The sequence below is a fragment of the Dendropsophus ebraccatus genome, chromosome 10 (assembly GCF_027789765.1).
Source record: "Dendropsophus ebraccatus isolate aDenEbr1 chromosome 10, aDenEbr1.pat, whole genome shotgun sequence".
NCBI classification, from domain to species: domain Eukaryota; kingdom Metazoa; phylum Chordata; class Amphibia; order Anura; family Hylidae; genus Dendropsophus; species Dendropsophus ebraccatus.
The window spans coordinates 52,029,042-52,090,523 of record NC_091463.1 but is presented as its reverse complement, the minus strand read 5'-3'; the positions used below and the strand labels follow the sequence as shown (position 1 = coordinate 52,090,523).

The 61,482-nt window shown below is 41.3% G+C and overlaps 1 protein-coding gene across 2 annotated transcripts; it reads right to left on the bottom strand.

The window, feature by feature from the left end:
* Window positions 1–2,983: 2,983 nt before the first annotated feature.
* SH2D1A (SH2 domain containing 1A) lies at window positions 2,984–23,235 on the bottom strand. Of its 2 annotated transcripts, none has more exons than XM_069986629.1 (4): window positions 23,067–23,235; window positions 5,524–5,587; window positions 3,827–3,938; window positions 2,984–3,181 (listed from the first exon to the last, which is right to left on the bottom strand). In XM_069986629.1, the coding sequence occupies exons 1-4, from the start codon at window positions 23,201–23,203 to the stop codon at window positions 3,177–3,179; spliced, it is 318 nt and encodes a 105-aa protein (XP_069842730.1). In that variant the 5' UTR covers window positions 23,204–23,235; the 3' UTR covers window positions 2,984–3,176. The 2 variants fall into 2 exon arrangements, with proteins under 2 accessions (XP_069842730.1, XP_069842731.1); XM_069986630.1 differs by having other exon boundaries at window positions 5,524–5,560.
* Between the last annotated feature and the right edge of the window lie 38,247 nt (window positions 23,236–61,482).

Sequence of the window (61,482 nt, the reverse complement as noted above, 5' to 3'; positions counted from 1 at the left end):
TCTTGTCCAGTTGTCAGGTTATGTTGGGGGGGGGGGGGGGGGGGGGTATAATAGAAATAGATTGTGGTCATATTGGGGGTTGTAGTGTTGTAGGTATAGAGTATTATAGAATTTGTGTTATGCTCTTGTCCAGTGGTCCGTCCATGTTGGGGGTTGTGGTGTTCTATGCAGAGGGTATAATAGAAATAGATTATGGTCATCTTAGGGGTTGTGGTCTTCTATGTATGCAGCATAATGCTAAAGCGGCATACACTATGGGGGAGATTTATCAAAGGGTGTAAAATTTAAACTGGTGCAAACTACCCACAGCAACCAATCACAGCTCAGCTTTAGGCAGTGCTGAAAGGAAAGAGGAGCTGTGATTGGTTGCTGTGGGCAGTTTGCACCAGTCTAAATTTTACACCCTTTGATAAATCTCCCCCTATAACTATTTAGAGGTATCTGTCAGGGAGCGAAAAGAGTAAAAACCTGGTGTGAACAGGACCTAAATATGGCACATTTTTAGACTGCCCTGTTTAAGTTTTCTAACTTTTCCCCAATTATTTAATTTAAAGAGGTACTCCGCTAAAAAAATAAAAAATTCCTCAAATTAACTGGTGTCAGAAATTTATATAGATTTGTAAATTACTTTTATTTAAAAAAAAAGTAAAGTATTCCAGTACTTATCAGCCACTGTATGTCCTGCAGGAAGTGGTGTATTCTATCCAATCTGACACAGTGCTCTCTGCTGCCACCTCTGCCCATGACAGGAACTGTCCTGAGCAGTAGCAAATCTCCATAGAAAACCTCTCCTAATCTGGACAATTCCTGTTATGGACAGAGGTGGCAGCAGAGAGCACTGTGTAAGACTGCAAAGAATAAACCAATTTCTGCAGGAGATACAGCAGCTGATAATACTGGAAGACTGGAGATTTTTAAAAAGTGAAATACAAATTTATAACTTTCTGACACCAGTTGATTTAAAAAAAAAAAAAAAAAAACAATTGTTGAACATTTTCCTGCGTTTTGCTTTTCTTTCTGGCACTTTTTCTGCCGATTTCTCACTTTTGTGTAAATTACTATTGGAATTGTATCCCCTGTGTCTTTTATTCAGTCATGTGGTTCTTCATCATGTGAATCCAAAAGGAAAAAAACAATAATTTGCTTATAGACATGAAAATTCTTTTCCCCCTACAGAAGTCTATAGCAAAACATCAAATGCATAGCCTGCCACAAACATGAAAAAAATGCAGAGAAAATTTTCCTATGGGTATTGTGTTTACTTTTCCCCATTGACTCTCAGCTACCAATGCAGTGTTTTTGATACCCCTCCCCTCCCCCCCCCCCCAAAAAATGCCATATGCTAGATTACAATAGTACATGAGAACATACCCTTCTCTCAAAGTTATTCATAGGATAACAAGCCCTATAGAGAATTAACCCCTTCCCTCCGTAGGATGTTTATAGCTTATACTTTAAAGACATGAGCTCTAATAAGAGCTTTCAAGCAGAGCTGAGATCAAAGGAGATGGGTCTATGTCTCCAAATAAGGTTGGAATTTACTGTTTATTCTATTGTGTTCGCACACTCAATCTGTTTTCATTTACAATAACAATGTGTGGCTTATGTAATTGTGAATGCTGCTGCCACCTAATGGTGACCCTATGGTAAGACCAGGAGCAATAGTTATAGATAGAGATGAGCGAACCTGGAGCATGCTCGAGTCGAGCATTGAATTAGCGGTGGCTGCTGAACTTGGATAAAGCCCTAAGGCTATGTGGAAAACATGGATATAGTCATTGGCTGTATCCATGTTTTCCAGACAACCAAGTTCAGCAGCCCCAGCTAATCAAATACCGAACGTTCGGGTTCGGATCGACTCGAACTTGAACCTGGTTCGCTCATCTCTAGTTATAGACATATACAACTGGACAAAAATCTATAGAAAGTGGGAGGTCCTATAAGCAGTCCCCAATACCATTTTAATCTGTTAGGAGTACTTAGGAGTAGAAGGATTTAGTTGGAGACTGGAGGAGAAAGTGAGACAAAGTCAACAGCAGCACAGCTGAAGTCCATCCATAGGACTAGCCCAGGGGGGGTACAGATTGCCCAGTAACAGTCCTCAAACAAGGGGTCCTTCATTTCTTGTCAAGAATGCTAGAGTGCCAGTATGTGAGAGGTGGATTTATAGATTATCCTTCTTGATACTGTCTTGGTGTACCATACAGATATAGAGGAACACGATCTTTTGTGTGTGTGCAGTGTATGGAGGACATCACAGCAGTTAGCCTTTACCCACTAGCTCAGGGAAAGCTGAAAAATAGAGATAGAGGCCTGAGTAAAAAAAAAAAAAAAAAAAGCCATATATACATATTATAAGGGTGACAAATAGTGATATTCATCATGCACACATGCTACAGCCTATCCTCAAACCTTTTCTGCAAGGTTAGTGACCATTCCAGAATTTTCTTTGCATAGCACCACCCCAGAGCAGATGTTGTATGAAAAATTCTGTATTTAAGAGATTCAGACTACAATGAATCCAACACACCACTTCTAGTGCTGTAAGGTTGAAAACACACACTGCAGCTTATTGGAAAACTGTCACTGCAGCTTTTGTGTCAAAACCAGAAGTGGATCCAACAGGAAAGAGAAGTACAAGTCCTCCCATTAAATTTCCCATTCCATTTGAATCCACTTCTAGTTTTTACACAAATACTGCAATGCCAGTTTTTTAAAAAAAAAAATGTCCACTCCCATGTTACTTGCAGAATTTCCTGCAGCCCTTCAGTCTATGGAAGCGGATTCTTATACACACATTAACCCTTGATTGTACCAAAACAGAGAAATTGTGCTTTATGTGATGCAGCTTTAACCCTCTAAATCCATGTTGTAATTATAGCTGGGGCCTGTAGTGCAGTGAGCAGCTGATATCCTGACATTTACTGAAGATGAAGAGCACAGAGGACATCATTTGCATATATTATCTTTAATCAGCAGCTCTATAAAGTTTCAGCATATAATCGGATGTCACACTACCTAATAAAGTATTTATTAAGAAGACAACATGATTTTAAATAACTGCAATACAGATACAGTATATGGTCACAGTTTCCACATCAACATGTTTAAAATGTACATAATACTATTTTCTCAGACACATAATTTCCCGTACACAACGCTGTCCATGTCCCTTGTTAACCTGTGAAGTGGAAAAAACAATCAATCAGACATATGATTTTGCTTAATACAGACATAATGATAGAAGAAGCAGTGTACATATTTCCATAGCCAAGCTTCCTCATACAGCTATTGTTTAAATAACTACTACTGGAATCGACTGGAGAAATCAAAGCATCCCAGAGCTATAACCACATAAAGTGAAACTGGTCTGATAAAATTGGCCCTGGTCCTTAAAGGGAATCTGTCAGGTCTGTACCAGGTACAGACGGGAGGCAAGCAGATAGGTGAAGGCTGAAGACTCAGCCCTTTTACGTCAGTGAGTCAAGGCAAAGAGAGGTGGGGGAGGAGGTGTGCATGCTGTGGCTCAGCTTTGCCTTTGTGGTACTTCAGCTTCCAAGGCAAAATGCTATTTTTAATCTCTGCAAATACCAATACCGCCAGCAATGTGGCTAAAAGTTACAAGCAGATCATGCCCATAGCTGTAAACATTAAAAATGAGGAGGGTGGGGGCCAAGCTAAACTTTATGCAACAGGGCCCATAAGTAGTAGTAGTAGTAGTACATGAGAGATAACAAGAGGTGTATTATAAAATAAAGTATAAAATATGATTATGATATCATTATAGACAGTATTTTAAACTGTATTTTGCATTTTTTTTACATACTCCTTTCAACTGGGTACTGCAGGTGGGTTGCGATGCCTTGACCTGGTTTTGTGTAAGCTGAGATCAAATTCTGAATTTTTCTAAACATCCTTTTTGGGACCCCTGGTGCTGCCTAGGCATAAAAAAATTAAAGTGTTAAAAACCTCCTTTTTTATATAAAGAAATAGGAGATAGAACTTATACAGTAGATAAATACATAACACCCTTATAACAGAAAATACAGCAACTAATATACAGTATAAGGCTATGTTCACATTACGTAAGTAAGTAAGTACTTACGCAGTGCTGCAGGCCGAGGGAATCCCCGCCAGAGTGTATACACATGGTCAGAACTCAGCGGCGCTAAAGATCATCCTCACTAATAATACCCCCTGTGCGCCCACATAGTTATAATGCCCCTTGTGCCTCAACACAGTTATGATAGCCCTTGTTCCTCCATACAGTAATAATGTCCCCTATATAATTATATTGCCCCTTGCTATGCCCCCATAAAGTTAAAATGCCCCTTGTTGTAAAAAAAATTCCCATTGAAGGTAAAAATAAATAAAACTAATATTTAGCTAATCCCAGTTCCTACGATAAATGGAGCAGCTCCTCTCTTTTCAGGCCTGCAGCCTATGATCCGTAGGGGCTGGATCCCTGGGCAGGGATCATGATGACACCATCGCGTCAGCCAGTGAGGTGATCGCGTTTCGATGGCTCTTAGAGTGAGAACAGTTATTTATTTTTATTTACTTATTTTTTTTATAAGTTTAAAAGGTTTTTATTTCTGCTTTAAGTAAAATATTTAACACTTATAATACAACTATAAATTTTCTCCCCTTGTACATCTTCTAAAATTACCCCATAAGGCAGCAGTAGCAACACATATAAATTATATCAGCCCTTTTCCTTTCTCTCTCTTTTTTTTTTTTTTTTCCTACTCTGAATATTTACCTTCCCTTCAATGGCTTGACCCCTCCAGTCTCCAGGTAAACTCGCAGATAATCCTAATTTACTTTATCCTCCACACCCCATTACTTCTTCTGTTGTTCTATCTATCGCTATCCTAAGACTGGTGTTCCAGGTCCCCCCACCTCGACAATGCGCAGCAGACAAAAACACTTCCCTTCTCATCATCTTTACCTTTAGTTATGTTCTTCCTTATTACCTTTACTGTCTCACCAAAATTTGTCGCCAAACCTGCTTCACATCATTCTATGTACACAACATTATCCAATGGGATTATAGTGGGAACAGTTATTAAATATGTAAAATATTCTACAGTATAAAAATATTTACCAACAAATCCATGTACATCCACCTCCCCCAACCCTACATGTTTGACAGCTAATAGAGGAGGGTTACTAAGTAGGGGGACTATTATATGACAGTTATTAGTGTGACTAGCATTATTGAATATCAGTGCCATCATTCTCATTTAAGTCCGTGACTGGGGTGGGACACCGCTGCAGTCACTGATCGGCTGAGCGGGCTAAATCCCACCCTTTACGGGTAGGGGTGACGTGGAACCCAGGTCGTGATAAACCTGGAAGAAAATGACAGCTGGTGGGGTCTGGGAGCCCTGTGATGCAGTGCAGCACAGGCTCCAGGAATGGTAAGCATAGTGTTTTTTCATTTTTCCCCCACCCCTACCCGTAACGATTTCGTAGTTCCCCATCCGGACTTCTCCTTTAAAAGTAAAAGAATATTCTTACCTCTGCTGACCAGGACCCAGTTGTCGTTTTGGACACTCTGTAAGTGTAAATGACATCTTTATGGCTGCAAATATTCACAAACACATGTTAGAATTTCATAGTAATACATATGCACTCAAGCAGGGGAAGTTTTTGTATATATTTCCCTCCACTTAGACCACATCAAGAAGTTGTGGTTTGTCATTTGTCTCTGTTGTCCTTTGACAAGGGTGTAATTCTGCCTGTGTAATGGAAGAAGACTTCTTCTTGGGAGGGTTTGGGGGGGGGGTTGGTCTTTCTAAGCACATATACAGTATCATGTATACACTGTAAATTTAATAGCCAGAAAATAGCCTTAGCTCTCTTAAAGTGATATTGTCACCCCCCTTATTCTGTGGGTAGTTCTGTGCCCCACCCACAAGCTTAGATATATGTATATAAAACTCATATGTGTCTTCTTTCTGCTCGTAAATTGCTCAATTTAATCTTTATACATATATACATATCTGTACTGTCAGTTTCTAGGGATGCACAAACAACACAAGGATCGTTTGTGCAGCTTGGCAACTCAATTTCTCGTGTCAAGTAAAGGAACTGCAAAAAGCTCTGATCTCACTGATTGGCACACATTTGCTGGACCTCAGCATATTAGTTGGTGGTCAATGATTTAAGCTAAAATTCAGTTTGGTTATAGCTTGCAAAATACAGTATATTTAAAAGTGAAAAATAATTAGAATTTCATGGACACACACGATATTTTATTTCTTTTCACAACTGTGTTAAAAGGGTGGATCTGATGAATAACAGATAAAGGGAAATAGGTAATTTAGAGATCTGTACCAGAAAATGAAAAGAGATGAACACACAAAAAATGTCTATTTATATAGTATTGAAGTTTTACTTTAAAGTGACCTTTTTACATGATTATGATCTTTTATCATCTGCGAATTGTGCCACCTCGGCGGAGACTCTCTACTGAAGCGCCACTTAGCTCCGCCCATAACAGTGCCTTGATCATGCCCCTCTGTGACATTATAGCTGTCTAGGCCCTGTCCCCTCTGTGGCCGTTGGAACGGACCAGCCTAAAAGTCCCCCTGCACAATCCGCAGATGATAAAAGATCACTTTTTACTGGAACAAGCACCTTAACGTATGATATAAAATAGGGTACAAAAACTGCAACATTTACCCTTTACACCTGTGTAGAGAAATTAAAAATGAAAAAGGGGGTGACAGTGTCACTTTAAATCTGTGTAGAGAATAATATATATCTCCTCGGTACTTCTGTGCAGCCTTTGGTATTTTATACCACGCTAACATATCCTACAATCACAATACAACCCAGCTTGTTCACTTATATTGAATTTAGATATGTATGCATGTGACTGTACCACCAGGCCCAGGCTGAAGCACTGGAGGAGGGCTGACCCACCCTTAGTGGGAGGAAACCCTAGCCCCTCTATGATAGGGTTCCATTGATTCTAAGGGAGTCGCGTCATGGAGGGGCTGGGGTTGCTTCCCACTGGGGGTGGGTCAGCCCGCCTCCAGTGCTTCACCCTGGGCCTGGTGGTACAGTCACTTTAAATATTTGATCCACAAATCATATAATGTTTCCTGTTAAATGTACTTCAAGATTTCTGGTAGGCTCATAGTCAAAGTGTACAGTATAAGGCCATGTTCACACAACAAATGTTTTGCATAAATCACAAATTGCAACAACAGCCGTAATTTATGCAAAACATATGTTGTGTTTAAATGAATGAAACCCTGTGTATACGTTGTGTTTACGCTCTAACCGAGATTCTAACTGGCTGCACAAAAAACTGACATGTCAGTTTTGTGCGGCCGCTATTCATTGAATAGCGGTTGCACAGACATGTCAATTCACACAATGGAGAATTGGGATGCAGGAGCACACAGGTGCACCCACATCTGAATTCCGCTTAAATGAAGATCATCCAGCTGGTACTGCAGTACCAGCTAGGATATTCTTCACTAACACTGGCCGTTATGTGGCCCAGGCAGGTCACAGAACGGCCGGTATTTCACGCAGTGTGAACTCAGCCTATATCTGGGTTCACACTTTTAGGTAAATATTTGGTACTCATTTTGTTCAGTATTTTAGTAAAACCAGGATTGTAAATAACACAGTAAAAAACTATAATGACAAGATTTGTATTTTTTTTTCTCTGTTTTGGACCTACTTTCTTAAAGGGGTCATCCAGCATTAGAAAATATTTCCTATATAGCTGTAGTCATATACAGAATAATAAACATCCAACATCCGCCAGCAGGACACAAGGGGTGCACAGACAGGTAAGCATAGGATCTTTATTTTCTATATGACCACAGCTATATAGTAAATATTTGCTAACACCAGGCAGCCCCTTTAAGATCCTTTTAAATAGGCCGATTATAAGAAGCTCACTGTAGATGATCAGTGCGTGTTAAAGGATCACTGAAATCTCGTGTTCCTCACCTGGTTGCATCTTTGTGCAGGCATTTAAATTACTGCTAGTCAGCTGCACATCTCCCTGTGTAAACAGGAATGTGTGGCCAACTGTGATGATGTTAATATGCAGGGAAAAACATGGCCACTTTCTTCCAGAGACAGCATCCCTTTTATCTCCAGTTCAGGTTGTAGTTAAAGCGAATGTCCCATCAGGTACATTCACTTTAAGTATTACCCATGTATAGAACGGCGCCTGATGGTACATTTGCTTTAAGCTCCATTCCCTTTAATGGAACTGAGTTGCAAAATTCCACCCAAACTGTAGACAAGAGTGGTACTGTCTCTGGAAGAAAGTAGCCATTTTTTTCTAACACTGAATAAACCCTTTAGGCTTTGTATAGGCTCCAAAAATAAGCGCCAATCTTGTTTATCAGAGTTTATTATTGCAGCAATGCCAGGCTGTGTAAAAGGGCCCTTACTGACAGTAAGGAAAATAAATTAAAAAGATGCCCACTGATTGTTAGTAGCAATTTTAGTCATTGACAGAAAGAACTGCCCAAGATCTGAACAGCATATAATACATTCATAATAGGATGTGGGTAAAGAGGTAATTTGGTAAATTGTGGGAAAATTGTTGCAAATTATACTAACTCTTATAAATATTGTAACAACAGTATGTATGAAATAAAAGGTAAGAAATAGAAAACTTCAAAAAAAAAAGTTAAACAAAACATACATACACACAAACAAATGAAAAATAGAAACTAACATTTCGCAAAATAATAATGTTAAATAGGCAGGCAGCTCCAATGATATAAAGCTACAACAATTGTAAAAGCCTCACACAAAAAGAAGTAAATAACTAAAATATACAAATGAACGCATCAAAATAACATTAATTCTTTTATAAAGATATAAAAACAGCACTTGGTAAAATAAATAGTGCATGAATATGTATAAAATACCACATAAATGTATCCCATTTGTTCATGAATGCTACTTGTTTATTTGCTGGATCTAAGATATACATTGTTTAGCATCATTGTTTTCCATATAATACTTTATATATGGTATAAGTAATCATTTATTTGTTGAAATTTATCTGAAAAAAAAAATTACTGGTTGCAGCACAGTTAATTATTAAACATTGTAATGGAGTTATTAAGGTCTCCATATGAATATTTAGCCATACCATATTTCAAAGAGTGGGCAATAATTTATCAATTCCAATATAACTAATATATAAGCCAACTTGTGATTTTGAAGGGGGATAATGTCATTATAGTTAAAGGGGTTGGCCACTATAGTAAAATAGTACAGTGTACAGTATTACTAAGTGTACTCACTGTATATACTGACAGCAACTCCCTGTGTACCTCATAGAACTTAAATCAAAATCCCCTCCTCCAGGCTGTGCTGCGCTGCTCTGTTTTATTTCTGTCCATAAAATGGCCGACATGGAGGAGCATGTGACCAAACCCCGCCCTCAGTGTCCACCTGTATATGTATATGGAGCACACAGTGGGCGGGGCAGGGTCACATGCTCCCCCATGTCGGCCATTTTATGGACAGAAACAAAACAGAGCAAGGCAGCCCAGCCTGGAGGATGGGAGTCTGATTTAAGCTCTATGAGGTACACAGGGACCTGCTGTTACTATATACATTGAGTACAGTTACTAATACTGTACACTGACCTATTTTACTATAAAGTGGCTAACCCCTTTTACATAACTTCAAATATATATTGCCTGTTACATAGAAACTATTCTGCTAGACACATTGAGTATGTCCTATAATACTTACAAAATACAAATAGTAATAGATATTTTCAGATAAAATGTCTTGCCATGTAAGATATAATGGCTACACGGAGCTGCATGGGATGCTGCAATGGGCAGTTTGTGTGAGATTGCTTGTCGATATTAGACAAAAAGCATATAATCAATAGAAGAGGTTACACATTTCAATAAGTCTTGTATTGCTTTTCCGAAACCTGCAGGGATTATAATAAATTTGTGTCTCTCCATTCTATGTGAAATATTAGACTCAATTTTGTAGTGTATTTGACATATATTTCACAAGGCCAGAATAACTTAGGTACTTTCTGGTGCTCCAATCTTGGCTAGTGTGGTTTAAATGGGTTCTCTTGTGGTATTTATTTACTAATTTAAACATTTCAGAGTATCACTGTCATTATAACTTTCAAAATATAAATCAGCAGTAGATGTCATATAAAGCAAGTTTGCAGTATATATTCATTTTTTATTTCTTTATTTTTTGTTATCATGGAGAACACTGCACTTCCTGTTTTCTGAAACACTCAGAAAACAGGAAGTCCTGTGTTTCCCAGGCCATCTGAGCACTCAAAGAAAGAAGGCAGTCATAAGATTAACGGACGCATTGAGCCGTGACTCTCTGTACTGGCCGGTATTCCTGTGTTTAGTCTGTGTTTTTTATCAACCAGCTTAAGTCAGAAAATCTGCCTTCAGAAGACAGGACCTGTATTTCTGGTACATTCGGCTTTGTTTTACAGCATGATAAAAAAAAAATGCATGTAAATTGCAAACTTGCTTTATATCACATCTACCGCTGATTTAGATTTTGAAAGTTATAGTGACAGGGACACTTTAAGGTGTTATATAAGGTTCTTTCTTTATTTTACATATTTTTCTCAGTTTTTCTTATCACAATGATAGTGATTTGATATACAGTATTTTCCTGCGTATAAGACTACTTTTTAACCCAGCAAAATCTTCTCAACAGTCAGGGGTCGTCTTATATGCTGGGTGTCATCTTATAGGGCAGATGCTGAAAAACTGCGGAATGGGATTGGAAAATCTGCAGTTGCTGCATATGGTGGGAGGAGCTCAAAAACATCCGCATACCCGCCTATGTGGCAACCATATGAAGGGCAGAGCAAGCTGCAGGCGTCCGGAGTATGAAAAAAAGAGATACAGTGAAGTGTGCCCAGAAAATCCTACCTCTTTCACCTGTCTGGCCCGCCCTTGTATCCTACCGGTATTAATGTACCTACTTCTCTGCCTCTCAGATCTCGCTGTTGTCTGATGTTTTTAATTATTTTTTATTTGGTGTGTGTTGGAAGAGGGGTAGTCTTATACAGCAAGTATGTCCCAAACTCTGTATTTTAACTGGAAAAGTTGGGGGTCTTCTTATACACCCGGCGTCTTATACGGCGGAAAATACGGTATGTCCCCTTTATTAGAGACACTAAAGATAAGATATGTCTGTAGTTTGCACCTTTCCATATTCTGGACACCTTTAGGCTGGGTTCACACTACATATATTTCAGTCAGTATTGTGGTCCTCATATTGCAACCAAAACCAGGAGTGGATTAAAACACAGAAAGGCTCTGTTCACACAATGTTGAAATTTAGTGGATGGCTGCCATTTAATGACAAATATTTGCTGTTATTTTAAAACAACGGCTGTTATATTGAAATAAAGGCAGTTATTTACTGTTATATGGCGGCCATCCACTCAATTTCAACATTGTGTGAACAGATCCGTTCTGTGTTTTTAATCCACTCCTGGTTTTGGTTGCAATATGAGGACCACAATACTGACTGAAATATACGCAGTATAAACCCAGCCTCAGCATGTGAATGTAACAGATATGTAGAGGGAGGGTGATCCACACTGCAGCAAATGTGATGCATCAGGGGTATCCTGGCACTGTAGAAAAAAAATTATACTCTATAGTGCCATGGTAAACTAGGAGCTGAGTTCTCTTTATAAATGGAGAGTCCATCTAATCAGCTCACTTATCAGATCACACAATGAATGTTAAGCCCAATTTTGGACACGTGTATATAAAAAGGACATGGCTGAACTGGAACAGGTACAGATAAGGCGAGAAAAGTAATAAGGGGAATGGGTGTGCAATAACCTGTTACCCATATCCCCGCTTTATTGAGTATTAAGTTGGTGTATGGCAGGGGAATAGATTGTTCAGTATTAGGGATGGTCCGAACCTGCTTCGGTTCGTGTTCGTAAGAACCCGAACGCTCAGCATCAGATTCCCGCTGTCTGCCTGCTCCGTGCAGCGGGTGGATACAGCAGGAGGACCGCCTGGAAAACTGGGATACAGCCTATGGTAAGTTTTGTAAGCTACAAAAATATTCAACATCCTGTTCCAGCTGCTACCACTGCATCTATGATCATCTCATACACACTCCTCATTATACCAACACAATAGTAGAGGACAAAATACCCATATATGTAATGCCAATACGTGCAAAAATACAAAGCAGGTATAAGGGGTATATAATCTGAATAGTACTGTCTATAAGCAACCACAAAATGCATCTATACTTCCCATGAAACAGGGAACATACTTAGGATATAAGCAGTTACTTGATATACAAATATAAGTGCAATGGGTATATACTGCCAAAGCTATACACTTGGACAAAATAGTAATTGTGAGCAACAATGCTGAAGCAGGTAACAATGTTTAGTAACGCACTGCAAAGAAGTACACAGGATTCCCAAATACAACTGTCTGCTTACCTGGCTGGGTTCTGTTGTACTTCTTGGGAATCCTGTGTACCTTATGGCTATGTTCACACTACGTATATGTTCAACTTCAACTGCCGTGATTAATACAAAAATATACGTGACGTTGCCGCCTATGGAATCCCGGCTGGAGTGAATACACATAGTATACACTCCAGCTAGGATCCCTAGCGGCGCCTCAAGAAACTGACATGTCAGTTTTCTGCGTCCACTTTGGCCGTAGAAAACCCTGTCAGTGCACACTGTGGAATGAGCGGCCCCGGCCGCATGCTCCATAGTGCGCAGTGGAGAGTTCTGATGCAGGCGCGCACGGATGCGCCTGCATTAGAACTAAGCGGCGCTAAAGATCATCCGGCCGGTACTGCAGTACCGGCCGGGATGATCTTTTCTTAGACCGCCTGGATCACGGAACGGCCAGTCTCTTACAAGGTCTGAACATGGCCTATTAGTGTAAACAGTCTGGGTTTCATGATAGGCAACATCTGGACTGTTGCCGACCACGAGACCTCTCACTTGTCTAGGACTACGTAGTCCACACTCAGCTCAGACACTTGTAGTAGACTTGTAGTCTTAGGGGTCATTCACACATTCTGTGTATGATCCATAATTACAGGCAATGTGCTACCGAATGGACTTCGGAACTCCCAGCATCTTCATTCATGATGAAGCCATGAGCCCTGAGACTGTTTTAAATGTTTGCGCTACTGTACTGACATGTACGTTTCTGCCACACTGGTAGCTGATAGAAATCCAGGAAGTGAAAAAAAATGGCCCCTGTGCCAATCCACATTGTCTCCTGCTCCTGCTCCTATCCCCCCCAGGAGACAAATATTCCATGGCTCTGTCTCACATTGTGTGTGTTTGCTGATGATGCAGACAGGGGGCAGGGTGTGATGTCCTAGGAGGCTTGGCTGGATAACCCACTGATTCACCATGACTGATTCACCGTCTCTGTCCGGCCAGAAGCAACTGCAGCACTAATTTTACTGATTGTAATGGGTGGGGGCTGTGATGATTACATGAGGGAAAGCATTGCATTCTGGGAAATGCTAAACCAGGAAGGAGAGAAACACAAAACAGAGCAAAAGAAACAAACAGATTTTTAGTAGTTTCAAAACTGGGATAAACAGGTAAGTAATGCGTTATGCTTCTGCAGAAGTTTCTTTTTTTTTTACCTCTACCTGGAGTTCCCCTTTATCGTTGCTGCAGCCTATGCCTGATGCTGCAGCAACGTTAATTTACGCCACAGGATGACACAGGTGCAGGAGCTGCGCCTGTGTCATCCATGGTGGGTCCCGGCTATCTGCCGCAACTCTCAGCACCGGAGCCGTGCTCTGTGCTGAGAGTTAACCCTATAGAAGCTGTGGTCGCAGAGCCCCGATGGTAGCCATGGAAACCAGAAGCTTTAGGCTTCCGGTTTCCTGCTACGGAAGTTGACGGGGGAGGGAGGGAAGGCTGGGCTCGCGCCCTTGAGCTCTCTTCCCTCCCCTCTCCTGCTGCTGTCACAAGATTGTAACAGCGGCAGGGGACAGAGGAGAGGGGGCATCAGGGACATCGGGACATCAGCTTATGGGATCATTATGATCCCATGAGCTGGTGTCCTAAAACGACCTGGGCATTGATGCATCAGTGACCCATGGTCGTGAAAGGGTTAAAATCAGCACAATATTTATAACCTGAAAACAATTGTTAAAGTCAATCAGAACGGTCTTATTGGTATCTGGTCCGACCTTCACAAAGGGTACAGTGTCTGGATGCATCCTTGAGGCCTGTTGGAGGAAATCCAGACCAACCGACAGCAGGCCTTCACCCAGCAACAATTTATGCATTTTCTTTTGTGCTTTTTCTGGTCTGAGGGCAACCAGGGGCACATGCATCAGCACGTCTGGATCTCCAACATGGCTCTTCCTGTTGTACTGTAGTTACAGCCATCTGCTGTCATGGTAAGGAACAGGACACTCCCCCTTAACAGTTGGTTGCCCTTGGCAACAACATTTTCACTCTTTTCTGCTCGACTTTCAAACAAGAAAGTGCCTTGCACCTCGGTATAGTACTGTCTTAGGGACAATCTGATTACAATGCATAAATATATGAATGGACAGCACAGAGATCTTTGTAGTGATCTTTTTACTCCTAGGTCTGTAACCATGAGGGGGCATCCTTTACATCTAGAGGAAGGAAGATTTTATCATCAGCATCAACGCGGGTTCTTTACTGTACGAGCGGTAAGACTGTGGAACTCTCTGCCACATAAGGTTGTCATGGCTGATTCATTAAATAAGTTGAAGGGAAGCCTAGATGCTTTTCTTGAACAACATAATATTACAAGTTATGGGCATTAGATTTCCGGTGATACGTTGATCCAGGGATTATTCTGATCGCCATTGGAGTCGGGAAGGAATTTCTCTGTGTGATGGGGCAATTGTCATCTGCCTCATAGCAGTTTTCGCCTTCCCCTGAATCAACACAGTAGGGTTTCCCTAGGTTGAACCTGATGGACTCTTGCCTTTTTCAACCTTATTAACTATGTTACTATGTAGCTTTTTGTGCCATTTGTCATCCCACATTGTCCATCATATGTAACACAATGCTGGTGATATCACAGTACACCAGAGAAACAGAGACTCCATCTGTAGTTTGGGTAAAAACAAAAACAATTCTTACTATTATCGTTTTAGTAGAAATCAAACCTATAAGATAGCAGGAATCTTTGCTACTCAGTAAAGAAACTAAAAGGTCTGGGGACCATCTACCAGGAATTCTGTTTTGATGACTATTTCTGTCACTCAGACCATTTGGTTCCTCCAGAATTGGATTCAAGCTTAGTAAGCTGTTATTTTACTAGTGTTTTATACTTTATTTTGTAAACCTTTACCATATGTTTTATACTCCTATACTCTTGTACTTCAATAAAGTTTTGTTTTTCTTCTGAGTGGTTTGGATTCAAAGTATTGATTTGTTCCCTAGGATCAAAATCACCCAGTGTTACACTACCAGTAAGTATAATTTACTGTTGCTGGAGAATATGTTTCCAGTAAATAAAAAGGCTATTTTACTATGTAAATGGACTGTAGACTATATATTTGGAAACATTTGTGACATATTTGGTTCCAATTGTTTGACAAACACATTGACAATTACAAAGAGAAATGATAGATAGATAGATAGATAGATAGATAGATAGATAGATAGATAAAGCGCCACATATTCCCTGAATGGATAAATGTTTTCTATACACTTTAGCTGGATTATTCCTTTATTACAATTTCAATGCTGAACCACTCGAAATTTGTCACAGCTTTCTTGTCCTCACCATAGCAAATATCAATAACCTGCCAGTTTGCTGGCACTGTGTATGCTGAGAAAGTAGAGATTTGTAGCTTATTGCTAAGGAGCATATTTACACTGTCGTATGTGTTTCTGACCTGTGGGTGGCACCTAGACTCGCCATTGTAAGCAGTGGCAGGTCCGAGTGTAGCCCTGAATTATTGGTGAATTACAACTGGACTTGTTACTGCATAAAGCAGTGAATCCCAGTGCCACTTGCCATTCATGGCAGCCACGGCTGATAGCACAACATGTAAGAGCACCAACAAGAATCATGGGCCCATGACTACGCGAAGCATAAATATATTGTTTAAAGGTCCATTCGCAGGTACAGGATCAGTAACTGATTTCATGCTACTGGTGTTATGCTTTGTTACATCATTTAGTTACATTGATACCCGCAGCAGAGATGAGCAAATTTCATCACCTAGAAAAGATGGATAAATGGGCTAGGGCTTCCTGGAAAAAAATGGATACAGCCTACAGCAACTACATTGGACCTACAACATAAAGCTTATTTACACAGAATCTTTAAATAGTGAGATAGATTATCTATTCCATTATATATTACATAGTTAATATGGTTGAAAAAAGACACATGTCCATCAAGTTCAACCAAGGAGGGGATGGATACAGGGAAGGGGGAGGGGTGATAGGTTCTATACATATGCATTTATATTATTTTGGTCTAAGAACTTGTCTAGGCCGGTTTTGAAGCCCTCTACTGTTTTTGCTGTGACCAGATATATAAAATCATTCATATTAGAAACCATAATTTAATATCTCTCTGTAGTGTACCTGAAGAGAGCAGAAATCATGGGGCAAGATAGTCTGGATTTTCACCACAAAGAGGAATAATAACAAAGCAGATATTATGCAATAACTGACATAGACAGTTGCTGGCAGGTGGATTGTCACTAGCAACCCTCTGCCAAAATAATAAGCAGGGATAATGTGCCAGATTCACACAGGGCAGCTTTTGATGCATTTTTTTAGCTACAGTCATGACCAGCTCTTAGAAACCATGTGACTTGTTCAGGATTATTCTATAATGGGTTCTTTTAAAACACCACAAAGTAAAACAACAGATTTCCCGTTGATCTCAGCCTTGATATGTTACCTTGGCTTTTCATAGTAATAATTGCTAATGTCTTCCCCCTAATGATGATTAAAAAAAAAAAAACCTCCAACATGGCGGTCTAACTTTTCCACAGAAATCTCCTTTGATAAGGCAGTGTCATGATTGTTGGGGTAACAGTCTTAGGGCCCTATTCCACCGGACGATTATCGTTCGCATAATCGTTAACGATTAACGATCTCAAACGACCACTATTGCGAAAGACCTAAAAACGTTCACTTATTTCCATGGAACGATAATCGTTACTTATGATCGTATTTGCGATCGTTTTTTCTTCGCTATTTCTTCGCTATTGCGTTCTTATCTACTGCGAATGACTGAACAACGTCTTATTCAATGCGAACGATTTGCGAACATTTTGCGAACGAGCAACGATAAAAATAGGTCCAGGTCTTATAAAGCGATCAACGATTTCTCGTTCGGTTGTTAATTGTTAACTGCTATTCAAACGAACGATTATAGTTTAGATTCGAATGATTGAACCATAATCTGAACGATAATCGTCCGGTGGAATAGGGCCCTTAGGCTATGTTCACACTAAGTATTAAAAAAAAAAAAGAGAGAAACGGTGGATGCTTTTTTTTAAAAAAATTATGTCCCTTATTACCGCATTTTTATTTACCTCAATGGAATGCATTGAAGTCAATGGAATGACGGCCGCCCAATGCACACAGTGTATTAAATAACGGACATTGTTTGAGGGGACATCAAAATAATGGTCATGACAACACACAGTTTTTCTTTTTTTCATTCCTTTCACTGTGTTTACTAATAATTTTAATAGACTTTTCAGTTACAGACACACCCAAAGACCAATTAGTCTACTTAGAATAATGCACCAACAGCCGTGATTGTAATGACCAGTGTCTAAAATGCTAAATAACTGACGTAATTTTGAACTAAATATGGCGGACGTCATTAAAAAAAAGAGAGAGAGAGAAAAACACTTCATGTGAACAAGCCTTAGGGCCCTATTACACGGAAAGATTATCTTGCGAAAAATCCTTATATCATTTAAATTTAAACAATAATTGTTCTGTGTAATGCTGCGTTTACACGTAACGATTATCGTGCGAATTTGGTCGAATTCGAACGATAATCGTACGTGTAAACGCAGCGAACGATCGAACGACGCACGATAAATCGTACATTTTGATCTTTCATCAGGTCATCAAATCGTCGTTCATCGTACGCAAAAAATTCGCAAATCGTTCCGTGTGAACAGTCGTTCGCCGATTTAACCAATGTGTGAGATAGGCTTAAATGATCGCAAAACGATCGCAGTGCGAATATTCGTACGATATATCGTACCATCTAAACGCTGATCGTTATAAAAAAAAATCGTAAATCCGACATCGCTAATCGTACGATCGGGCCAATAATCTTTACGTGTAAACGCAGCATAATTGCAGGCACTGATCGAAAAATCGTTCGTGTATTGCTGATCGTTGATTTAGATCTGAACCTAAAATTATCGTTAATCGTTCGCTAATCGTTCGCTGTAATTCCAAATTCGTTGGCTCAAGTTCCGCATTTGTTCAGTAATCATTCAGTGTTATTTCACATTGTTTGTTGTTTTACCGGGATCAGAAGGAGTAAATATTCATCGCAATAACGACCATAGTAACGATCGTAACTAACAACCATCAATCTGTGTAATATGGTGAACAATTTTAGGTTAATGATAAATAATCTCATTTGCGATTGTTCATGGTTAGTCGTTAATCCTTAAAAATCACTCAGTGTAGTAGGACCCTTAATTCTTTAGGTGGGCATACACCCTCAATAACTGTCCTCCGACAATTATCACTACACATAAACGTTCAGCACAGCCGAACATTCCTGTGTTCTCTGTGGGAAGGGGAGGGGTAAGCGGCAGCCAGACTGCTTATCTCTCTGAAAACAAAGGAGTCGGGCAATAACTTATTATCATGCCCAACCCCTATCTCCACCGACATCATCTCAGGAGAGCCCCATACACTTTATACTGACAGAAGTATACACTGTATGGGGACATTTGTTTTCAACCATCTAGAATCTCTACATTTATAGTTGTGTTTTTGTAGCTACTATATGGTATGGCTTAAAAAACCATAAAAACCACAAATATCTACTCTGTGTACCTGACCTAGAAAGTATTTATTCCACTTTCTCTGTTAGACTGATCACATCTGTTAAAAACACAAAAAAGAGCAGCCAATGCACTGCACAAACCATTTGTCTAATTCTGTATTATATTATTTAACTATTTTCTAAAAATAAAATACTGTATTTTCCGGCGAATAAGGCAACTGGGTTTAAGACGACCCCTGACTTTTAAGAAGATTGTCAGGGGTTTGCCTTATGCGGCGGAAAATGTTAACCCCTGCCTGACCGCAGCGGTCAGGCAGGAGTTAACTGCAGCTAAATTAAAAAAACAAAAACATTTAACTCCCCTGATGCCTGTTCCCGAATTTTTAAAAATCACTCTTATACTACAGCAGATTTCTATAAATATTTCTTATTTTTATAAGTGTATTTAATAGAGAGCAATTGTCCTTGTTATGGCAGTGAAGGAGTTAGGATTTGATGACACACAATATATTATACTTATAACCGAGCAGGTTGTTTTGTTAAGCTGATTCTGCTAACGGAATTGATCTTATCTCCACAGCCCTCTATGTTGTCAGTCACCACTTCAAAGTGCTGCACATCCACTTTAACAAACGTATTGTTCTTCTCTCACACTAGACTATCTAAAATGCAAAGTTAGTTGACATTTTTTTGTTTTTGTATAACTGTTAAAATCCAGAAGGTTCTACATTCTATACCTACTATCTAGCACTTATTTCTAGGCTTGCAGGGGATTTATCATTACAAAAGCCATACTGTACCCTAAACCTAAAAGTTCTAAGAGTACTGTGGGCATCTGTTCTGGTGTATGATTCCCACCAACAGTCATTTCAATCGAGTTCAACCTACAGAAACGCTACTGTGTTGATCCAGAGGAAGGCAAAAACCATCATGAGACAGATGCCGGAGCCGCACGCTCCATTGTGGGAACTGACAGGTTTTCTGTGGCCGCTATTCAATAAATAGCGGCCACAGAAAACTGACATGTCATTTTTTTGCGGTGCCGCTAGCGATCCCGGACGGAGGGTATACTATGTGTATACACTTCGACTAGAATTCCATAGACAGCAGCACCACATAAGTTCCGTAGTAATCACGGCCATTTTTGCAAATCCGCAACAACAGCCATGATTATTACGAAACTTACGTAGTGTGAACAAAGCCTTGCAATGGTGTTATTCCCTCTTATAGGAAAATGTGTGATTTTTAATTTGCACTGATATTATATGGTATTGTGGACAGGGAAGGTCACTTGCACTGATATTATATGGTATTGTGGACAGGGAAGGTCACTTGTACTGATATTATATGGTATTGTGGACAGGGAAGGTCACTTGTACTGATATTATATGGTATTGTGGACAGGGAAGGTAACTTGCACGGATATTATATGGTATTGTGGACAGTGAAGGTAACTTGTACTGATATTATATGGTATTGTGGACAGTGAAGGTCACTTGCACTGATATTATATGGTATTGTGGACAGGGAAGGTCACTTGTACTGATATTATATGGTATTGTGGACAGGGAAGGTCACTTGCACTGATATTATATGGTATTGTGGACAGGGAAGGTCACTTGCACTGATATTATATGGTATTGTGGACAGGGAAGGTCACTTGCACTGATATTATATGGTATTGTGGACAGGGAAGGTCACTTGCACTGATATTATATGGTATTGTGGACAGTGAAGGTAACTTGTACTGATATTATATGGTATTTTGGACAGTGAAGGTCACTTGCACTGATATTATATGGTATTGTGGACAGGGAAGGTCACTTGCACTGATATTATATGGTATTGTGGACAGGGAAGGTAACTTGCACGGATATTATATGGTATTGCGGACAGGGAAGGTAACTTGTACTGATATTATATGGTATTGTGGACAGGGAAGGTCACTTGTACTGATATTATATGGTAGTGTGGACAAGGAAGGTCACTTGCACTGATATTATATGGTATTGTGGACAGGGAAGGTCACTTGTACTGATATATGGTATTGTGGACAGGGAAGGTAACTTGCACGGATATTATATGGTATTGTGGACAGGGAAGGTCACTTGCACTGATATTATATGGTATTGTGGACAGGGAAGGTAACTTGTACTGATATTATATGGTAGTGTGGACAGTGAAGGTCACTTGCACTGATATATAGTATTGTGGATAGTGAAGGTCACTTGCACTGATATTATATGGTATTGTGGACAGGGAAGGTAACTTGTAATGATATTATATGGTAGTGTGGACAGTGAAGGTCACTTGCACTGATATATAGTATTGTGGATAGTGAAGGTCACTTGCACTGATATTTACTGATAATATGGTATTTTGGACAATTAAGGTCTTTTGAAGTGATGTGATTTGGTATCAAGGACAATGAAGCTCATAAACAGTGGTATTTTGTATCTAAGGGCCATTTTACATAAAATGATTATAAATTAAATGAGAATTCTTTGATGTTATTTGATCCCTTTAAGGATGATCGTGATTTTTGCAGTCTCATGTGCAATGTAGAAGAATACGCGTCATTCACAATGTCATTTAATATTAAGGACAATGACGGAAGTTTGCAGCGGTCTTAAGGAGTGTTCCAACATTAGGGTTTTTAATTGAAATAATTGAATGCAAAGCTAGGAATAGATTTGAAAAGAGGAGATGCCCCAGGATTACATGGCCGATTATTGGTCAAACCCATTGATATCGCCCAGCCTAACAATCACATTGATCATCGGACTAACAAGGAAACGGTTATTCATTGGCTGCATGCTCAGTTCTGGCCTGCTTAAAAATGTGTGGCCAATGGTTGAATAATTCAAGAGCCATAGAAAGGATTTAGTGATCATTTGTGCAGCCCTGGTGACCAGATTCAGAGGCAGCTTGATCTGTGCCAGACTTTATATTCAGTACTTGCAATTAAAAACCTGAACATGCGAACCATTTGTATTGGTACAAATCTGGTATGAAGAATATTTATGTAATTTCCTATTTGTTCTCCTATCCTATCAGATGTATCTGTCAGCATGTACATTATAAGCATGGTATATATAGAGCACACCTCCTCAATAGGTAAAAATAATGCCTAAGGTTCATGTGAGGTCACCTAGGCCAATTAGAGGACATAGAGATAGATAGAATATATAGACTTATTGTATTATCTGTTATCATCTATTAACACCACTTATCAATATCATCTAAAAAATTTGATTTCTAAATTCAATGAGATGAGATTAAAAAAAAAGCATAAAATCAACTGAGCAAAGCAGAACTTTTGAGACTGTCTATTCAACCATGTAATGCTTGTAAGATCAAGGTCATCCAAGGCCTACCGAGTCTGAATCTGTTTTACCATCTATTTAACATTCTTAATTTAACACCCTGTTTTTCTTAACTCAATGAGACAGTAACCATGTTATCAGCGCAATCTTTGATCTCATTTTCCCTTGCTAACTGCCTTCAAAGGCGAGAAATTACATAGTGTTATATCTTTACTGCAGAAAAAGAACATGGTTTTAACATATCAGAAGTCCTATAAAATTGTCTTGCTAGGTCACTGGACTACGTACACTACACTTTGGTAACGCATGCTTAGTTTCCGACTAAAAACCTGGTAAACATAATAAAAGCAACGTGTAAAACTACAGATACTATTAGACATCCACATGTGAAAAATCTTAAAAATCAGTTAGATAAGTCTTTTAGGAATCATAGTAGTTATGTAGTTAAATCTTAATAGGTATATGATATGTTCTTAAAGATAAAGTACTGAAGCTCTAATAAATGTACTTGGTTAAAAGAATCACATAAAAGTGTAAGTAAAATGGGTTAGGGTATATACTGCTATTCAGCATAAGGTGAACGTCGGACAAACCAGTAGTCATATGTTGTAATTACAATTCCACAAAAAACCTGCAATGGCTCTTCAATAGAGGACTACAAAGTAGGGCACATGGCACATTGCATAAAACAGGGATAACAATAAGTACTTACAGGACACAAAGACAATACATGCCAGGTTTGGTCTCACTATCACGTATTAAGTAGCTTCCATCTTTTCCAGCCTCACATAGAAGTCTCTCTCCTTCTTCACGGCTAATGTTTCCATGATAAATTGAGATATTCTCCATTTTTTACAAATTGAAACCTGAAAATAGGTTTGTCATATGGTTAAACAACGGTAAAGGAAGCTAACTAAGATAGAAGTAAAAGCAACAAACTCAAGTCTCACTGTTACAGGATCTCAAAAGGGTGTCAAGTGTGACAAATCCTTTACATCATCTCCTCTCTGAAGATGAGCTCTGAGTAATCTTTGTGGTACACAGTGTAAAAATATGATCTGAAGGAAATTTCCATCTGGGGAAATCGATGTGTCATTGAAACAAATGGTCACATGGATATTGTTTTACAGGTTCACACCTTAATATATATTTATTGTTGGTGCCACTATAAAGAACAACTTAGCCACAGAAATACAAAATAGCGCAAGATACAGCATCCACCAAAGAACGGTACTGACCATTCCATACAAATAGGTCCATGGGGGCTTAACACTGTGTTTATCTCTACCCACTGTTCCCTGCAGTTAGTTGCTTATTGAGTTAAGGCCCTATTACACGGAACAATTATCGTCCGTAGTCGGCAGATATCCTCCATCACGGCCAACAACCGTCCCGTGTAATAGAAGGCAACGATAGAAATAGAAGGCATTGTTGCTGTTGTTTGTTTTTCAACATGTTGAAAGACAACCGACTGTGATAGCAGCGATCTGTTCCCGTTGCTCCATAGAATAGGAGCGGAGGCAGCAGACCGCCACTATCCTCTATGAGCTGCCCGGACAATCTAAAGATCACCCGTGCAGACCCCCCACACCTCCCCGAGTGATTAAAATACATTTTCACAATTCACATTGTCATGAACTGCGGTCTATTGCAATAGCAGAGTGTAATGATAAGCCAAATTTTGCTCATGACTGCTTTATGTCTCTGCTAAAGAAGTTATCCAGACCCCCCACCAATTTAATAGTGATGATGTATCTGGAGAACAAGTCGTTCATTTTCAAAAACTGGATCACCCTTTTGAGCAAAGTGACACATTTAAGGGTCCTTTTACATGTACAGATTTCTCATCCACAAAAGCGACAAACAATCAGCAAGATTGGCGCTTGTTTGCAGTCCTTTTACACAACATGAGAAATTGAGCAGGCGGCTATATGAATAATCCCTGTATCGTATGCAGCACTTGAAACTGACAGTACAGATATGTATAAATCTGTACTGTCACTTTTCAGATCACAAGCAGCAGTGTATACTTACCATCAGCGCTGCTTATAATCCGGCATCTGGTTCTCCAATCTTCCAACAGCCTGCTGTTTCTTCAGGCAACGCCTCCTCAATTGACAATCATATGAGGCGGGGCCTGAAGATACAGCAGTGGCCAGACTGGAGGACTGGAAACCCGGATCGCAAGCAGAGCTGATGGTAAGTATAGACTGCTGCTCATTATCTGGAAATTGGCAGCACAGATATATACATATCTGTGCTGGTAGTTTCCTTTTATTGTATGTTTTGTATGTTTTTTGTCTGGTGTTCTGTGTATGTTACTGCGGCTGCTCGTCCAGGCTATCTCACCCATGGCACCCTGCTAGGTGACAACTGAAGTGGATGGACCTAATGCAGCCTGCAGTCTAGAAGTGAAAGCCAGAGAGGAGAAAGTAATCGCTCACTGCTCTTTGCCTCCTGGCAGCTGTGTCTGCAGGACACAGATGACAGCACCCACACCAGTATAAAAGCATGGAGCCCGACATTAAACTGGAGTACCTGCTTCTCTACACATATTCCGTTGTGTGGTACATCATTTTCATAGCACGTAATGGAACATGTGAACAAGAGCAGAGGCATTGGTCTATCGCTGAATTCCCTGCCCCTTTTCCATATGGCAATGTCAACAAACAGATTAAAAAGTTATATCTTTTACAATGTAACAATAAAAAAATGAAAACTGGGCAATAAGGCCCAAATTGGCTTTGTCACTGAGGACTAGAGTTGATCGAACCTTGGGAAATCCTAGGTTCGATCGAACTCATGGCGAAGGAGGAGACTGCCCGGGTAACACCTGGAATTCCGGTATTCATCCTATTACCTAGGCTGAATCCCGGAATTCCAGGCGGAACTCGGGCACTCTCCTCCTTCCCCATGGACCGGGAAGGCTTCAGCAATCAAATGCGGAAGGTTCGTGAATGTTTGAGTTAGATCGAACCTAGGATTTCCAGAGGTCCAATCAACTCTACAAAGGACATAGAACATTTATAGACACTGTATATACTTATAGACTATAGGCCTATAGGCTGGTTGTTGGGGGACCCTAACAAAATGTAGGGGACTATATAAACAAAGGAGTTACTTTTAAGTTGTTTTTAAGCATCAGACTGTCGGTGGCTAAATAATAAATGGCAAAGAACGGGCCGTCAGAGGAAGATGATTAATGCAGAATGTTTTTAATACCACAGGGTAAACAATAGAGGGGTGTTTCATAACATATGGGACCCCTGGATTTACAGGAAAAATCTGCACTGGGTTTGGAAAGTAACTAGAAAACTAGGTGTGTGTGTGTGTGTGTTTTGTTTGTTTATTTTATTTTATTTTTTCTCTTCTCTCTCGTCCTCAAAAAAGACAAGAAAAAAAAAAACATGTAGACACCTTAGACTAGGCAACATAAAGTAGTGTGTACTGAGGACTGACATATTCGATATGCAACTGGTGTCCAGAATATTTCTATTTATTGCTGAGCATTAAAATACATCTGGATCACTGAGCACTTTCTTAAGACTCTTATATTATGTGGTTGTTTATGTAAGGCTACAAAAACACTCTACACCACATGAAAATACAAGAAAAAAAATCACCCTTATTTGCTAAACAGTCCTTAAGACATTAGGCAGGGAATAAGCATCAAAGCAGAACTATGTAAGGTATTTTAATAAGACCATTTAGACAAGCACTTTGCTTTGTTCTGTTGCCAGTGGTTCACAAGGCTTTCCTAAGGAAACAGCATGAACTCCCCTCTACTATGCCAGGATCAGTCATAAGGACTAAATACCTCTGCTGTTTATATGACCAGAGCAGCATGCATTGGCACTGTCTAATATTTATATGTGGATATTATAATTGCACTGCTGTGCATCTGAAAAACAACAGTTTACAGTGATTCTAGCACTTGCAGTATGGGGGGCTGCAGGGGGAGCTTGCTAAACTAAATTCTACCGACAACAGTTGTTTGCAGAAGTCCACTGAAGGAGGTGCATTGGATGTCCCTTTAGGTCATTTATGGTAAAATGAGAGCTGTGATCGGTTGCTGTGGGCAGATTATACTATTTTAAGTTTTACACAGTAACATAAATCTGTGTGGATATGGTTTTCACTTGGTAAGGTGAACAATAATCTTAGGACTTCTTTTTGTTTGTGCTTAACGATGCTGATTCATTCTCATCTTGACCATTGTAACTCCCTACTAATCGGTCTTCCTCTCTCTAAGCTCTCCCCTCTCCAGTCTATCCTGGACTCAGCAGCCAGACTCATCCTCCTCTCCAGCCGTTATACTGATGTCTGCCCCCCGTGCCAGTCACTGCACTGGTTACCTATTAAATCCAGAATTCACTTACAGCTCCTCACCCTCACCCGTAAAGCTCTCCACAACTCTGCCCCTCCATACATCTCCTCCCTCATCTTCACCTACCATCCTTCCCGTGCTCTGCGCTCTGCCCAGTCCCCCTAGTCTGTACGCTCTCCTGAACAGGTCTATAACTCCCTTTGTATCTTTATCTATTTTTATTAATGTATTGTATAATGCAATATAAATATAACCTCTGTATTGTGTAAAAAAAAAAGTGCTGCGGAATCTGTTGGCACTATACAAATAAATATTATTATTATTATTGTTATTATTATTATTATCTGTTTTAATCAATTAGGGTCTTGGGGAGAGATTTATTAACTTTGCGCCCTTGGCAAGGCATGGAGTAGGCATGACCTCCTCCCACGCCTAATTTACCAAGGTTTATGCCTGGAAACAGGTGTAAACTTGGCATCTACACCTGCTTTAAAGCAAGGTAGTAGGTTTTTGTGCAATGCCTGCACCAGGTGCAGGGCCAGCTGGCTGTGCTAAGAGGCATGGGGAAAAGGGGCTAGCTTTACATAAGATAAGATAAGATCATAAATGCCCCCCATGGTGTTCAGACCCCCACTGAATGCTTGAATGGGTACTCCGACGGGGAAAAAAAAAATATTTCAAATCAACTAGTGTCAAAATGTTTTATAGATTTGTAAATTATTTCTATTTAAAAATCTTGAGTCTTCCAGTACTTATCAGCTGCTGTCCTGCAGGAAGTGATGTGCTCCAGTCTGTCACAGTGCTCTCTGCTGCCACCTCTGTCCGTGACAGGAACTTATATCAAGAGCCTCATTTATGTTGACTTGGTTATATCTATTTGAATATAAGGGGCAACAGTTCAGCTAGTCTGGCTATTTGTAAACTGCATGTAACATTAGAAAGTAAAGTAGATGTAAAAATCCCCTTTATGTCCTATTTCAAAAAGACCAGAAAACAAGATGCATCAAAATAACAACAGCGGGTCAGTAAAGTTATTTTTGTTGTTGTCACAGCATTTAACTGAGCTAAAAATTAGCCAAGATCAATTATTGATTTTTTGTTTTTCCCTCTCACCTTAATTCTTAAATCTGTGGGGTGAGACTGGAAAAAAATTATTTTGCAGTTGCCCATAAACCCAATAATACATACAGCATTTGTTATTAAGAACTATCAATAGTGTAAAGAACAGGGAGTCTTGGAAGTGATGATAAGACCCCTACAGAGCCCTGAACTCAACATAATTGGATCTGTCTGGGAGTCTGTCTGGCAGCCGACATCCACAGATCTGTGATTAGTTCCCCGAGATGTTAGGAAAAACCTCCCTGCCGAGTTGCTTCAAAACTGTAAGATCAACTATCTGGTACTGCTGCGCTGGTTTAGTTTATACACTATAGGGAGAATTCATGAAATGTACGGCTGGAGTATGTTGGTGGGTTTGTGCAAAAATTGGCTCCTTTTTGATGATGTTTGCCCTGTTTACCAGATTGCCTGATGATCTACCCTGATCATGGTGAAAATCTATTGCGACTGTCATACAGCTGGCTAAAGGGGGACCTCTCTGTAAATCTGGTGTGAGACATAAGGAGGGGAAGCTTTAAGTTTTAAAGGAATGTGTCATTAGAAAATCTATTGTTTATAGCAAGTTGTTACATAAAACATATTTCTGAATTTCTGGTAAAGTTTTTTTCTAATTTTCCATGTTACTATCTATATTGTAAATTAATCATGAATTTTCCATTCTGGTCTAAAACTAAGGGCCCTATTCCACGGGCCGAGCAGCGATGTAAATGGTGCCGATCTGCTAGATCGGCGCTCGTTTACTGGGCCTATTACACGGCCCTGATGATCGTGAAACAACGGCTGCAAGAACATCGTTACCGATGTCCTTGCAGCCCTTGTTTCATACATTACCTGTCCGGGCTGCAGGTCTTCTCCTTCTCCCGGTCCCACGCGGCAGCATCAGATTCGGAGCAGAGTTGTCTGAACTGACAGACCGCTCAGCCAATCACTGGCCGCGGCGTTTCCGGACAGTGATTGGCTGAGCGGTCTGTAAGTTCAGACAGCTGCGCTCCGAATCCGATGCTGCCGCGCGGGACCGGGAGAAGAAGACCTGCTGCCTGGACAGGTAATGTATGGTTCTGCTGAAATCGTCGGTCATGTTGTGAGTAAACTATGCAGAGCAGTATTAGTTCAGTATTGTTCTATAATTTTCATATGTTTGTATCAGCGTCACATCTCCTATTACACAGGGTGATTATGCAGCCAGACGAGCAATGATTTTTAAATGTTCAGAATGGGCCCATACACGCTAGACTGACACCTGAATCCGCCACTAGCAGTGAATTCGGCTGACCAAAGTCTAACATGTATGGGGACCTTTAGTAAAAACTGACACTACAGCATAAACTCCAACTGCTGGATTACATGCTGATTAGAGATGAGCGAAGCTTTATTGACAAAGCAATTTCTTTTCTAAATACATTGATAAAATTTGCAGCCCCCCCCCCCCCCCAAAAAAAAAAAAAAAGAGGCTAAGGCAATCACCGACTGAGGGGCGACACCGCAGCTAGTGATGTCACTATGCAGGTTGTCACTCTGAAGATACAAGCATAGCATAGCCTAAAGCATAGCAGTAATCTACATTTTTGACAGTGATGCTCATCTGGATCATGAGAGTTGTAGTTATGGTCACAGAGTAGTCACAGAGGTAGTTATCTCACTAAGTATAATGGGGATAAAAAAGGGATCCGGATCAATGTTTTTTTTTTATTTATAAACGTTATTATTTATTAATAAATAAATTGATTGAGTAATAAATAAATAATTGAGTAAAATATCCAAAATACATAAAAATACAGTACTTACAACAGATAAAAAAAAGGAGGGTGACGGAGGAAAAACATATATTAAATTCTAAGTGCTCCAACCCAAGTCAAAACAAAAGAACTACTCTAAGGCTATGTTCACACAACGTCTTTTCATCTCCGTTTAAAATTACTTCCATCATTTTGAGTCTAAAATAATGGACATTGTTTAGCAGCCTGACCTCCCCTTAGTGCACTGACGGGTGTTTGTACATTATACTAGTTTGGAGTTACTAATTGGCCTTTGGATGCGGCTTAATTGAAAAGTCCATTGAATTTAATAGCAAAAACGGAGACAGAACGGTAACAAAAGGAAAACTATGTGTGAACTACAAATAAAAAACGTCCGCTGTTTGCAAAAGACACCCAAAAATAATGATCATGTTCATTATTTTGACGCCCGCGGCAAATACGTCCGTTATTCAATACGCTGTGTGCATTGGACGTCCGTCTTCCGATTAACTTCAATACATTGCATTGCAGTCAGTTAAATCTCGGCAAAAACGGCCGTCATTTTAAATATGAAAATCGGATGCCTTTTTAATATTTTAGATGTTGTGTGAACGTAGCCTAATACTGTCTTTAGTTTCCAACATGTTGAAGGTGTGTTGGTGCCGGATACAGAGCCTCCCGTTGTTAAAGGGGTTGGCCACTTTATAGTAAAATAGGTCAGTACCAATTATTATTATTAAGTGCACTCACTGTATATACTGACAGAAGCTCTCTGTGTACCTCACAGAGCTAAAATCAGACTCCCCTCCTCCAGGCTGGGCTGCCCTGCTCTGTTTTGTTTCAGTCCATAAAATGGCCGACATGGAGGAGCATGTGACCGTGCCCTGTTCCCTGTGTCCTCCATAGACATATACAGGCTCAGGAGTGGACACTGGGGGCGGAGCCTGGTCAGATGCTCCTCCATGTAAGCAATCTCATGGACCAAAACACCACAGAGCAGGGCAGCCCAGCCTGGAGGAGGAGAGTCTGATATTAGCTCTATGAGGTACACAGGGAGCTGCTGTCAGTATATACAATGAGTACACTTACTAATACTGTACACTGAGCAATTTTACTATAAAGTGGCCAACCCCTTTAAGCACAATGATTACAGGGAAACATTTATTTTCACATACTGTATTACCAACTATATTTGATTTCCTGTTTATGGGAAAAAAAAGAATTTCACTCCATATAAATTAGCTCCTCTTTTGGGTAATTTAACTTCCTCTCTGCACTGATAGCACTTCTGAAAGGATTTGCTTAACCCTTTGAGGACCAGGCCCAAAATGACCCAGTGGACCAAGCAAATATTGATCTTTGCGCTTTCGTTTTTCCCTCCTCCCCTTCTAAGAGCGCTAGCACTTTCAGTTTTCTATCTACAAGCTATGTAAGTGCTTATTTGTTACAGGAATAGTTGTACTTTGTAATGGCGTCTTTCATTTTACCATAACATGTATGATGGAATCCCAAAGTTATTATTTATGAAGATATAAATTGGTAAAATCGTAAAAAAGAATGCAATATGGTAACGTTTGGGGGGTTCCTGTGTCTACGTAATGCACTATATGGTAACAGCGACATGATACAATTATTCTATAGGTCAGCCCGAACACAACCACATGCAGGTTACACAGATTCTCTAATGTTATATATTTTTTTAATGAAATCCTTTTTTTTTGCAATTAATTATTAATAAAATGGGCCTATTATGACTCTTATAACAGTTTTATTTTTTCACCTACGGGGCTGTATGGGGTGTGATTTTTTCCGCCATGATCTCTAGTTTTTATTAATACCATATTTGTGAAGATCGGACGTCTTGATCACTTTTTATTAATTTTTTGTTTATATATAATGTAACATAAAATCTGTAATCTGTGCACTTTTTTCCCTCTTTTCGTCTACGCCGTTCACGATTCGCAATGCTGCTTGTTATATTTTAATAGATTGGGCAATTACGCATGCTACGGTATATAATATGTTTATTTCTTTATTTATTTTTATATGTTTTATTTCTATAATGGGAAAGGGGGGTGATTTCAATTTTTATTGGGGGAGGGGCTTTGGGGTAGTGTATTAGTGATTTTAACTTTTATTTACATTTTAAGTCCCTTTGGGGGACTTGTACATTCATTACTTTCATTTACTACACTGATCATTGCTATGCCATAGGCATAGCATTGATCAGTGTGATAGGCAATCTGCCGATTGGACCGCAGGTGAGAGACCTCCGGCGGTCCGTTTTAACGATCGGAACCCCCACAGTCACACTGCGGGGGTCCCAATTGGTAAGTGACAGGGGACTCCCCCTGTCACTTACACTTAAACGCTGCGCCGCGGCGTTTATGGAGTTAATGGCGCACTGCAGCGCGATCACTGCAGCCTGTCATTAACGGTGAGGCGCCAGTTGCTCACTGCAGCCGGCCCTCACCTGCTATGAAGTACATACCGGTACTCCCAGGGTCGTCTGTGCACAGACTTCCAGGGCGTACCGGTACGTCCTAGGTTGTCTAAGGGTAAAAGCGTAACTGTCAATTCAGGGTCATTTTTCAGAAAACAATAAATATCAATACTTCAAGTGATTTTAAGAAACTCTGTAATAGGTTTTATTAACCAAAAGAATTTCCTTCTGTACTCAAAAAGCAGTTTACCAGGTCCCCCCTCACTTCAAATGAAGCAGGATTTCTCTGTCCATTCTATCCTATGGAAAGGGGAGGGGTCGAGTGGAGGGAGTTGCGCATGGAGGACTGCTTATCTCCTCAAGCTGCTAGATAAGAACTGACCTTTCTGACCTGTGACTCCAGCATTTTATGTGCCCAGTGAGTAAATAGCTGGTATGTTTGTCTGTTCTTCCTGCTTACTCCTCTGCCTTGACCCCCCCCTCCATAGGTTAGAATGGACACAGCAGAACCCGTCTCCACTCTGAAGTGGGATTTGCCTGATAATGCACAGATAAGAAGTGTGTGGGGGGGGGAGCCTTTTGAGCACAGAAAGAGGATTTTTTGCCTAATAAAACCTATTACAAAGTTTCTTAAAATCGCTTGTACTATAAATTTCTGCAATAAAAAAAAACATGACACTTTAATATGCTCTGTATGACCAACAGTCTGACAGTCTTTAACCTACCTTTTTCGCCTCCTGGGTCGGTGAGTCTGGTCACTGAAAATACCAACTTGTGTAACTAAACTGTATGGAATGTGTTGTAGCTAATGGTTATGGGCATTGAGTGCACTAAAAAGCAATTAAAAAAAATACCCAATTGTAGTTATTAAAGGCTAAATAACAAGTAGTGATTAGCGAACCCGTGGATGTTAAGGTTCAACAGGTTCAGCCAAACTTGAAAAAGAAATCCAGTTGGGACTGGAACCCAAACATCCACTGGACCAAACATTTCGAACTAGACCCGAACATCTGCTGGTCTGTTCATCACAACTTTTGTTAATAAGTCACAGTTGACTGGCAAGATGGTTGTCTGGCACCCAGGGGTTTAAGTGGGGATGCCATGCATTTCCACTTAACCCCCTGGGTGCCAGACTGTTGGGGGGGCAACTTCAACCACTTATTGGCAGAGTGTATACTGCAGGCCTCAACGCTGAACATAGATTACGTGAGACAAGTCAAGAATGGTTAGTATGATCCTGCCCCTCCCTGCCAACCAAGCATAGTCTTGCCCCCAGAGGGTTAACTGAGAATGCTATGCATTCTCACTTAACACCCTTACGGGCCAGACTGTACTTTATCTGCTGGGCTGATTGCACTGCGCTTGTCCCAGTAAGCAAGGGATTAAGTCATAAGCATAGTGTTATTAGCACAGCAGGTGGAGCACAGCTTGGCCCCCACAGGGTTGGGTGGGGATGCATGGCATCCCCACTTAAGCTCCTAGAAGCCAGACAGTAAGCAGCGATCTGTAAAGATGCTGCATACTGCAAAGTAGCAGAACACCTGTCAAAATGATGAGTGTCTCTCCTTTTTGTTTTTCAGAGATTTGTATCCCAAGGACAGATTTGGATGGATGTCAGGTTTGATGGACTATGGTGATGACCAGCGGATCCTGCATGACCATGCGTAGGCTTAATATTAGCCCAGGAGCGGCCATAGTACAGTGTAAGTCCATCACAAATTTGGGGTCACCTTAATGTAATAATCATGATCATTATTCATGGCCGTGATTATAACCAGATGGTCGCCTTTCCCTGCTATGTTCCCAAAGTTCCCAAAGGCTAAAAGTTATCCAGCCACCCAAAGTCACCTAATACTTAAAGGGGTATTCCACTCGAACAACTTTATGATATGTTGCTATCCATGCTGAGACTAGCAATTCAATTCATAATTGTTATTATCTATTAATTTTCTTTCTCCCAGATCTCAACTGCTGATTTTGCTGAAAACACAAAAATCTGTATGTAAGCCTTTCTCTTTGTCTCCCCTCCTCTCCTAAGCTCACACATAGATTTTTGTGTTTTCAGCAGAAAGCAGTAGCTGAGAACTGGAAAAATGAGACTGAATAGATACTAACAAATATGGAATGAACTGTTAGTCTCACCATGGGCAGTAACATATCAAAAGTTATGTTTGAGTGAAATACCCCTTTAAATTGAAGATGTTTGACTTCCATATGAACTAATGCTTTTTAACTGTATTCAAAGTGTTTATATACATTGTAGTATATATGCAATCTCCATCTCAATAAATTGTGTACCATTCTTTGAATGATGTTTGGGGGTGGGGGGGGGTTATAGTCATAAAATCTGCAGCTTGCATATTTCTGTGAATATCATTACACTGTATGACTGTACACTATTATAACTTGAAAGAATAGAAATAATGTCAGAAAAACCGAGAGGAAGCATAAATATAGGCAAATTAATGACGCAGAAAGGAAGTTGGAATAATGTACGAATATATGCAAAAACTTCAAAGAAGAGTTTTAACTGACAAAGAGACTGAGATGTACTGTGATAAGATGAAACAGCAAAAAGTAGAACAAGTACCTTAGACGGTTAATTGGAATCTGCTGTGCTGGATATAGCACTTGTACAACACCCAGAAGAAAATAAGATTATATCAACTATCCAATGAGCCTGAACTGAAAACTTTCAGTATGATTAGAAACTTTACAGCGATGCATCTGTGTTATTGTTATATATTATTGTTTTTAAGATTACTGGCAAAAAACTGTCTGACACTGCCAGTAAAATGCTCCTCAGGGCAGGTGGAGTACATTGCTCAATTAAATTACAGTAGCTTCTAGTTATAAGATTTTTTAACATACTTTGACTTTTCCACTGTTACTGGAATCCACATTTAGGCTATGTTCAAGCAGTTTTTTCGGGTAGGATCTTATTAATGTAAAAAAAGGAGGGCAAATTCATCACCTTTATTGATCTGGTCATAAAGAGTATGTTATTATTTTTACAGCCTTTACTCTATACTGTGTGTGTGCACTCATGGCCAATTTCCTATAGGCGTCAATAGACAGCATTATTACCTTGAAAAAATGTCCTGCAAAAATTTTTATTAAAGTATTATATTGTTCCCCAAAAGTTATACAAATCACCAATATACACTTATGAGAAATGCTTATAAAGTGCTTTCTTCCCTGCACTTACTACTGCATCAAGGCTTCACTTCCTGGATGAAATGTTGATGTCACGACTCCCAGAGCTGTGCGGGCTGTGGCTGCTGGAGAGGATGATGGCAGGGGGATGCTCAGTATCCCTCAAGTGCCCTGTGTCCCCCAGTGTCCCTCTGCCATAATGCTCTTCAGCAGCCACAGCCCACACAGATCTGGGAATCGGGTCGTGACATCCCAATTTTATCCTGGAAGTGAAGCCTCGATGCAGTAGTACGTGCAGGGAAAGAGCACTTTATGTGCATTTACCGTAATAGGTGTATATTGATGATTTGTATAACTTTTGGGGGGCAAACCAATATTTTCACCAGACTTCTCCTTTACTTTTTTGCAGATATTTTCATGTTATTTTACTATGTGAACAGTTTACTATGTGAACTATGTAAACATATCCTGAACATCCAATGTCACAGTGTTGATCTAGTAAAACACCTGTGATCATGTTCTTTTCACCTGCATCTAAAAAAAACATCTCTAAAGCTCTGATTGTGGCCCTAATTCATTCCTATCTAGACTATTGCAATTCCCCTCTCCAAACTATCCCCCCCTAAATAAATTCTTTATACAGCAGCCAGGCTGATCTCCCTGTCCAGACGCTATACCTCCTTCCTGTGCCAGTCACTACACTGGCTGCCTTTTAAGCACAGAATACAAACTGCTCCTGCTCCCGCTAACCCACGATGTCTCCACAATGCTGCACCTCCCTACATCTCCTTCCTCATCTCAGTTTAAGTGAACAGACGCTGCTTCTCTCCCTGCAGTAATATTCATGTTCGATGGGAGAGAGGCAGCGGGGACCACAACAGACAAGTGTTCACCCCGTCCTGTGTGCAGCGGGGTGAATGCTCGTCTGTTGTGGTCCCCAGACCCCGCTGCCTCTATCCCACTGAACATGATGATTACTGCAGGGAGAGAGGTAGCGGGGAGACGCTGCACAGAGGACCAGCTGCTATGTGCTAGTGATGCGGATGGGGGAGCCAGTGGGGGAGTTTAGGGGTCTGGGGGGTGTAGCAAGCTACGGCACATAGGGGGGTTACTTGTGATGACATTGGGCGGCCCGGTAGGGGGGGGATTTGGGGTTTTTTTTTGGGGGGGGAATTCTTGCAGTACAGGACTCCATTCAGGGCGGGGGGCCACAATAGATGAATTTAGTCAGTAAAGCACAGCAAAGGCTCAGCTACTTTTACCATGTAATTTCTACGTATACCGCGCCCCCTACTGGACACTTCATGTAAAATACACCCGATTCGTGACATTACTTTTTTTTTTTTTTCTATAAAAATTGAAGCCTGTCGGAACTACTAAATTGACGTAAATAGCACTATATGTACATTTCTCATAAGTTGTGTATATTAGGAATTTGTCTAACTTTGCTTATGGAATAACATATTAAAAAATACATTTTGGACAGAGTTCTCCTTTAAAATGCTGAGGACTGCAATTCCATTCCTCCTTCTGATTAAATTACAGTCAGCTATACACTGAACCCTGCATCCAGATATTGCACTTGCACACAATTACATGCATAGCACAGAAACAAGATTTGGAAACTGAATCCTAACAGTCAATCAAGAGCTCCAGCCCTCTGTGATGTGCACAATTTGGGCTTGGGAACTCCTCCTTGCACCAGTGGATAAAAGCATTTTCTATGTTCTAAAAGTACAGATGTATATATGAAAGGTATCATGTGTCTCCCTGCTCAGCTATCTAACAGACAGTAGTTTGGAAGGCAAATTGCAGCTGGCATCTAATCCTAACTGCCTGCAACCATTACCAGGCGCATTTACTGCATATGACGCTGTGAGATCTCTAGTGGTGGCTGAAGTAGAAATCACTTTATTATTGAGGTCAGGGCTTGGAAAAACCCTAGTTGCCAGGTTTTTCAGCTTTCACCTGCTGTGGAATACATACAGCTGGATGCTGAAACTGAAAGCATCCAGCTCAACTTGTCTTGGCAGAGGTGGTCACTGACCTCCCCAGCCAGAAGAAGAGAGCATACAGCAATGTCAGGTAACAACTTCAGGTGTAAGCTTCTCCAGCATTCATTTCTATTAGCAAAGATTGTTGTAGAAACAGGGATCTACATGCCTGCTGCTGTATAGAGATGGCAAAGTCAAACTAAGGCATATCATGGGAAAGTGTATCTGATGGAAGCTATGAATGAAAAACAGGTTTTGTGGGTACGGTCCTACAGGTTTCTAGAACTAAGTAAGCTTGTCAGGTATATGTAAAATATATATGACGGGACACAAGGCATTTGGAATGCTAGATAGATAGATAGATAGATAGATAGATAGATAGATAGATATATTTTGTTCATGCTTTTCAAGGCTTAAAGAGGTATTCCGCTCAAACATAACTTTTCATATGTTGCTGTCCAAGGTGACACTAACAATTCATTCCATGCTTGGTGTTATCTATTTAGTCTCCTTCCTCCAGTTCTGAGCTGCTGCTGACTGTGTGAGTTTTTCTCTCTGCCCCAACCCCCCCCCCCCCCCCCTCCCAAGTCCCTATCTGCAATTTGTAGCTTTTTTGTAATGCCAGGAGCATTCATCACAGTTCATCAGCACCTTAACGTCAGATTAACCCTTTCAGCATTAGAAAGAATCTACAAAGTTGCAGATAAAGCCTTCCAGTGACATCAACTGTCTCAGAAAGGAGGAGGGAGGGGGAAAGAAAATGTCACACACAGTCTTTTGTGTCTTTAACAGAGACCATAATAGATAATAAGTATGGAATGAACTGTTAGTCTGACCACGGGCAACAAATGAATGAAAAGTTGCTGCCCATGGTGTGGAATACCCCTTTAAGCTATCTCAAGGATTGAGTCTAACGTTTTAACAAAGGTTACAGCAACAGCATTATTCCATATCTGGCCAAGACTTGACTATTAGTGATTCAAGGATTGTTCTGTGCTCTCATATGACTATAAAGCTCAGTTTGATTTATCAGATTTTAAAGAAGCACTTCAGGACTTTTTTGCTTTTACGGTGCAGCACAAGTTGTTATTATTAGAGAATAATATAGAGTTATTTGTGTAATGTGTAAAGTGATTTTGTAATGCTGTTATCTTGTAATTTCCAGGTTGATGACCAGTGTAAGCACTGCTAACATTAACCCTTCCCATGGGTCTCCCTCTATTGTACCACCTGCGCTCCCTCTAGACTGTTACAATGCCATTATCATCATCATCATCATCATCATCTTGAATTGGCTATATTTTTAGCAGTATTACTTGAACTTCGTTCTATTAACAATGTGCCCAGCAATGTTGAACAAGTGAAACCGATCTGTAATCTTCTTTCCTCCTAATTTTCTCTTTATTCTCAATTCTCTGCCATGTTTCCCATTCAATATTCTGTAGCAGATAGAGGAAGTTGGTCTCTCTTGTAACAAGATTCTACTTCTTTGCTGTTCTTTGGGACATGTGGGAGTGTAACAGAACACAGGAACCTTGTAAATGTAGTACACAGTGCATGGGCGGCCAGAATTCTTCTCATTCTCTGGGGCTTCTGAACATTGCCCAGCTCCATAAAGAATGAACGGGTCACTACACATGAGGGGAGGGCACTGCAGTTTTGAAGGTAATTAAGCCATAGAGCCCCAATTTACCCAGTGGCCAGGTCTCCCCTAAATGCAATTTCCTTCAGTAGCCAAGGGTTAGGTAGTTTCCTTAGTCCAGGTCCCCTTTTTAAATAGTCTCCCCCATTAGCCAAGACCCCTGTAGATAGGTTGCCCAGTGGCCACATCTGTCTGTAAGTAGTTTTTCCAATTAGCCAGGTCTCCTTTTTGGTAGTTTTCCCAGTAGCCGTGTCTCTTTTTTTTGGTAGTTTCCTCAGTAGCCAGGTCTCTTTTTTGGTAGTTTCCTCAGTAGCCAGGCCCCTATGTACTGTAGGTAGTTTTCCTCATCACATAGATGTCCTTCACCTAGTTTAAAAAAAAAAGCTATACTTACCTAAACTTCCAAGCGTTCCCATGCAGTACTTCGACATCTTCTCTTCCTTCTCAACTCTAGTGAAGGGCACATAAGTGACGTCATGGCATGAGCCATGTGAAAGCTGGGAAGGAGGAGGGGGAAAAGACACTCCCTACAGCCTCTAGACTGTGCCGCACAGAAAAAAGACTTCATCACAATATTTTATTGCAAGGACATCTGACCTGGACAGTTAAAGTTAAAACACTTTCTACCCTTCTGGAGGGGTTCTCTACCAGTCTGGGGATGTTTCACCCCTTACCTAGTGCTAGAAATGGCTCTGATTCTGGACCACAATTCTCTGTGTTCTCTGGATCAACAGGGAGCCCAAAATTCAACGCTTATCATTACACTAGTTATCAACTTTCCTGTGGAAATGTGTGTGTGTGTGTGTGTGTGTGTGTGTGTCTGTGTGTGTGTCTGTGTGAGTCAACTAATTTACTGACACATAAAAGCTAATAATTGAAATAAAAACTTAGCTGTAATTGGTTGCTATAGGCAAACCAGTTTTTTTCTTGAGTGATAAACTGAGGCCTATATTTTAATTGTTCAGACATTTCTAAATGCCAATTGTGTTTATTTTTTATAGTTTAATTTTTTGATTTTTGTAGTCCCCCTAGAAACCTGACCATTTTACTTATCTCCTTATATATTCTGAGCCATCCATGGGGTTAAATAACTGGTATTAGTGTTATGGCTGATTCCATCTGCTCCCAGGAGGAACAAGCTGTGTAACAGTTGCCACCCGATATTCCTTTATTGACTCCATAACATAATAGTATGAGTTTTTGAGGCCCAAACCTTAATGGCCGTTAATTTCTATAGCGTCTTAGTTTGTGTCTTAGATGTGTGGGGTTTGGTGTATAGGACTAAAAAAAAGACACGTTAGAAAATAAAGTGAACGTGCCCATAGTCTACATAGCAGTGGTTTAAGCATTCAAATATGTGTGAAGTAAACAGGAAACTTTAAAAGAAAGAAAAAGATGTCTCATTGGGGTTTGTCAAATATTTTCTGACCGTTTTAGGTTAACTATTTCATGTTCAGATGATGCAGTCACACCTCATTGCTGTAGTCTCCCTTCAGTTCAGTGATGTAGGAGCCATTACGGCTCTTGGCTGGGAAATAGTGCTAAATCGAGTTTCTGCTGCTACAAACTGGAACGTTTATGGTCTTATTTTGCATCCAAGAAATGTTTGGCGCAATGTCCTTTACATTATCCTTTCAATGCTTACATTTTACATTATGGAAATTTTTTAAATTGCTAAAACTATTCCAGTTTGTCCTAGTAGTCCCCAAAAGGGCAATCTGCATATTTCAGACAGCGGACAATTACATTCTTGAACAAGCGTAAAAATATTCATTTCCAAATGACAGAGCGGGGAACATGTGAGAGTCCAATCTGAAGTCTTGAAGTGGACACAGGCAGGGATACATTTACATTTGCTAGGGCTGCCAAATTGGTTTGCCAACAGTACATAATCAAAGTGACAGCATGGCTTGATTAGAATCAGTGTTGCAATTATACCAGTAAAGGTCTTTGTTAAATGGGAACGAATTAGCTACCACACTAACAAATAACTTTTTTGTCCCCAAAGGATCTATGTTTGTTGCTGCCATAACTCTGCATTGTGCAGTATAACATAAGGTAAGTGTAGTCCTGCACAGCAATCTAACAACATTGAGACGAATGGACTCTGGTTCACATGTAACTACACTAATCAAAACCGCTTGCAAGTTCTCAGTAGGGTCCAAAGCAGCAGAAAATTTCATAAGCCTGCAGCATTATGTGCATTTTTGTGGTTGGACATTACTTTAAAGTGCTCTTTATCTAGTGTTATTTTTGTTTTGTTTTTTTGTTAATTTTTGAAGCTCAGATATTTATGCATTGGCCATAAAAAATAATAGTGCAAGAACCCCTGTTTTGCCTTTTGTACCCTATTATAAGACTACCAGGTTTATGCTAAGTACTATACTAGGTTTAGGATATATTACTGTGGATACAGGGATAACTGCAGGATACATACTGTGACTTTTATTCCTTCTGCTAATGTTATTTTATTTTCTGCAGTTGTTGCGCCATCTGGCAATATGTTGACCGGAGATTCCAACTACTAACTAACTGAGTCCTAAAGGAAAATCCCTCATTGCTCTACCAGCAGTCAGTCTAGTTCTATTGATCACATAGAATAAATGTAAGCTGAAGTCATTTAAAGGGGTTATCCACAGTTAGGTAATTTTTAATATAATTCTGGCTCAGGCAATCACTGACTGAGACGGTACAGCACTGCAGCCAGTGATTGGCTGAGTAGGATGTCACTGCAGGAGTGTTCTTTAGCAGGGCAGCAGTCTATAAAATATGCGTAACACTGAATAACCCCTCTAACACTTATCCATATCAATGCCATTGTGTGTTCTAGTAATTTTGTGGGTAAAGTGGTATAGTTGTAGAAACATATGACTACATGGGAGCCTGTATATGCTTACTAGATTACATGCAGTGCATTGAAGCAACTCTATACCCACAATCTGCCCCTTCCCCCCCAACCGCTTGTACCATCAAATAGCTGCCTATAATGCAAGAACTGTCCTGAGGTCCATTCGGTAGATGATGCAGTTATTGTCCCAAACACACACCTTTTAAACTCGTAGACCTGTGGCCTAGATTGTCTGTGCCCTAGGTGTGCACCGCATCTCTGCCCTCCTCCCTGCCCTCTTTACCATTAGGAACGCCCCTGGCAGGATTTCTCCTATTGATTACCTGTCTGAACACTGCACATGAGCCTTAACGATCCAGCTCATATGCAGTGTTCAGACAAGTGATAAATAGGAGAAATCTTACCCAGGGGCATTCCTAATGATTAGAAGGGCAGGTCGGAGGGTTGTTGCAAGCCTAGGGCACAGACACTCTAGGCCACACCAATTTGACACAGCACTGCAAGTTTAAAAGTTGTTATTTAGGACAATAACTGCATCACCTGCCGAATGGACTCCAGGGCAGATCTTGGATTAAAAGCAACTATCCAATGGTACAAGCAATTTGGGGGGGGGGGGTTAGGGTTGGCACAGAGTCGCTTTAAACTCAATGTAGACTGCTTTTACAGTGTGAACATGTTACAACATGCAGTAAAGCATGTGAGGTCAAACTTGAAGGGGTACACCTGCAAAAAAATAAATAATTAAATCCACTGGTGCCAGAAATGTAATTTCCCTTTATGAAAAAATCACATCTTCCAGTAATTACCAGTTGCTGTATGTCCTGCAGTTGTATTCTTTCCATTCTGGACAGCAGGAAAGGTTTTCTGTTGGGAGAAGAGTTTTCTGATGGCAGAAGAGATTATTGTGCCAGACTGGAAAGGATACACCACTTTCTGCAGGATATACGGCAACTGATAAGTACTGGAAGTTTCCCTTTAACCTTTATTTTTCACTTATAGAACTAATAGCATTGTTCAACTCAATGTAAATATCATATTGTACATCTGGGATACTATGATTTGTAGGGCAGAAGAGGACTAAGCGTTCATGATATTATTTGCTGATTGTTCCGATAAGTTATCAATACAACCTATCAGAAATGAATAGACTTCCGTTTAAGCACAAGTGTTTAATGAAAAGTCAATTATAGCTGAATTGTTCCTTTAGTTCACTTTTGATCTTGACATATTTCTTTAATTACCATAAAGTTAATCAGCTAAACACTATGTATGCACCGAGGCTTACTTGATCAATTACATGCTAATTGAGGGACTTGTTAAATCAGCCTGTAAATTAGAAAAATAAGAGTAATTTATTTCCCAAACAGCAGGATTCCATTATTTGGTATTATGAGTTATAAATCATAGTATCTGATGGTGTTAACAGGAGGTTCTTCAATTCTGTATGTGAGAGTGTTTCTGTGTATTTTACCTAGTGTCTACAAAAGTATCCGGTTGTCAAAATAACTGAAGGGAAATATTTTAGGAATAGAAAAGGATTTATATATAAAGTACAGTTAAAAAAAAAAAAAACAAACAGAAAATGCAACAGCAACCTATAGCTGCAAGCACTTACCGTATATATCGTACACGCTATAAAATCCTGCTCTATAGATATTAAAAAATGAGGATCTCAGCAAACTATTTGATCAAACAGAGTGTACCATCTCGCCACGTTAAGACGTCCTCGAGACATGGTCCCTACTTTAGCATTTTCACACTAACAATGGCCTCTCCTGGGCTGAATAAGGCTACAACTAGACAGATAAGATCCAAATAATCTATTTTTATAGCAACCTTGGGACATGGATGGAGTGCAAGCCAACAAGAGCCACACACCCCACATACAACAGAAAAAAAAAAAATTGGCCACACCTCTGTACCTCTGTTCACACTGCAGGTTGCAGTGAGAGAGTGCAACAGCAACCTACAGGTGCAAGCGTTTACCGAACATGCTCCCCCCCGGTGTACACACGATAAAAACCTGCTCTGAATATATTAAAAAATTAGTATCTTAGCTAACTATTTGATCAAACAGAGTGTACCATGTCACCACGTTAAGGTGTCCTCAGAGACATGGTCCCTAGTCTAGCAATGGCCTCTCCTGGATTGAACAATAATGTCTTTTTTTTAACTATAAACTGCAGTACCTATCTGGGGAGGCAGAGTTATCAGCCCCAATTGGATACACCCAGCCCTTCTTCTGCCTAAGGCCATAAGGTACAGTACCTCCATTGCGATGAAAGGGTTTACTTAGCCTGTAACAATGTGAAGGTAAGTGGTATATGTTATGTAGCCCACATATATGCCAGGATCCAAGGTTCCTCAGCAGATTGACAGGAGCATCATACTGTTCTCATCTTCCTTCCATAGTGCATCTTGGTTCCATCTCTTCACCAGATAAACAGCATATGATTAACCAGCCAGCCGCACATCTAAAAGAAAATATAATCCATCTTACCAAGTCACCTTCTTTTATTACTTCCTAATCCAATTATAATGCTCACCCGCCAGGGAAAAAACAACACAGTATTCACCTTAGCACAAAATACATCAAGGACCATGGATTCTTCCAATAGAGGTAGATGAAATGTATTCCAATAAAACCAAATACAGTGGTGCCTTGGGTTATGAGCATAATTCGTTCCGTGACCGTGCTTGTAATCCAAATCCATTTTTAAACCAAAGCTAATTTTCCCATAAGAAATTATAGAAATGCAGACAATTGGTTCCATACCACAAAAATATAGATTTTTTTTTATTCTGAATAACATGTAAACAGATGAAACAAACATTCAGAAACAGCAGAATATATGATATTATAAGTTACTGTACAGTAATGGAGAGAATGGGAAACACAAGGGCTGACAGAGACTGCAGGGAGCATGGAGGAATGAGCAGGACATATGTGGGCACATACATGCAGCGCTCTCTGTCCGGGAGAGAGGGGTTAAAGCTATGGAGAGATTACCTCCACAGTCCTGTCCCCTGATGCAAGCTCCAGCCTGAAGTGGATCTGATATGATTTGCAAGGTGAGGGAGACTTCCAGGGTCAGAGTACAGTGCTGTAGACCTCGCTATGCAGACCCTGCCCCTCCCCCGCTCCCCCTCTCACCCAGTACAAGAAGCTCTTAAACCAAAGCAATGCTCTTAAACCAAGTAACAATTTTGAAAAACTGTCAGCTCTTAAACCAAAATGCTCTCAAACCAAGTTACTCCTAAACCAAGGTACCGCTGTACAGGCAACTCGAGGAAGGAGTCAGTCAGACGCTTAAACGTGTTGCCTGTATTTGATTTATCACAGTAAATTACATCAATCTATATCAGATGAATGGTCTTTTATGTATCGTGCATCAAGGTGACTACTAGTATTATTATTATTTTGCCCTAGTTTGCTATGGCACTGGATTGCTAAAAACTCTATGTTCTCTGGTTCATTCAGTGTTGTACCTGCATAGATGCCCAGATCAAGCAGATTGGAGATTCATCATAACTGATATATTTGTTTGCCTGCTCTTGGATGATGGTGCAGTAGGGATCACCTCTCTGTGTTTTTTTTTTGTTCTCTGTTCACATGCTAATTGTAGGCAGTTTTGGTGGTGGAGAGGGGTCAGCACGTGTACTATGGCCAATCTACAGCTATACAGTCACACAGTATATGCAGTGGAGACGACACTTTCAGTTCTGATACTTTCCTATAATGGCTAACATTAACTTTTTTAGCAGTTTGTACTGCAGTAGCTCTTCTGAGGGATCAGAGCAGACAGTCTAGCATTTGCTCCCATGACCCAGTCACCAGTCCACCAGTTATCTTTTCTTGACCTTTTTTTTAGTAGCTACTGATCAGAACATACCAGGAACTCCTACAATTATATTCTACCCCTTAACATATGTTTATAGATGTATTGTTATAGTTATGCAGCATCCACTAAATAACTGCATTGACTGTTCTGACCAATGTATGCACAAGGTTTCAGGCTGAGTTTTATACTGTCTCTACTTTTCATTGCAGGGAACTCATCCCCACAGCTTTAGGCTATGTGCACACGCTGTATGAGACCGGCCGTTCCGTGACCCCGGCCGAATCATCTTAAGTACCAGCCGGGTGATCTTTCCGGCCACGGAGCTCTGATGCGGGCGCATCAGCGCGCGCCTGCATCAGAGATTCCCATAGCCGGAGCCGCTTGCTTCTCTGTTTGAACTGACAGGTCTTTCTGCGGCCGGAATTCACTGAATTCCGGCCGCAGAAAACTGACCTTTCAGTTTTTTCCGGCGCCGCACAGGATCCCGGCCGGAGCGTATACAATGTGTGTACGCTCCGGCCGGGATCCAATTGACAATAAGGCTATGTTCCACCCCACAAAACTACAGCCGTAGTTCTGCGGCGAGAACTACAGCCGTAGTTATACGTAGTGTGAACATAGCCTTAGAATGTTGTTCGGAAGACCAGTCAGATACTGGGACAGTGTGTGGGAACACGAATAATATAAATCAATATACCTCTTCCCATCCAATTTCTCTGTTACTAACTACTCTCTACAATGAGCTGTCAACAATTGGAGGAAAGCGCAGCATGTCAAGAGAGGCAAGGTCGCTATATAAATGTAAATGTGTATGCAAAAAAATATTTCTCTATATGGGCCTTTAACCCCTTAATGACCGCAGGCGTATATGTACGCCCAACCCCCCAGGCTGGGCCTTAATGCAAACGGGCACATTTACGCCCGGGGTTTCCTACCAATAAAGCCAATAGAGGCGATCTGCGAGACAGCACCGACTGCCATTACTGTAAAAGGTAACGGTGTCCACGGTGCCACGTCCCGATCAGACGATCCCAATAAATTTCCCCCAACAAAGGGTTAAATACCTGCTTTGGACACCTCAGCTAGGTAGCTGAGGTGTCCAGAGCAGGTATTGGCCCATACTCACCTGATCCAGGGTCAGGAGCAATGTCTTTTAGGCACCGCGGTGTCCTTCTTCCCGTCGGTTGTCTTCGGCTTTTTCTGTTGGTCCCGTCATCAATCTGTTTTTTTCAAGCTTTTGCGTCCTACTGCCCCCTAGCAGCTGATAAGTGTATATTATAAACTTATCAGTAGCTATAGGGTTGTAGAAAGTGTTTTTTTTTTGTGTTTTTTTTTTTTTTTCTTCATTTTTTTTATTTTATTTTACGCACCCTATTGCTGCTGAGTGCTGATCAGCGTTAGTGCGCTGCTAATCAGCAACTCCTCCTTTTTGGCGCAAGGTGTTTTTTTTCTATATCCTACTGCCACTGTCTGCGGCATTTATCAGCAACACCTTTTTTGTCGTAGGGTTTTTTTTTATACTTAATGTTAAAAAAACACGTAAAAAACACTATTACACTACACAAAATAAAGTTTTACACTACATTTTCATACCCCATATACCAGGGTGTTTTCGGCGTCAGAGGCATACGCTATTATTGCCTACAACACCAAAACAGCCAGTGAGGATGAATGGTAGGGATCCTTTTTTCCTCCATTCATCCTCATCCTCATCATCCAGTGACGTGTCTGGGGGTAGCGTAGCGTATGCTGCCCCCCAGACACGTCTTTTCCGCCAGTACCGTCCCAATAAGAGATGACGGTATGGTGTGAAATTCTACAAACTCTGTGAGAGTACCTCAGGGTACACTTAGAGATTTAGGCTATGTTCACACTGCGTATGAATCCGTCCATAGTGCAAACCGCGAATATACGCACGTAGTTTTGAGGTTGATGCGTTCGCTTGAAAGTATACGGTATACGCCCGCACAATGCACACTACGTATGAGCTTACGGCCGGATCGTATACGGCGGCGTGAAAAATGAACAAGACCATTGTTTGAGGACAGAAATGTTGAAACTCACGGCCGTGGATTTCCCTGCGGTCCCGTACAGAGTACTTATTTCAGCCAAATTAAACTTTTTTTGGACAGAGGGCGGAATCTGCCCGTGCATAGAATGGAGTCTATGAGACGGGCGGAGACGCGCGCGCCCGCATCAATCCGCCTGCGGGTGACAGCTACGGAATGTTCATAGGGTTATCCGTCGCCGTTCCGCAGTGTGCACGTACCCTTAGAGTGTATGAAGGAAGGGACACCCGAATCCAGCCCCCAGATGCCACCCCCCCCATCCTCCGAGTTAGTGGGAAGATCGTTTGGGAACTGATCTTCCCACTGCTGGATAAAGGTTACCACCTGTACGGGGATAACTTTTATACCAGCACCCCCCTCTTCTGGTCCCTCGCTGCCCGAGCTACTGTAGCTTGCCGCACGATCCGAAAATATCAGAAGCAGTAATAGAGCCCTAATATTTAGCAGCCATGGAGCGAACCCAGCGCTTCTAGATATGAAGGACCCCGTATCGCAACAGGGCAACATTTTCCAGGTGACGTCCCGCACACTGGAAAAGAGGAGACCCCAGAAGTGCAGAGTGTGGAGTAAATGGGGGATCAAGAAGGACACCATTTTCCAATGTGACACCTGTCCTGATCACCCGGGCCTTTGCATACAGGATCGCTTCAAGGAGTACCACACGTCATTGGAGTTCTACATTTTCTAAATTCTTCCCCTTATTCCTATTTCAGGGGTCACGTTTATCCAGGGATTATTCTAATTGCCAATTTTCAACCTTATAAACTAATAATTGGCCTAATAACCACAAATAAATTAAGAGTTGTCCCTTTCCCCATTTAAATAGGTATGGCCGCCATTCCCATTAGAGACTTGCCATGATGCAGTTACAAAGCCTCTGTGCTGCCAGGACAGTAGAAACCCCCCACAAGTGACCCCATTCTGGAAACTACACCCCATAAGGAATCTAACAAGGGGTGCAGCGGAAATATTGCCCCCTGTTGACGGGCACATTTGTGCCGTGAAAATGAAAAATTTTTTACATATGTGCCCGTCACCAGTGGGGTCCATATGCTCACTGCAATATCAATTTTATTTTTTTATTTTTTTTTTGCAAAATCTCACACTTCTTCATGTATTCTCTATGTGGTTTCTACATTACTTTGTTTTCAGATTACAGGTTTTGTGGTCATTTCCTGGATGTGGAGCGTTCATCTTGTTAGTTGTACTGTTTGACACCTAGTAATATATTTTACAGATTTTTAACAGATTAGTATTATTTTTTTTTAAATCTCAATAAGATAGTAAACATGCTCTCAAAGTTAACTGTAATGACACCTTATCAAAATGACTAAAGAGGGGTCTGGAAGTCAAGAATAGGTTATAAAGAGGGTTAAAGAGAAATTGTCTTGGGGCTTCAATTTCACCACGGCTATATCTTCTGAGCAGAGTGGGTCTCAGCAGTGAGACCCGCTGTGATTAATATCTTTTGATGATGTCAAAAGTTATTTGTAGTGACATTAAACCAGATACATTTGACCACTACAAATGTTGGAAAAAACAACAATAATATCAATTTTTTTTGTTTGTTTTTACAAAATCATTACGTAGCTTATGTCTCTGTTCATAAACCTTATTACTTGGGGGGGGGTATTTCTTTGTTTTTAGAGTGTGAGACCTCCCAGAGGAATAATTTTTGGTATGCGCCTGGTAGGAGAGTTGATGGGTGTGTTTAGGTCTACTGTTTCCTTGATCACATGTCAGTATGTAAAGACTAGCAAAACATCTGCAAACAGAATTAACTGTGGTTGAAAGTCAAAGGTTGAGTGGAAAGAGCACTTTATCAAATTGTATCCAAAAAACAGGAAAAACTACTGCTCCTCCAAATATTGAAGGGGTTGCACAGTCAGAACAGTCAGGTGCAGTGGCGGATTAAATGTACCCTGGGCCCCCTCATAGATGGTCCCCCTCTTCCCTCTCCCCCCCCTTATAGATGGTCCCCCTCTCCCCTCCCCCCCCCCCCCGTGCACAGCAGATAACACAAAAAAAAAATACAACACAACTCACCTGCCATCCGTTCCCCCATCGAGCCTCTCGCCCCCTGGTCTGTCCCCGGGTGATGCACGGCTGCTGGGGGTGTCCCGTCCTATCCCCAGCAGCGCGCGCATCAGAGAGCTCGCCATGCGCCGGAAGTCCCAGCCCGGCGCACGGGGAGCTCTCTGATGCGCGCGCTGCCGGGGATAGGACGGGACACCCCCGGCAGCCGCGCATCAGCCGGGGACAGCCGGACTCTTGTGACCGCAAGCAAAACAATGCTTGCGGTCACAAGAGAGTGCAGTGGCAGATTATAATGTGGGCGGCGTGGCATGGGCCCCCCCGAAGCCTCGGGCCCACATTATAATCCGCCACTGGTCAGGTGTACACTATACATAGATGATATCCATGGAGGAGCTGCAGTAGTCAAAGCTCTATTGATAAACAGCATGTTCAGTAGGGCCAAAACTACAAAACGTGGACTCTGAAGACATGGAGAAGGCTATTATGAAGGCTAATAAGTCAAGTATCACCATTCTTCCCATTTCCACTTATGTGCTTGTCTGGAGATCACAAGATGAAGTTCAATATCATGGCAGGGGTCCTGTATGGTTTGGGATTGGATATCATGACACCCTTTGGGTCCGAAATAGTATGTAATGTAGTGGCAAATAGGTTAGAGAGGGGACAGAACATTGAGGAGGGAGGAGAAGGGTCCTGTGGGGGGAGGATAAGACCAGTGCATAGGGAGATCCACATGTTGCGGATGAACAGTGAGGATGATTGTAGCCACAGCACAGTAATAAATCCCATTTCTTATAATGAATCGGTTAAACTCAATGGTAATATAAAGTGTATGGTTACTAATGCCAGAAGCCTAGCCAGCAAGATGGGGGAGCTAGAGGCCTTGGTTCTGGAGGAGTCCATTGATGTGGTTGGTGTGACTGAGACATGGCTGGACTCCTCACATGACTGGGCTGTCAATATTCAGGGATTTACGTTGTTCAGAAGGGACCGGGTGGGCAGAAGGGGAGGAGGAGTATGTCTGTATGTCAGAAATGATATTAAAGTGAGTGTAAAAGATGCAATAGTGGGAGATAACTATGATGATGTGGAAGCATTATGGGTAGAACTACAGAAGGAGGTAAAGAGTGAAAAAATTATTCTTGGTGTAATCTATAGACCCCCCAACATTACTGAGGAGGTAGATGGCCAGTTGAATAGACAAATAGAGCGGGCTGCCCGGGAGGGGACAGTAGTGGTAATGGGGGACCTCAACTACCCAGATATAGATTGGGGTCACGGTTCAGCTAAAACCACAAAGGGGAGGGAATTTCTTAACCTCCTGCAGGATAATTTTCTGGGCCAGTTTGTGGAGGAGCCAACTAGAAGTGATGCCTTGTTGGATCTGGTTATTTCTAACAACGCTGAGCTGGTTGGGGATGTCACTGTCCATGAACACCTGGGGAATAGTGACCACAATATAGTGACTTTTAGCTTAAAGTGTAGAAAAGAAAAACATGTTGGGAGGGCAAAAACTCTTAATTTTAAAAGGGCCAATTTTCCTGGGTTAAGGGCAGAACTTCAGGGCATAGACTGGGAGCGGCTGCTGTTGCATACTGATACAGCTAATAAATGGGAAATCTTCAAATCCACATTAAATAACTGTACTGCCAAATATATTCCTATGGGTAACAAATATAAACGGTTAAAATCCAATCCCACATGGCTTACAACCGAGGTTAGAAGGGCTATAAATGAGAAAAAAGGGGCATTCAAAAAATATAAATCAGAGGGGTCAGCTGTAGCATTTAAACATTACAAAGAAGTCAACAAAACCTGTAAAAATGTAATAAAAGCAGCAAAAATTCACAATGAAAGGCAGGTAGCTATAGAAAGCAAAAGTAACCCCAAAAAATTCTTCAAATATATTAATGCAAAAAAACCAAGGTCAGAGCATGTAGGACCCCTAAATAATGGTGAAGGGGAATTAATAACTGGGGATCAGGAGAAAGCTGAGTTACTTAATAAGTTCTTCAGTTCTGTATATACAAAAGAGGATGGAGCTGTGGTGGGTGGGGCCAGTACTGAGGTGGGTGGGGCCAGTGCTGCTAACACATGTAATGTACTGAACTGGTTTACTATAGATATGGTCCAAGATAAATTAAACAAACTCAATGTAACCAAAGCTCCAGGGCCTGATGGATTGCACCCCAGAGTTCTTAGGGAACTCAGTTCTGTAATTTCACTACCCTTGTATGAAATATTCCGTGATTCTTTGCTTACTGGTATTGTGCCGAGGGACTGGCGTAAGGCAAATGTAATGCCGATCTTCAAAAAGGGCTCTCGAACTTCCCCAGGTAACTATAGACCCGTAAGCTTAACGTCCATTGTGGGGAAACTATTTGAGGGGCTTATAAGGGACTACATCCAGGAATATGTAGTGGCTAATAGTATTATAAGTGATAACCAGCATGGCTTTACTAAGGACAGAAGCTGTCAAACCAACCTAATATGTTTCTATGAAGAGGTAAGTAGAAGCCTGGATGGTGGCGCGGCTGTGGATATCGTGTACCTGGATTTTGCAAAAGCGTTTGACACAGTTCCTCATGGACGTCTGATGGGTAAGTTAAAGTCTATCGGTTTGGAAAATTTAATGTGTAACTGGATTGAAAACTGGCTTAATAATCGTACCCAGAGAGTGGTGGTCAATGATTCCTACTCCGAATGGTCCCCGGTAATAAGTGGTGTACCCCAAGGGTCAGTACTGGGCCCTCTTCTGTTTAACTTGTTTATTAATGATATTGAGAATGGAATTAACAGCAATGTTTCTATCTTTGCAGATGACACCAAGCTTTGTAGTACAGTACAGTCTATGGAGGATGTGCAGATGTTACAGGATGACTTAGACACACTGAGTGTTTGGGCGTCCACTTGGCAAATGAGGTTCAATGTGGATAAATGTAAAGTTATGCACCTGGGTACTAATAACCCGCATGCATCATATGTTCTGCGGGGAGTTACTCTGGGAGAGTCACTGATAGAGAAGGATCTGGGTGTACTTGTGGATAATAGACTACAGAACAGTACACAATGTCAGTCAGCTGCTTTGTAAGGCCAGCAGGATATTGTCATGCATTAAAACAGGCATGGACTCTCAGGACAGGGATATAATATTACCGCTTTATAAAGCTTTGGTGCGGCCTCATCTGGAGTATGCCGTCCAGTTTTGGAACCCGATTCATAAAAAGGATGTTCTAGAGCTGGAGAGGGTACAAAGACGGGCAACTAAACTAATAAGGGGAATGGAGCATCTTAGTTATGAGGAGAGATTAAAAGAATTACATTTGTTTAGTCTGGAGAAGAGACGTTTAAGGGGAGATATGATTAATTTATTTAAATATATAAATGGCCCCTACAAGAAATATGGGGAAAAGATGTTCCAGGTAAAACCCCCTCAAAGGACAAGGGGGCACTGCCTCCGCCTGGAGAAAAAAAGGTTCAATCTCCGGAGGCGACAAGCCTTCTTTACCATGAGAACTGTGAATCTGTGGAACAGTCTACCACAGGATGTGGTCACAGCAAAAACAGTAGAGGGCTTCAAAATAGGGCTAGACAAGTTCTTAGACCAAAATAATATAAATGCATATGTATAGAACCTATCACCCCTCCCCCTTCCCTGTATCCATCCGCTCCTTGGTTGAACTTGATGGACATGTGTCTTTTTTCAACCGTATTAACTATGTAACTATGTAACTATGTAATTCATCCTCAAAAGTAAAGTAATGTTCCTTTTAGACGGAGCGATAATTCACCCGATCGCCTGATTAACGTTTTTGAATGAACGATGTGTTTTTTATAACGACCAGCGTTTAGATGGAACGATACATAGTACGGAAAAATCGTTTTGCGATCGCTTAAGCCTATCTCACACATAGGTGAAATCGTTGAAAGAATGTTTACATGGAACGATCTGCAAATTTTTTGCGAACGATCAACAACGATTTGAGAACAAAATGAACGATTTCTCGCTTGTCGATTGATCGTTTGCTGTGTTTACACGGAACGATTATCGCTTAAATGCGATCATTATCGTGCAAATTCGAATGATAATCGTTCTGTCTTAAAGGACCATAAGAGTTATGAAAGATCTGGATATCCAACTCCGTCCCACAGTCCAGACTTTGGAAATTGTGAGAAACCTTCAGGATGACAATACTTGAATCCACAATGATCAGTACATTAGATCCTGATTTAGGGATCATGAAAATGAAGGTTAGCTTCTACCCTGGCCAGCTCAGTCTGCAAACTTGAATATTATTTAACCAGTGTTATGCTCACCCCTGTATGGGCACATTAAGCTGTTAACCTCCTGAGTTTAGCAGATGCACATGTGCACATATATAACTGTCTGCTAGAACAGCTCTTTACACTTTGCTCACCTCATCTCTACCACAATGTATCGTAATTGCCTTAATCTGTGAAAGTTAACAGGTTGCCTTTTCCATTTTCAAATAAGCTCCCTTTCAGATGCACAGTGTGGTATATATTTTAGTAAGAGCCATTTGCATGTTGCTGTAAGTGACATATGAAGTGTGAAAAAGGCAGTTCACGTGAATTATAAACATAATATGAAAGAGCATGCAAATCATAGTGGAAACTCTTTATCTATGCTATATGATACATCCTGAACTTGTTCAAATAAACTTGCGTTGCATATACCAGCATAGTTCAACAAAGTTATCTGGTAAGCAACTTTTTTTTTTATATGTGTGTACTTAGGCAGGTGGAAAATTCTAAAAAAAAAATAAAACAATCTTACCTTTCACTCTCTCTGCCTTTGTCAAAGAACCATAGTCCCTGAGGTGCAGCATCAGGCTTGGCATGAACCATTGCCTATTCAGCCAAACAGTAACAATAAGGGCCCTATTATACGGATCGATAACACTGGTCAACGGCCAAAAAGGTTCCGTCATGAAAACAGTTGATCTTAACTAATTTTGGGGTGCTGAAATCGAAAATAATGTTCAAATTTTGAAATTGGCTCTAATTTTCAAGATATGGACATACTTTCTATATTTCTCACAGCCTGTGATACAATACTAGGAAAAGTTATCAGTATTGCATCATCAACTGGTATATTGCATCATCTTAGAATGACCAATATGGAAAAAAGGTATCAGGGTAAGGCTAGGTTCACAGTGCGTTTTTGAAATCCGTTTTCTTTGCAAAAAACGGATGAAAAAAAACGTATGCATTTGTGTGCATCCGTTCTTCCATTGACTTCCATTATAAAAAAAAACGGATCAAAACGGATCAGTTTTTTTGACGGACACAAAAGTAGTGTCAGCTACGTTTTTGTGTCTGTTAAAAAAATGGATCCGTTTTTTTTTTTACAATGGAAGTCAATGGAAAAAATGGATCAAAACAGATGCACACAAATGCATCCATTTTTTGCAAAAAACGGATGAAAGAAGTGGATTGCAAAAACGCAGTGTGGACCTAGCCTCAATGGAACCCATCAATGCTTGCAGATTACTGTTGGACAGTTATCAGAGGCAATCCCATGTATGAATAGAAAAGACGTGTAAATGCACTGAGAAGCCATTGAATAAGGACCTACATTCCAGAGTTCAATAAACATAATTAATTCGTAAAAACTCTTAGATATGCCTGTAAATTGTATGTGATTTCAGATAGAACTAAGTTTCCTATGAATATATTTCAAAAGTTTATGAACAGTAAACTTGCTTCCTTATGATTGAAGTAGTAATAAATCTGTAGGCTATTATACTGCATTCTATACAATTCACAAAACAGTAACATGAGAACTCTTTGATATCATAGAAACTAGAGCCAATTCACATTTTTCCTTGTGATATTTGAATTCAGCAAATAAAAATCATTAAGAAATGGCTAATTTTATTTCGGAACCAAACAACTTTTGAAAATATGTTGGCCAGTGTAATCGGACGAACCAGGCCGATTATCGCTCCGTGTATTAAGGAGAGCGATCAACCGATAAAACGATCATCAGCTGATCATTTCTTTAGGTCCAGATCTAAAATCATTGGCCGTCGGGCCGTAATAGTGATGTGCGGCCGACGGCTGATGATTGTCCTGGGGCCTTCCCCGGTCTCTGCAGCTGCAGCATGCCTTCTGTTCCAGTCTCTGCAATGGGAGGTCGCTCAGTAAATCACTGGCCACGGTCCTGTCTCGGCTAGAGATTGGCAGAGCGGCCTGTCAGTGCAGTGACCGGAAAAGAAAGCAGAGCTGCAGCTGCAGAGACCAGAGAAGGCCCAAGGGCACCAGAGAACGTGGTAAGGTAAGTACATACTTTATTATTTTACAGTAAAGGCAACGCTAACGATGTCCGTGCAGCCCTTCCTGCCGGATAGCCAGCCTATGTAATTGCTCAGTAAACAAGCGCAGATCTACACTTTATGATAATATACCTTATTGCCCGGGTCACTGTCACAAGATTTTGGAGGACAAAGACAGGATTCACTCATCAGAGACAGGATGTGTGGAGTACTCGGATGCTTGGCGCAGAGTGGCTTGTTCACGGGGTTCACGATGAAGGATAGGAGTCGTAGTACAAGATTCTCCCACTTCTTTATTGTAATAACGTAAACACAGTAGAAAAACACAGTAATAAGTTTTTACATCATTACAATAAAGAAGTGGGAAAATCTTGTACTATAACTCCTTCATCGTGAACCCCGTGAACAAGCCACTCTGCGCCAGGCGTCCGAGTACTCCACACATCCTGCCTCCGATGACTTTATCCACTCTTTGATCTCCTGAACAATTTCTTCAGATCCTCGGACGGCAGGGGCGTTACTAGGGTCCTAAAACATCCGGGGCCTGGGCCCTCTGAATGCAGTCATAAGCAGATAGCGAAGGAGCCCAGTGCAGAAGTTAGTAACCCCAATGACTGCTCTATTAGCCCAGCTCTATTGCCGCCACTCATAATAACTGCAGCTAAGCAGACACAAGCAGACACAGGCACAGCTCACTCTCAGTTCACAGCTCTCTCAGTACACACAGCCTCTGGGAGGTCTACCCTAACTCATATCCTCTAGGCCAGTGTTTTCCAACCTTTTCTACCTCGGGGAACTCCTACCAGATAACGTTCTACAAAATGCAAAAACCTCATTCAGTGACTCACAGATGACGTCTTCTTTAATCTGAGTTGTTCTCTTTCTCTTTTCCTCTCCATCCGGCCCGGACCACCACAATGATTTCTTCCAGCTGCAATTTATCTCTTCAGAACCTGCCAGACAAACATATTAGGCTCCGCACTTTTCCTTCAACTTCCCTCCCTTTTCCCCTCCTATAGGCCCCCATACAGTAGTAATTCCACTACCTGGTGTCAGTGAGTAGGTAGGTAAGTGTGTTGCCCCCTGTATGTAGGATACTCTGCTGTGCCCCCAAATAGTAATAATGCCCAGTGTTGTGCCCGCATAGTAATAATGCATCCTGCTGTATTACCCCACATTGTAAAATGCCCCCCTGCTATGTACCCTTATGTAGTAATAATGCCTCTGCCCCCATAGTAATAATGCCCCCTGCTGTACCCTCCATATAGTAATAATGCCCCTTCTGCAGTGCCTCCTATATAGTAATAATCCGCCTGCTGTACATACCATAGTAAAAAAGTTTCCCTCCTGTCTGCAATTAACCCGGCCTCCATCCCCACACACACTATCCCACCTGACCCCCTCCACCCACACACTACCCCACCTGACCCCCTCCACCCACACACACTACCCCACCTGACCCCCTCCACCCACACACACTACCCCACCTGACCCCCATCACACATACACACTATCCCATTTGACCACACACACTACCCCACCTGACCCCCCTCACACACACATTATCCCACCTGATCCCAACCACACACTATTTTATGCTTTAAGATGCATACTTCTCCCCCATACTTCTCCCCTCTATACTTCTCCCCTGCTTCTCTCCCGGATACTTCTGCCCCCTGCTTCTCTTCCCCGTGCTTCTCTTCCCCATGCTTCTCCCCTCTATACTTCTCCCCCCTGATTCTCTCCCCCATACTTCTCCCCCTGCTTCTCTCCCCTGCTTCTCTCACCCATACTTCTCTCCCCCATGCTTCTCTCCTCTATTTCTCTCACCCATACTTTCTCCCCCTGCTTTTCCCCCCATGCTTCTATTCCCCATGCTTCTCCCCTGTGCTTCTCTCCCCATGCTTCTCCCCCTGCTTCTCTCCCCCATGCTTCTCCACCCTATACTTCTCCTCTGTGCTTCTCTCCCCCATGCTTCTCCCCCCTGCTTCTCTCCCCCATACTTCTCCCCCCTGCTTCTCTCCCCATACTTCTCCCCTGTGCTTCTCTCCCCCATGCTTCTCCCCCGTGCTTCTCTCCCCCATGGTTCTCCCCCTGCTTCTCTCACCCCATGCCTCTCTCTCCCCTATGCTTCCCCCCCTGCTTCTCTCCCCCGTGCTTCTCCCCCCCCCGTGCTTCTCCCCCCGTGCTTCTCTACCCCCGTGCTTCTCCCCTCGTGCTTCTTTCCCCCGTGCTTCTCTTCCCCATGATTGTCTCCCCCCTGCTTCTTTCCCCCATGCTTCTCTCCCCCGTACTTCTTCCCCCATGCTGCTCCCCCGTGCCTTTCTCTCCCCCGTGCTTCTTTCCCCCCGTGCTTCTCCCCCCCCCCCATGCTTCTCTCCCCCCGTGCTGGTCTCCCCAGTGCTTCTTTCCCCCATACTTCTCCCCCCCCTGTGCTTCACTCCCCTTTGCTTCTCCCCTCGTGCTTCTTTCCCCCAAGCTTCTCTCCCCCCTGCTTCTTTCCCCCATACTTCTCCCCCCCCCCCCCCCGTGCTTCTCTCCCCTTTGCTCTTTGCTTCTCAGCCCTATAGAACCCTACCACATTACCGACATATATGTACATAACAATACAGAAAGAAGGTCTGGGTTCAGAACAACCTGGCTGCCTTGCAGAAACAGCATCACACCTCCACAAGCTCCAGGTGGAGTCCTATTCATTTCAATGGAGCCAGCTGCAGTGGCACATACAAACCAAATCACATCATAAACGCAGTGTGACCCCAGCCAGGGGAGGGGGTGTGGAGGGGGCGGTACGGGGGCCCGGACTCATAGTCCGCGTGATTCAGCATTTTTTTTTGCCCTCAGCTGGCGTAGGTTTTCGACTGTGCAGTCCGCCTCTACATAAATCTTTTTTTATAAATCATTTTTAAGTCCGGCGTAAAAAACTTCGGACTTAATAAATGTCCCCCTGACATTTTGACAGATCTGCCCAACTCCTCAGCAATACACTTGGAATATGTGACATTTTAACTTACTTATATAATATATCTATAACAACACACTGTGTGAACTGCAGCGTGTATTGTAGACATCACATACATTTTTCAGCGCATATTTTAGTGTGTTATAGTTGAGAAGTGTTTTTTTTTCTAATATATATTTTATAACTTTTGCTGCCCTTTACATTTTTCATTTTATTTGTGGAGAACTCCTTTAAAGCTTCAAGGGATACTCAGCAAAAAAAAAAAATTCAAATTTGGAATTTGAAAATGTGGAATTTCCTTTTATTAAAAAACCCTCAAGCCTTCCAGTACTCATCAGCTGCTGTATGTCCTGCATGAAGTGGTATATTCTCCCCATTCTGACACAGTGCTCTATGCCAGTGCTTCTCAAACTTTTTCTACTTGAGCCTCACCCAACAGACTAAGGCAATGCCTGGGCCTCACCAGACTGACCAAGAGGGTGCCTGGGCCTCACCATCTGTGGTGAAAGTCCATTTAAAAGCTGAAAATAATGCTAGGGCTACCTTTCACCTGTCTCCCAAGCTCTATTATTCTAATAAAGTAAGTACAAAATAAATCAATATTGTTGCTAAAATGGAGATTTTTGCAAACAGCTAAAGGTCTGTGCAGATCATAGTTACTTTGTGAAAACTGGCTCCCCAGCTGGGCCTCACCAACAACTAGGGGGCGCCTCACTGGTGAGGCCCGCCTCACAGTTTGAGAAGCACTGCTCTATGCTGCTCTAACTTACTCAGGACAGTTTCTGACATGGACAGAGTGGGGCAGCAGAGATCATGATGTCACACTAAAAAGAATACACCACTTCCTGCAGGACATACAGCAGCTAGTAAGTAATGAAAGACTGGAGATTACAAATTTCTGCCACCAGTTAACTTGAAAGATTTTTTTTGTTTTGCTGGAGTACCGCTTTAATATTGTGGACTATTTTACTTTTAAACAACTAGACAACCCCTTTTGTACTGTCAATGCAGTTTCCCCAGTGATCAACTAATCCTGTGATCATGGATTTCCCATAAAAGCCTGCTTGTCTTTACTCTGGTGATTCCCAAGTAGGGATCCCCTCCTTCCCTATGCATTTCAACAGCTTTATTTAAAATACTCCTTGGCCGCCCTTTCAGCATACAAATAAATCAGATTGTCAGCCGTCTCCTTCATGTTACCAAATCCGCCGTATATAACCGTATACCAGCAGATTCTAAACTGACTGACAGGAAATGCTGGGAATTGTAGTGTATAGAAATGTCTTTGAAGCACAAGTGTCCCTCCAAAAAGTTGGGAGGTATGGAGGAAGGGCTGACTGCAAAGCATTATGGGGAAGCTTGATGTCATGTGTTTTCAGTCATCAGCATCATAAGCTTTACAGCAATAGAGCAGCTTTATCAATCTGCAAAACACGCTCTGATTTGCCCAGAGCAACCAATCACAGCTCAGCTTTCATATCTTAGCAAGTTCTTATAAAATTAAAGCTGAGATATGATTGGTTACTATGGGCAAGTTAGACTAAGTTGCACATGGCAACCAATCATAGTTCAGCTTTTATTTTACCAGAGTAATTTTAAGAAACAAAAGCTGAGCTGTGATTGGTTGCTATGGGCAACATCAAACCACATTATTTAGTGTTCTTAGTGTGGCCTAACCATAAGATGTTTGCTTGGTCAGAAGTGGGTTTAGTGACCTCTGCAGTAAAGCGCATTGCCAGTCATTAATGGGTTAATGCTTTAGATGTGTTTACCTGCAGTAACCATGGCAACCGTGCACTATGATAAGCGCTTATGTCATAATGATAAACGCTTATGTCATGAAGAAGGTTCTATAAAGCAATGCACCGCACCCTGATCAGTGCCATCTTGGATGTGCCAGAGGACCTTGAGCTTAACTGCTTTACTCCCCCCTACCCTTGATGTTTTTGGAGGTTCTAGCAGGAGAAAAGGGGTGGTCTGCTTTAGACTACAGTTCATCTAGTTGAGAAGTGGACCTGGATATGTGCGAGAGAAGAGATACATCCGCCAAGCCATCAATAAGGTGATTTCTCTCACATCTAGTTTATTAAATTTATAGTATGGTATTACCCTCTAAGCCCAGGGGATGGGCAGCTCTCCAGCCATGGCTCGAGGTTTCCCCCACAGGGGGTTTTTCCTCGCCTGAGTGCTGGAGAGTGACTCTTCGTGAGTCGGGGGTCTGCCATTTTCAGTGTCATGTAATTTTAAATAAAATTGTCACCCCTTGACACCTGATTTCAATGTGTTGCGTCTTTATTTTGCGTTCTTTAGTTAACTTATTATGTTCGGGAGTTGGGGATCCATCACATATTGCTCATAGTCATAGGCTGGACATCTGCCTGCTACACAGATCTATCACCTGCACAATGAGCGCAAGTAGGATGAAGAAGTGGCTACTAGAGCTCCTGCATGTATGTACATATCCCTGGATTATAGGGACACTCAAATTTTGAAGAAAAAACATCTGCAAGGTTTGCCAAAAGGTTTTTTCAAATGACAGGGTCACACCCATCATAGCAACATGGACACCACCATAAATATACATCATATATACACAACCCAGTGGCTCTTGTGTGTGTGGGCAGCATCAGGGTAAAGGCAAAGTATTGCTCCCC

Bases quoted from the DNA above. Each gene is read 5' to 3' on its own strand.
- SH2D1A (XM_069986629.1), bottom strand. From the start codon at position 23,203: ATGGAGAATATCTCAATTTATCATGGAAACATTAGCCGTGAAGAAGGA. The intron at 5,588-23,066 runs GTAAGTACTTAT...GAATATTTGCAG, and splicing joins ATGTATTGTCTTTGTGTCCT to CCATAAAGATGTCATTTACA. The intron at 3,939-5,523 runs GTAAGAATATTC...TTTTATGCCTAG, and splicing joins CTGGGTCCTGGTCAGCAGAG to GCAGCACCAGGGGTCCCAAA.